The following is a 72,089-nucleotide window of genomic DNA, read 5'->3' on the forward strand; positions in this document are numbered from 1 at the left end:
TCCATCACACCTAGGCCTTACCCTGCTCTGTCCTAGACTGACCCAGAACTCAGAAATCCATCTGCCTGATTTGTTACTGTAAGCATAAACAAACAAGGCCGGGCGTGGTGGCGCACGCCTTTAATCCCAGCACTTGGGAGGCAGAGGCAGGTGGATTTCTAAGTTCGAGGCCAGCCTGGTCTACAAAGTGAGTTCCCGGACAGCCAGGGCTACACAGAGAAACCCTGTCTCAAAAACAAAAACAAGAACAAAAACAAACAAAACAATAACAACAACAAAATATGGGCAGGTGAGATGGCTCAGCGGGTAAGAGCACTGACTGCTCTTCCGGAGGTCCTGAGTTCAAATCCCAGCAACCACATGGTGGCTCACAACCACCCATAATGGAATCTGACATCCTCTTCTGGTGCGTCTGAAGACAGCTACAGTGTACTTACTTATAATAATAAATAAATAAAAATCTTTTTAAAAAAAGCATAAACAAACAACTTAGCTGGGTGGGATCTCCTGCAATCACCAACCCCTAAATCCCTTTATCTTCTTCTTTAGTATTTTTCTAACAAGTTGGCTCACAGTGCAGTTGCTTTTGTTCCTTTAGATTCATGAAGCCCCTCATATAATTCATATTGCATCCTTATTTTTTGCATAGTTGAGAAATGATATGTTTTCGAACTCAAGGTACTTAGATCTATTTCAGGGCTGTTCTGGGGGTCCCAGGGTTTACCATTTTGTCAAGACATAACCACACCCTCAACTCCTGGACTAGTGCTGTTTCTAATTATCATGAAGTCATTAACATAACAGGGAGGACATTCCTAGGAAGGAAAGAGTCCTGCCCTGCTAGTACTGGTTCGAGAAATATGTACATTATTACACAAGCCCTACGACCACAGCAGCCATAAACACTCACGGAAATTCACACCATGGCTGTCCCAGGGACAGGGACCAAGTCACTCTGTCCCCACCAAGGCCACACTGGGCTTCTCACAATAGTGTCACCTATCTACTATGGCAGGTAGTGGGTGCCCTCTCAATCTGAATTATTACCAGAAAGTAAAACTGCATCTATGGGCTAAGATTGGATTGATACAGAATACAATGTCAATCAAAGTCAAGCCAAATGGTTAATTTATTGACGCTTTGAACTTTCCAGAATTTGGCTGTATGGTAGTTGCAGATTAAGCATTTGGATGAACTGTGCATCTCTGTCAGAGATGTAGGCGGGCTCTAAATATTACCTTTCCCTGAATGTAGCAGAGGCACAGCACTATTTAGATTTAATGAATGCTCTGTGCTGTGGTGGTTTAAATCACAGTCCCAGACTCTTCCCATCAACCCATCAATACCACCCAAAGGCTTATGAAAAAAAAAAAAAGCCAATTTAAACCTCCATCTCGTACTTGTAGCCTGGTGTGGTGAGTTAGAAGCACTGGGTTGGGGTTTTGTATCTGTTTTTGAACAAGCCCTCTGTCCACTTCTGATGTTCCCTACGCTGTGAGGGCATCAAGGGTCATAAAAAGGTCTGCACTTTGGAATCTGTTCCTCCTCTTCAGGTTAACGTCACTTAAAACGCTCTGATTCAAGAGGCATACTTTATTTCCTTGCTGTCCTGTTGTGTGTCCAGAAATAGGCATTTAGGTCTTTCCCCCATTTCAAACTCCTCCAAACTCTGCTAACTGCATTGAAATAAAGGCCCTCTCCCCATTAATCAAGACTTTTAATTCTTTCAATATTTGTTTTATTTCTGGGGCACCCAGGGTGAAATCATATATGGAGATGTTTGGTCATTTCAATGTGACCCTGCTAAGGATCTGTAAGGCGCTCACAGTCTCCCACAGAGGGAATTATTCCAACCTCAACATCAATATTGATACATCTTAGTATTAAAATGCTCTGGAAGTCATCTCTCTCTTAAAGAGAGTTCAAATACTGAATTGAGAACCAGAATCTTGCCTACCTTATTCTTGACTCCTAAGGATCTAATGATGATGACGTTAGTCACAGGAACGAGACTCTTCTTTGGCTTGGGGTTAGTTGCTATTTATGATATTTACTCATTTCTAATTATTACACATTTTATTTTTGAAAGTGTAATATAATTACATCATTTCCTCCTCCTCCTTCCTCCAAACCTTCCCCTAGACCCCTCCTTGTTACATGAATGTGCAATGTACATTCCTAAGTACAACCTGCTACGTTCTCATGTGTACATTTTCAGAGATGACCGTTTGCATTCTGTGGAGAAGGCTATTCCTCTCACTCTCGGTGTTCTTTAGTTACCTGTGGCTCTCTGTGTAGGGGTGAGGCCTTGCGGTCTTTCCCCATCTGCCCTGGAATGTCCGTTAGTGATGTCTTTGCTCAGCTCCATGTTTAGGCAGCCATTTTGGTGAGACTTTACAGATGTTGCTTCTGACATTTTTATGAGACACAATCTCACAGAAGCCCCCCTGGTCCTCTGTCCCTAACAATCATTCCATTCTATCTTTTTCAATGGTCCCTAAGCTAAGCTTGGGTGCAGGAGTGGCTTTGTAGGTGTATTATCCTTTTTAAAACAAATCCTAGTCCCTCTTTTTTAAGCCTTACTTCTGGGTGGCAGGAGTTGCATTATTTCACAAATGCTCTCTGGTACTTGTAGTTCGTCCTTAAGAAGACTCTGTGACACTAAGAAAAAAAAATTGGAGTATAACTGTGTAGTACAGAGAGGATTTCAGTGCAGACCACTCTTTCATGGTGGCACTGTGAATGACATTTCTGTAAAGATTACATCTAAGACATCCTGACAAAGTGACAGCCAGTGGGCAGGGGCTCTTTGTCTAAGTGGTGAACATGAAGACAGCGTGCAGACTCTTTCCCTCTTAGTCATATGGAGCCATACTGCAATTATACCAGAAGGCCTGGAGTCCAGCCAGCACCGTCATTTTCAAGACTTGACATGCTATTTCCAGATACTGAAAGCAGATCCTTTGCATGGACTCACTCTTGTCATTTTTTTTATATTGTTGTGATTTTTGTTGTTTTGAGACAGGGTCTCTCTCTATGTGGCCTTGGATCTCCTATAACTTGTTACATAAACCAAGCTGGCCTTGAACTCACAGAGATCCATCTGCCTCTAGAATACTGAAATTAAAGGCATTCACCACAGCACCACACCTGCCTCATTCATTTTTAATAGTCACAGGATTCCCCCTTTAAGTTCTACATACGGCTACCCAACACAGAACCTTTTTAAAGTTTATTTTCCTGCCTGCTGTTGCCTTCTGACTAAGTGATCTTGTCATAAAACAAGTTGTGAGATTCAAAAAAAGAAAGAAAGAAAGAAAAAAGAGAAAAAGAAACCATCTTTCTTCCTTCTACCAATAATAAGATCAGAATTTCTGGAACTTTGATAGCCACTTTTGTCTAAGAAGTGAGTTGCTGATAGAAGTCCAATGCTGTAGGAGCAGTAAGGTAATGGACTAGTGAAATGCTATAGCCTCCATGAATTTGAGAAAGAAAGAAACATAAGAGTTTCAGCAGAAAGTAACTGTCGCCCCCTTTAACTCCAAGTATTTCCAATTTGTTTTCCAGTCAGTTAAAATCTTGACTAATAAAGCATCCATGGATTTGGAACACTCTGCGTCTGGGCAGGTTTCAGTACTAGTAAGGTGCAAATATGTTGTTCACATTGCCAATATTTGATATTGACTTAATACATAGAAGTGTTCAGGAGCAACAGCCAACCCAGTCATCAACAAAAATTATATAGCAATTCAAAGTAGCAATTTGACTGCAGTAAAAAAAAATGTCAAAGGGATTGATTTAGAAGAAAAACCTCTACTGACCTTTTCCTCCCTAAATGCAAACACATTCAAGACGATTCTTGCTCAGTTACTGTTGGGATGACTTACCATAAACGACATTAGCATCATACTCTTCATGGGTCAACGTGGCAATGCAATGAGATGATAACGGACAGGAGCTTGCGCTGGACCTCACAGTCACATTCATAATACATCTTGAGATCATTTAAGATTTAAGACTGCTGTCCTACTGTGTGCTCAGACTATTTGCCTCGCCTTTTAGAGAACAAGAATCAACCTTCCTTGCCATGGATTCCCATGTAATCAAGTTTTACTGCCTCAGCTAAGGCATAGCTGTAATCTTAAATTAGGCACTGTCCGTGCCCCTGGCCTGGGACTCCGTAAATGTGTACCACTACAATTATTTCCTGGAAACAGCAAATAGGCCGAAAGCAGCCTTATAGATAATTATGCACCATAAATGTTGAAGGCAACATATAGATCCTTTTTGATAAGCAATGATGTTGGTAATAGTGTTTGTCTGGGTCAGTTGGAGTCAGTGACTTCGCCCCTTGTAAAACATTGTTAAAGACTTCTCTAAGTACTCCATTACTTTCACATGTGATGCTTTCTGTTCTGTTCAATAAAAGAGACAGCAAAGACCTTTGTTAGGAGCAGACAGAGGGACAGATCCACATGACAGCCTTCCAGCAGGCGCAGATTGGAACTCATACAATGGACAGACAGAGCATGCAATGGGGAGGATGAACAGAGAACCTGGATCAGGGCTCAGTCTACTTTAAAGATGCTAAGGGGAAGAAGGGCTTTTCTTTTTTTTTTTTTTTTCCATTTTTTATTAGGTATTTAGCTCATTTACATTTCCAATGCTATACCAAAAGTCCCCCATATCCACCCACCCCCACTCCCCTGCCCACCCACTCCCGCTTTTTGGCCCTGGCGTTCCCCTGTACTGGGGCATATAAAGTTTGCAAGTCCAATGGGCCTCTCTTTCCAGTGATGGCCGACTAGGCCATCTTTTGATATATATGCAGCTAGAGTCAAGAGCTCCGGGGTACTGGTTAGTTCATAATGTTGTTCCACCTATAGGGTTGCAGATCCCTTTAGCTCCTTGGCTACTTTCTCTAGCTCCTCCATTGGGAGCCCTATGATCCATCCATTAGCTGACTGTGAGCATCCACTTCTGTGTTTGCTAGGCCCCGGCATAGTCTCACAAGAGACAGCTACATCTGGGTCCTTTCAATAAAATCTTGCTAGTGTATGCAATGGTGTCAGCGTTTGGATGCTGATTATGGGGTGGATCCCTGGATATGGCAGTCTCTACATGGTCCATCCTTTCATCTCAGCTGCAAACTTTGTCTCTGTAACTCCTTCCATGGGTGTTTTGTTCCCAAATCTAAGGAGGGGCATAGTGTCCACACTTAAGTCTTCATTCTTCTTGAGTTTCATGTGTTTAGCAAATTATATCTTATATCTTGGGTATCCTAGGTTTGGGGCTAATATCCACTTATCAGTGAGTACATATTGTGTGAGTTTCTTTGTGAATGTGTTACCTCACTCAGGATGATGCCCTCCAGGTCCATCCATTTGGCTAGGAATTTCATAAATTCATTCTTTTTAATAGCTGAGTAGTACTCCATTGTGTAGATGTACCACATTTTCTGTATCCATTCCTCTGTTGAGGGGCATCTAGGTTCTTTCCAGCTTCTGGCTATTATAAATAAGGCTGCTATGAACATAGTGGAGCATGTGTCCTTCTTACCAGTTGGGGCATCTTCTGGATATATGCCCAGGAGAGGTATTGCTGGATCCTCCGGTAGTACTATGTCCAATTTTCTGAGGAACCGCCAGACTGATTTCCAGAGTGGTTGTACAAGCCTGCACTCCCACCAACAATGGAGGAGTGTTCCTCTTTCTCCACATCCACGCCAGCATCTGCTGTCACCTGAATTTTTGATCTTAGCCATTCTGACTGGTGTGAAGTGGAATCTCAGGGTTGTTTTGATTTGCATTTCCCTGATGATTAAGGATGTTGAACATTTTTTCAGGTGTTTCTCTGCCATTCGGTATTCTTCAGGTGAGAATTCTTTGTTCAGTTCTGAGCCCCATTTTTTAATGGGGTTATTTGATTTTCTGAAGTCCACCTTCTTGAGTTCTTTATATATGTTGGATATTAGTCCCCTATCTGATTTAGGATAAGTAAAGATCCTTTCCCAATCTGTTGGTGGTCTTTTTGTCTTATTGACAGTGTCTTTTGCCTTGCAGAAACTTTGGAGTTTCATTAGGTCCCATTTGTCAATTCTCGATCTTACAGCACAAGCCATTGCTGTTCTGTTCAGGAATTTTTCCCCTGTGCCCATATCTTCAAGGCTTTTCCCCACTTTCTCCTCTATAAGTTTCAGTGTCTCTGGTTTTATGTGAAGTTCCTTGATCCACTTAGATTTGACCTTAGTACAAGGAGATAAGTATGGATCGATTCGCATTCTTCTACACGATAACAACCAGTTGTGCCAGCACCAATTGTTGAAAATGCTGTCTTTCTTCCACTGGATGGTTTTAGCTCCCTTGTGGAAGATCAAGTGACCATAGGTGTGTGGGTTCATTTCTGGGTCTTCAATTCTATTCCATTGGTCTACTTGTCTGTCTCTATACCAGTACCATGCAGTTTTTATCACAATTGCTCTATAGTAAAGCTTTAGGTCTGGCATGGTGATTCCGCCAGAAGTTCTTTTATCCTTGAGAAGACTTTTTGCTATCCTAGGTTTTTTGTTATTCCAGACAAATTTGCAAATTGCTCCTTCCAATTCGTTGAAGAATTGAGTTGGAATTTTGATGGGGATTGCATTGAATCTGTAGATTGCTTTTGGCAAGATAGCCATTTTTACAATGTTGATCCTGCCAATCCATGAGCATGGGAGATCTTTCCAACTTCTGAGATCTTCCTTAATTTCTTTCTTCAGAGATTTGAAGTTTTTATCATACAGATCTTTCACTTCCTTAGTTAGAGTCACGCCAAGATATTTTATATTATTTGTGACTATTGAGAAGGGTGTTGTTTCCCTAATTTCTTTCTCAGCCTGTTTATTCTTTGTATAGAGAAAGGCCATTGACTTGTTTGAGTTTATTTTATATCCAGCTACTTCACCGAAGCTGTTTATCAGGTTTAGGAGTTCTCTGGTAGAATTTTTAGGGTCACTTATATATACTATCATATCATCTGCAAAAAGTGATATTTTGACTTCCTCTTTTCCAATTTGTATCCCCTTGATCTCCTTTTGTTGTCGAATTGCTCTGGCTAATACTTCAAGTACTATGTTGAAAAGGTAGGGAGAAAGTGGGCAGCCTTGTCTAGTCCCTGATTTTAGTGGGATTGCTTCCAGCTTCTCTCCATTTACTTTGATGTTGGCTACTGGTTTGCTGTAGATTGCTTTTATCATGCTTAGGTATGGCTTAGGTATTGAATTCCTGATCTTTCCAAGACTTTTATCATGAATGGGTGTTGGATCTTGTCAAATGCTTTTTCTGCATCTAACGAGATGATCATGTGGTTTTTGTCTTTGAGTTTGTTTATATAATGGATTACATTGATGGATTTTCGTATATTAAACCATCCCTGCATCCCTGGAATAAAACCTACTTGGTCAGGATGGATGATTGCTTTAATGTGTTCTTGGATTCGGTTAGCGAGAATTTTATTGAGGATTTTTGCATCGATATTCATAAGAGAAATTGGTCTGAAGTTCTCTATCTTTGTTGGGTCTTTCTGTGGTTTAGGTATCAGAGTAATAGTGGCTTCATAAAATGAGTTGGGTAGAGTACCTTCTACTTCTATTTTGTGAAATAGTTTGTGCAGAACTGGAATTAGATCTTCTTTGAAGGTCTGATAGAACTCTGCACTAAACCCATCTGGTCCTGGGCTTTTTTTGGTTGGGAGACTATTAATAACTGCTTCTATTTCTTTAGGCGATATGGGACTGTTTAGATGGTCAACTTGATCCTGATTCAACTTTGGTACCTGGTATCTGTCCAGAAATTTGTCCATTTCGTCCAGGTTTTCCAGTTTTGTTGAGTATAGCCTTTTGTAGAAGGATCTGATGGTGATTTGGATTTCTTCAGGATCTGTTGTTATGTCTCCCTTTTCATTTCTGATTTTGTTAATTAGGATTTTGTCCCTGTGCCCTTTAGTGAGTCTAGCTAAGGGTTTATCTATCTTGTTGATTTTCTCAAAGAACCAACTCCTCGTTTGGTTAATTCTTTGAATAGTTCTTCCTGTTTCCACTTGGTTGATTTCACCCCTGAGTTTGATTATTTCCTGCCGTCTACTCCTCTTGGGTGAATTTGCTTCCTTTTTTTCTAGGGCTTTTAGATGTGTTGTCAAGCTGCTAGTATGTGCTGTCTCCCGTTTCTTCTTGGAGGCACTCAGAGCTATGAGTTTCCCTCTTAGAAATGCTTTCATTGTGTCCCATAGGTTTGGGTACGTTGTGGCTTCATTTTCATTAAACTCTAAAAAGTCTTTAATTTCTTTCTTTATTCCTTCCTTGACCAAGGTATCATTGAGAAGAGTGTTATTCAGTTTCCACGTGAATGTTGGCTTTCCATTATTTATGTTGTTATTGAAGATCAGTCTTAGGCCATGGTGGTCTGATAAGATACATGGGAAAATTTCAATATTTTTGTATCTATTGAGGCCTGTTTTGTGACCAATTATATGGTCAATTTTGGAGAAGGTCCCGTGAGGTGCTGAGAAGAAGGTATATCCTTTTGTTTTAGGATAAAATGTTCTGTAGATATCTGTCAGGTCCATTTGTTTCATAACTTCTGTTAGTTTCACTGTGTCCCTGTTTAGTTTCTGTTTCCACGATCTGTCCTTTGAAGAAAGTGGTGTGTTGAAGTCTCCCACTATTATTGTGTGAGGTGCAATGTATGCTTTGAGCTTTACTAAAGTGTCTTTAATGAATGTGGCTGCCCTTGCATTTGGAGCGTAGATATTCAGAATTGAGAGTTCCTCTTGGAGGATTTTACCTTTGATGAGTATGAAGTGTCCCTCCTTGTCTTTTTTGATAACTTTGGGTTGGAAGTTGATTTTATCCGATATTAAAATGGCTACTCCAGCTTGTTTCTTCAGTCCATTTGCTTGGAAAATTGTTTTCCAGCCTTTCACTCTGAGGTAGTGTCTGTCTTTTTCCCTGAGATGGGTTTCCTGTAAGCAGCAGAATGTTGGGTCCTGTTTGTGTAGCCAGTCTGTTAGTCTATGTCTTTTTATTGGGGAATTGAGTCCATTGATATTAAGAGATATTAAGGAAAAGTAATTGTTGCTTCCTTTTATTTTTGTTGTTAGAGTTGGCATTCTGTTCTTGTGGCTGTCTTCTTTTTGGTTTGTTGAATGATTACTTTCTTGGTTGTTCTAGGGCGTGATTTCCGTCCTTGTATTGCTTCTTTTCTGTTATTATCCTTTGAAGGGCTGGATTCGTGGAAAGATATTGTGTGAATTTGGTTTTGTCGTGGAATACTTTGGTTTCTCCATCTATGGTAATTGAGAGTTTGGCCGGGTATAGTAGCCTGGGCTGGCATTTGTGTTCTCTTAGTGTCTGTATAACATCTGTCCAGGCTCTTCTGGCTTTCATAGTCTCTGGTGAAAAGTCTGGTGTAATTCTGATAGGCCTTCCTTTATATGTTACTTGACCTTTCTCCCTTACTGCTTTTAATATTCTATCTTTATTTAGTGCATTTGTTGTTCTGATTATTATGTGTCGGGAGGAATTTCTTTTCTGGTCCAGTCTTTTTTGAGTTCTGTAGGCTTCTTGTATGATCATGGGCATCTCTTTTTTTATGTTTGGGAAGTTTTCTTCTATTATTTTGTTGAAGATATTAGCTGGCCCTTTAAGTTGAAAATCTTCATTCTCATCAATTCCTATTATCTGTAGGTTTGGTCTTCTCATTGTGTCCTGGATTACCTGGATGTTTTGAGTTAGGATCCTTTTGCATTTTGTATTTTCTTTGACTGTTGTGTCGATGTTCTCTATGGAATCTTCTGTACCTGAGATTCTCTCTTCCATTTCTTGTATTCTGTTGCTGATGCTAGCATCTATGGTTCCAGATCTCTTTCCTAGGGTTTCTATCTCCAGCGTTGCCTCGCTTTGGGTTTTCTTTATTGTGTCTACTTCCCCTTTTAGTTCTAGTATGGTTTTGTTCATTTCCATCATCTGTTTGGATGTGTTTTCCTGTTTTTCTTTAATGATTTCTACCTGTTTGGCTGTGTTTTCCTGCTTTTCTTTAAGGGCCTGTAACTCTTTAGCAGTGCTCTCCTGTAATTCTTTAAGTGACTTATGAAAGTCCTTCTTGATGTCCTCTATCATCATCATGAGAAATGTTTTTAAATCTGGGTCTAGATTTTCGGTTGTGTTGGGGTGCCCAGGACTAGGTGGGGTGGGAGTGCTGCGTTCTGATGATGGTGAGTGGTCTTGATTTTTGTTAGTAGGATTCTTATGTTTGCCTTTCGCCATCTGGTAATCTCTGAAGCTAGCTGTTTTAGTTGTCACTGTTAAGAGCTTGTTCTTCAGGTGACTCTGTTAGCCTCTATAAGCAGACCTGGAGGGTAGCACTCTCCTTAGCTTCAGTGGGCAGAGTATTCTCTGCAGGCAAGCTCTCTTCTTGCAGGGCAGTTACCCAGATATCTGGTGTTCGAACCAGACTCCTGGCAGAAGTTGTGTTCCACTCACTAGAGGTCTTAGGATCTCCTGTGGAATCCTGTGTGGGCCCTTGCGGGTGTCAGGCGACTCCCCTGGCAAGGTAGCCCAGGGCTCGAGTGGAGCGGAAGGGGTTTGTGCCCCAGATCAAGCCCGGGTAGCCTGCTTCCCTATGTACAGCAGTCTCAGGTTCCACGCGATTGGATTGGGGCAGGCGCTATGTTCCACTCACCAGAGGTCTTAGGATCCCGTGGGGAGTCCCGTGTGGGCCCTTGCGGGTGTTGGGCAAGACTCTGCTGGCAAGGTAGCCCGGGGCTCGAGTGGAGCTGAAGGGGCTTGTGCCCCAGATCAGGCCCGGGTAGCCTGCTTCCCTATGTACTGCAATCTCAGGTTCCGGGTGATTGGATTGGGGCAGGCGCTGTGTTCCACTCACCAGAGGTCTTAGGATCCCGTGGGGAGTCCCGTGTGGGCCCTTGCGGGTGTTGGGCAAGACTCTGCTGGCAAGGTAGCCGGGGCTCGAGTTGAGCGGAAGGGCAAGAAGGGCTTTTCTTAATGTGACACCAACACACTACTGGTGACTCTGAGTTAATCAGAAATGCATTAAATCTACCAAGTAATTAGGATTTTTAACACTTCAATGGACAATTTTTGTTAACCATTAATTACAGAGAAAGAGAATGCCAGGAAGGGTGTGGCTAAAATGAAACGCCAACCCTGTGGTGACCCCAAGTCAGCAGGTTTTGAACATCTACACATTATTTCTTGGGTAACTTAGCCAAGGGTATTTCAGAATGCACCTGATATTATCTTTCATGTCCTTGTTGCTATTCTTTTATAAGGCATTTTAAGTGTGTGTGTGCTTGAGTTTATGTGCACCATGGGTATGTAGGAACCCAGAGAGGTCAGAAGAAGGCATCAGATCTCTGACACAAAACCAATCTTTGTGAAAGAAAATTGAGTTTTATGACCTATGAAGGTATATGTGAAAACTCTGGGGAGCCAAGGAAAAGAAACTCACAGTCACACGTGAGCCAGGAAATTCTTTGAGGGGTTGTTGCTGTCTCTGTCTGTCAGTAGGACTTGTGTGAGGAATTAACACTATTGTCAGATGTAACTGCTTCTGCGATGCACAGCTTAACCAAGTGTGCTGTAGGCAAGCACTGCAGCCGGGTGGATACTCTCCGTTTACTGCGGTTCACTCCTAGGAAGCGTGAACTTGCCTTGCTACCCATTCCCAATGTTTTCCTTAACAACCATGGGTTGCTTTGTCCCAGGATGTAGGCTTTAATGTGATGAGTTCACCCAGGGATTCAAACCTCTAGTAAGAACACACAGCTAGGGCTCGCTTCCACAGCACATACACTAAAACTGGAACATACAGAGATTAGGATGGCCCCTATGTAAGGATGACATGCAAATTCCTGAAGTGTTCCATTAAAAAAAAAAAAAACAAATACAAAAGCAAATACAAAAACAAAAACCACTCAGCTAGAACTACTCAAAGACTCTCAACATCACAATTACCATGTAATAAAACTTGATTTTATTGATTATACTTTCTGATCATGGACTCAGTATTGATCAAACTTGTCTCTGTCTGAAGCAACAGTCATTCATGGCAAGGGCAAGGTTCAGAGCTTAATTCCTGTTCTCTAGGGAAGAGGTCTCCCCAACACTAAATATTCTCAGCAAATCTCACATTTAGCCCAGAATAAGGAGAGTGTTAGTTTTACAGTGGCTGCCATTCTCGAAGTGACTACTGGAAGAAATACTTTCCTTATAAAGTATACAGGAGAGCATCATCTTTGTGACCATGGTGACACATGTGGGTAGAAGCTTGGAATCAATAGTCTAGTAGACACATTACCAAGGTTGTTGTCATTCCAGGGTGTCATGGAAGAACGGGCAATAGTGAGTCCCACAAAATGAAGCTGGGGCGGCAGGACATTACTCTGACAGCTAAGCATTCCATCTTCTCTCTGGCAGGATCTTTAGACCAGAAGTTCAAGATACAAGAGAAAACTAGCACAGAAGCAATAAACACAAGCTCTGCTGTCAGCTTCCTTGAGCCAGCAATCCTGACTCAAAAGGCAACTATAGCAAGATATTAAACACTTTGCTCGTTTTCTGCTTCTTCGTTTACTTTTTAAAAAATGTAGCCAGTAACTATAACATCAACACATTACAGTTTGAAACTGAAATATCTATCACTTGGGAGAATCAAAGTAAAAAACACATTCTTCCTTTTTTTTTTGTTTTTGTTTTTGTTTTTGTTTTTTGGCAGTTATTTTACTTACAACAAAGCAACTAAGGGAGAAAGCCACTCTCAGAGAAGTGGGTTGAAGGGTGGGTGTGGAGGTTGTTGTAAAAGCCTTAGATGATGTGAGATCTGTCAAAGACTTGAAATATTGGAATCTGTTCAGGAAATCGAAAGAAGAAGGAGAAGATGTGGCCTTTTCCTGCTGGATAAATATTTAGAGGGAATGCATTAAACATTCACTGTCTCTGAAATCTTAATATATTCCCCATGACCTTTTTTTAATTCTGAGTTTGAATATTTGATATCAGCAACTCTTTTAAAACTAAAGGTCAAACACATACAGATGAGTTATACTCAATTTAACTTGAATATAAAAAATAAAGCTCATCCAGTTGGTAAATATTTAAAAGTAATACGCATTAACAAAATAAGCTAAATATTAAATATGCCACCTTATATTCTATTTTAATTTAATTTAACATCACATTATGGATATTATTCAGTATGGTTATCTTTTCTCTACTATACTTAGAGAACTGAATTTCTCCTGTCAAACATTTATGTTAGCCCATATTGATTTTCTTCTGGTTTTGGAAATAACACTACAATTTCAGTTTAGACATCTCTGACCACTTCCAGTGGGCATGAACCCCCACTGGAGCTGCTGGCTGAAAGAACATCTGATTTTACATAACACAGCTTAGCAGCCATGGTGAGGTAGTATGTCACGTTAGCCATCTCTGTCCTGTAAGGGAAGTACCAAGTACACACCTTTTTTCAACTGTCAGCATTATCTTCTAATTTTCTTCACTGTCGGTTGGATGAAGGATGGTTCCTCATTGAATTATTTTGTCTCTGGTGATTTAGTATTCTAGTTTCTCTCTCTCTCTCTCTTGCTCTCTCTCTCTCTCTCTCTCTCTCTCTATATATATATATATATATATATATATACATATATATGTTTTTTTCCATTTCTTTTGGGCTTGAATATGTTAGCCATCCAAATTCCATTGATATAAATATTCATCAATAAAGTGGTCTCCTTTTCTCATTAAATTGCAAGAGTGTTGCTAACACTGTAACTACCCATATTAAAAAAAAACATTTCCACCTAATTTGAGCAAAATAAGATGAGAATGATAGCTCAAAATTAATGTTATAAATTAGTACTGAGCGCTGGAGAGATGGCTCAGAGGTTAGAGCACTGGCTGCTTTTGCAGAGGATGGAGGCTCACTTCCCAGCACCCACATAGAGGTTCACAACCATCTGTAAGTCCAGTTCCAGGGAACCTGATGCCTTCTGGCTCTGTGTGCAATGCATACACATGTTCAACCAAGCCCAGGCAGAGAAACACACATACAGATAAAAAATAAATCTTTAAAAGTTTGGGATTGCTGGGCAGTGGTGGCGCACATCTTTTAATCCCAGCACTTGGGAGGCAGAGGCAGGTGGATTTCTGAATTTAAGGCCAGCCTGGTCTACAGAGTGAGTTCCAGGACAGCCATGGATACACAGAGAAATCCTGTCTCGAAAACAACAACAACAACAAACAAATAAACAAACAAAGAAAAAAGAAAAGAAAAGAAGAGAAAAGAAAAGAAATGTTTGGGATTGATATGACCACACACAGTTCAAGATACTGTGCCTGTTCCTGGGTGCAAGCATGGCACTGGATGGAAACCATGTGCCCTGGCCACACACAGTGCACCAAGGGAAACATGAAAATCAATAGCTAATCAATGCAACTGTGCCAAGCATAAGACATTTACCTGCTCTGTGGCTCCTCTGAGGAGGTGAGGAGATCCGTGATGTCACTGAATTTCTTGTTCATCTTTGCATACTCTGAACACATAGAACACACATGTACACATGCCCTCTGCTCTAGCATTCTTTTCTCCTGTCTCCAAAAGAGGCTGCTTGGCAGAAGATGGAGGCAGAGGGCCGTGCTGGCCTGCTGGAGCTGTCACATTGCCCATACATAGCATCTGAAATCTGTGTTCTGTTTGTTTGGCCTCCTGCCAGGCTAATGCATAGACACTGTGATGGTTTGAATATGCTTCGCCCAGGGAGTGGTGCCATTTGGAGGTGTGACCCTTTGGGAGTAGGTGTGGACTTGTTGAATGTGTCACAGTGAGCGTGACCTTTAAGACTCTCATCCTAGCTACCTGGAAGCCCGTCTTCTCCTAGCAGCCTTCAGATTGAGATGTAGAACTTTCAGCTCCCTTTGCATCATGCTTGCCTGGATGCTGCCTTGCTCCCACCTTGAACAGAACCTCTGAATATGTAAGCCAGCCCCAATTAAAATGTCCTTTATAAGAGTTACCTTGGTCATGGTGTCTATTCACAACAGTAAAATCCTTACTAAGACAGACATGCAGGCCAGGCTCAGCTGTTAGCTAACCATCCCACATTCCAGTGGCTTGTTTGGTTTATCCAAGACAGTGAAACAAGGACTGAGCCAGCAGGCAGATCAGAAACAATGAAAACAAATGCTCGTTTCAAACTAAATGAAAACTGGAAGTGTCTTCGTTAAATCAAAGTAAGAACAGAAAGTTAAAAATAAAATATTCATTTAATGTTCTGAAGTTTAAAAAACACGTACACTAGACAGAAGCACAGACACTTCTTTTCTAACACTGTCTGCTCTTTAAGGTCAGATTTTTTTTTTCCTTTCATACACACATAAAGTACCGATAGGGGTTACATGACACAAATAACAAAGGCAGCTGCATCTTTGCCCAGCACTTATCTGTGAAGGATGGTGCCACTGTGTTTGAGAATACAGAGTATGGGCTTAGCTGGCAGCCCGTTCCCTCACTAGTCATTCAGATGGGGGGATGCTTGCACGTTAGGAGGTGGGCAGTGTAGACTGCAGAGAACCATAGCAGGGATATGAATGGCCTACTTTGGACAACCACTATGATTATCGTTTGAATGTTAGTGCCTCTTCCACATTTTCTGGAGTGTAGTAGTGTTAAACAAAGCAAAACCATGTCTTTGATGGATAAATGAAAAGGGCGGAAATCTGGTACCTGAAGTTATTACCTTGGTAAAATAGGCTACACAGCGGGGTATAGTAGTGTAGGACTATGATGGCACCCCTTGCAAGGCCGAGTCATGAGGATTAGACCAACATTTCAACCCTTCAACCCCTCGGCTTTCTGCCACAGAAGGACACTCACAGCAAACCGCAGAACCTTCCAGAATGTAATCTGCTAGAATCTGGATGGGTTGTGGACTTACCAGCAAGCAGAACACTGAGGAGTATTTGTTGCTGGTCCTGAGAGACATCTCAGTGGGTAAAGATGCAAGACTGACATGAGCTTGACACCTACACCCCATCCAACACAAGAGCAAAGCTTGCACCAAAACCTTGAGTTTGGTCTTTGAGGTCTCCCTCCATTCTGTCCCCACCCCAGGTTGACACCTGGCACAAGGACAATGTTCTACTTCACTGTATTTTTAACTTTAAATGAACTCATCTAATTATCAAGTTTAGAGCTCAAGGAAGAATGTAATTTGCTCAGAGTGTCTGGAACAAATTACAGTTCCGAGCGAGGCTCCCTGAAGGACTCCGGTGGGACTGCTCCCAAGGGGCTTGTGAGAGTGCTTTATTCAGATCACGGGTAACAAAGTAGCACTGAGAGGCAATTACCTTGTGCCTGGGACCTCCAGACAGGAAGATAGTGATTATTTGGATAGGCAAGCTGGATCTTCATTTTATAAAGGCTTTTTTTTTTTTTTTTCTGCCCAAGCTTTTTTTTCTGCCCATATTTTCTCAAAAGAAAGCTTTTAGAGGCAGATTTTTTTTTTTGTTATGTCTTCTATTTTAAGATGTCTTTAACAAGTGGAGATGGACCTAAAATCGGCTCTGCTACTTCAGCTTTTCATTTACTACGAAGCCTCTATATACCCTAGAAGGTTCTTCCGGCTTACAGTTTGCTCCTTGGAGGATATTTTGGGTGCTTATGATGTTTTGTAATGAAGAGGCTGTTACTTGTTGGGTGGAGTCCTTGCACCTCTGCCGGGTGCTTTATGGTATGGAAAACAGTCCAGAGGAGTGTTTCATTTGAATGCTACAGCTCCGTATAAAAAGCACGAAGCTAAGATACCTCACAAGCGATCACAGCCTCTCACTTCCCGCTCTGTATTCATGGGTTCCGGTGTGCGGCAGGCAGTATCGCAGAGTAGGCGAAGGCAAGGAAGTAAGTAAGGGAGAAATCTGTGGACGAGAGTGACAAGGAGGGAGGGAAGAGCTTTCTGTATTCTCAGGACAGGCAACTTCCTGGGGGTATCACTGGGAAAAGCTGGCTGATGATCCACGAGTGCAAAGTGCCGTGTCGATGCAAGCTCGGAGTGTGATTTTGCTGCTGAGTAGCTGTGTAAACTTGGCAAAAATGTATGGAACTCAGAGATTGTTCTGATGATTAAATATGAATGGAAAACCTAACATAGAGTTTGGCACATTGCAAGAAGCCCATTAAGTATTAGTGTTCGTGTATAGTAGTTCTCTCAGGAAGAAACACACTGTGACCACCATTTTTAGGAGTCTTCATACTTCATACAGAATAGAAGGAGCGATGACCATACCAAAACAAACAAGCAAATAAATAAAGATTATTTAATAATCCAGAAATAAAGTCTTTAATCTATAATCTCATTATTCAATTTACTATCAACTGTAGGGATTTTAAGTTACTTTATAACAAGTTTAGAAAATAACCCTCTATCCAATGGTCTGAAAGGTTTTGTTTTGGTTTTTTAATCACCATTAGCATGATTTTCAAGTATGCTCTAAGTGTCAATTGCTAGGACCACAGATTTTCTTCTGCTCGGCCTGTTGTTATGTATTATATAAATTAATTTTTTTTAAATGTTGAATCATTCTTGTATAGAGAGAATAAAACCTGCCTGGTCACAGTATAGATTTTTAAGAACACATTGGTGGATATGTTTGAATTAATTTTGTTGTGGATTTTTGCGTCTAAGTTCAAAGCGATACTGAAATTTTCTGTGTTCTATTTTCAGAGATGATAACATGAGGGAACAGGAGCGAGGATTAGGGGTGAGGGGACACAGTCAGATGATGAATCCTGGGGAAATCCGCCTGGAGACCAGAATCTGGCCAGTGCATATGCTTATATACAATGTTTGAGCCAATCTCGAATCCCTCAATCCTTGGCCAATTGTAACTCACCACACCTTCCCCATGCTCCAGTGAAGGCCATGCCTGATGAGGTAACTCAGGTGGAGTTGGGGTGGTGGTATCATCACCTGTGAGGACTTCCTGCTAAGACTGAGAAGTGGTCTGCACCCTGCCCTTGGTTCCTTTTTTCTGGCCAACCGGTGTGCTGGGAGCCATTTTAGATCTAAGGCCACATGCAGCAGGCAGATCAGGACTCTTCAAGAGGTCGCAGGAGTCTGTGGCACTTTGCTCTCTGTCCCTATTCCTTCACAAGGTTGTCATTCACACCACCACCACCACCACCACCACCACCGTAAAATCCATTAGGATATGGGCATCTTTATCTTCAAAGAAGTGATGAGTCCAAGATAATTTCTTCAGTTTTTCTAAGAAAGAATAAAAGCTACTTAAACCTCTTGTTGATTCTCCTGTGACCCTTGCACTTGAGCAGATCTGTCCACGTGAGGGGGCGATTCCATGATGGATGGATACTAATGTCTGCCAGAAGTCTCAAGTCCTTTAAGCTACGGAGTATGTCTGTGTGCCTACTTCAGGCACAAACAGCCCTTGAGATATTTATTGGTTACCTTCTCCTCTGCCACAACAAAATGTCTGACAGAAACAACATTTGAGAGTTATTTTGGCTCATGGTTCCAGTGGGTGATTTCAGCAAGGGCGGTTCCATCTATGTTGGCAAAGGTGTGTGGCCGACTTCATCCTAAGGTAGTTAGAGCAGGAAGCAAGGCATGCAGGCTACAAGCAAACAGGCTTAATCTTCTAAGGCTCACTCGTAGTGACTTACTTCTAGCAGTTGGTCCCCGTGTCTCAAACCCTGCACACCTTCCCATACAGTGTCTGTGGATGGAGCATTCAGCCATACAACCTTCTGGTGGACATTTCAAGTTATAGTGAGGGCCCATAGTCACCGTGTCATCTCATTACATTATGAGTGATGGCCTAAAATCTCTGTGGACACCCTGCTGGCTAGCTGCTTTCTCTATAGATCACTCTAGAGGACTCCAACCAAGAGTTAGGTTCCTCATATAAAAATGGAACATAATTGTGGATAGCCCATTCCCACTCTTCAATATACCTTCTAAGTCATGTCCAGATTCTTGGCACTAATAATGTGATAGACATCACTGGCTGGGAAGTAAAGGGTGGAAAGCTGTGCATGTAATTGCTTTTATTTTTTTCAAGCAATATGATCTGTGGTTGGTTAAATTCAGATATACAGGACCTGTGACAGTGAAGCGCTCTCTGTACTTACACTCTAGGACGGTTCACCATGTCTTCTAACATAACCCATTTAACTAGTTCCACATCACCCAGTCTTGTTCCTACAGACCAAGCTTTAACTCACCAACTGCTTTCCACGTCCTCTGGCCCCTTCACACCCCTTGAACGGACCTTTTCTCTATACTGCTGTGTACAGCAAGCAACACTGAAGTGCAGGAAACTGGACAGGAATCAGACAGTTTGTGCACATACCTGGTCACACCAAGAGGAGTGTGTTAATAAGAAACACCACAGTCCCCCATAGTGAGAAGAGGTACTTCTATAGTTGGATATGTTTTTCATCTAAACTATAAATGATAGACTTTAACTTTTAAAAGCACTTGACATTGTGCTATCCTTCACTGTTCTCCAGCCTACAATCCCCAAAAGGCAGGACACTTTGCACTCTGATGCAAGCTGACAGTGTACATTCCTGAGGATACAGTAGCATCCTCACTACATAGCAATGCTTATCTACATGCCTTTTCTTCAAGCCCTTCCCAAACTATTTCCATTGAGTTTTGTGGTCCTTTAATCCCTGTGCACACACCCTTACATTCACTTGACTGCATGGCCCTCCCAAGTTCATATTAATACATTCAACCAAGTTGTGAGTTATTTGAACATGGGGGTACTTGTTACCCTAGTAGGTGAACATTTTGTTGCCTCATGAGATTGCAAACAAATGGTTCCCACATAGAGAGATTCTAGAAAGATCTCTGGCAACTGCACTTAAGTCAAGAATGCTCTTCAAGCTCTGTGGTTTCACAGGTCAATTTAAATCTTCTATACAATATGGAAGCCAAGTAAAACAATGGAAGGTGTGTGAGACTATCTTGAATCAGAACAAACATTAGAGTTATGGTTTACAAAGAAAGTGGGTAGGAACTGGAGAGATTGATAAATGGTGAAGAACACTGGCTGCTCTTCCAGAGGACCTGGGTTTAAGTCTCAGAACACACATGATGGCTCACAACCATCTGTAACTCCAGTTCCAGAGGATCTGATGTACTTTCCTGACCTCCACAGTCACCAGGTAGGCATATGGTGCACATACATACTACATACATACATACAGGAAAACAGTCATACATATAGTTTTTTTAAAGATTTATAAGATAAAGACAGAAATCAGAAATATCAAGGGATTTAGACAACCTGATGAGGCGAGGCTGTGAAGCCCAACCCTGACACAGCTGACTATAAAGTGTACAGCCAGAGGATGCAAATGAAGTGCATTCTGGGAAGTCCTTAAGCAGCTCCCCACAGCAAGAGACTTCTTTTAGATGCAGGGCTGGGAAGGACAGTGGGGAGCAGAAGACACAGGGCAGGTCAGAATTTTATATTCATATTCTCTCTCTCTCTCTCTCTCTCTCTCTCTCTCTCTCTCTCTCTCTCTCTCTCTCTCTCTCTCTTTCTCTCCAACAAGGATGCCATGTCTTCAAAACCTACTTACAATTTTTAATGTCTAGGGATATACTATCTTAAAAATAAAGATTTAAAATATATAACCTAAGAAAAATGAGATAAGGTACATTTTAGAGAGTCCCTCTATGAATAAATACCACTCTAAAACATAAACACTATACTGACTCTCACAGGTAACACTGGATCCATTTAAACATTAAATCAGGATATGCGGCATACTCTTTCCAGCCTGAGACAGAGTCACAGCTCAGACTTCGAGTCTCTGGTGATGAGACTTCATCAATTCTTTTTGTTTTTTTTTAATTAGGTATTTTCCTCGTTTACATTTTCAATGCTATCCAAAAGTCCGCCATACCCACCCCCCCCATCCCCTACCTACCCACTCCCCCTTTTTGGCCCTGGCGTTCCCCTGTACTGGGGCATATACAGTTTGCAAGTCCAATGGGCCTCTCTTTGCAGTGATGGCCGACTAGGCCATCTTTTGATACATATGCAGCTAGAGTCAAGAGCTCCGGGATATTGGTTAGTTCATAATGTTGTTCCACCTATAGGGTTGCAGTTCCCTTTAGCTCCTTGGGTAATTTCTCCAGCTCTTCCATTGGGGGCCGTGTGACCCATCCAATAGCTGACTGTGATCATCCACTTCTGTGTTTGCTAGACCCTGGCATAGTCTCACAAGAGACAGCTATATCTGGATCCTTTCAATAAAATCTTGCTAGTGTATGCAATGGTGTCAGTGTTGACTTCATCAATTCTTATGACCTACTCTGCACTGCAATTCAAATAGCAGGACTGTGCAAGTTCGAGACCACACTGACTGCAACTCCCACTTATGCCGCAATCCCCACCACCCCACATCTTCATTTTTCCACGTTCTGAGAAGCTACATCTGTTTGGCTATATGTACACAACCACAACACTAGACCATCTCTACCGTTACTTTGGTAATCTACCTCCAGACTCCTTGCTTCATCCGTACACGATGTGGACATCTAAAAACGGAAAAAGCCTTAATCTGTCCATATATTTATCTACAAGACATCAAAATGAAAATATCCAGAGACTCGAGCATCTCAATTCTTGTCAAAATGTTTGTGGAGCAGAAAACACCAACTGCAGAGCTTATTTCTGTAACAACTTATCAACTGTAAACTGTATGTTTAAGAATTGATTTATTAAACCTGCTAGGCAGCCAAACAAATATTGACATGATGTATCATCACGATATGCTCTCAGTAACAGCTTTTACATTTCAAATGAGTTTTGCCAGAGAACCAGAGATTTATGCCCCAAACTGGCTCTCCATTTGTCTGTCAACCTTGTCTGTTATTTTGTATTCAACAACAAAATCGTAACTCTCTGCAAAAAAATCAGACAACGGGGCCACAAACCTTTTCAAATGACTGTTACATAAATGAATATTGTCACTGAAATGGAGAATGCAGACAATAACATTTTCAAGGCAAGTAGCTGGTAAGTGTGGGAACTATGGATACCCAAATCAAATACTGATGATGAAGCACAAATAGTTGCAATTTTCAAAGTTTTCATCTGTTTCTTTGCTTTACAAAGTAGTTGTTATCAGCAGTTAAATTTTGAAACCAAGTTTTGGCCATATTTATCTCAGTCACTGTTCTATTGCTGTGAACTGACACCATGACTAAACCAACTCTTAAAGGAGAAAGCATTTAATTAGGGGTTGCTTACAGTTTTAAAGGTTTGATCCATCATCATGGTGGGAAACATGGTGGTAAGCAGGCAGGCATGGTACTGTTGAGTAGCTGAGAGCTACATCCTGATCCACAGGCAGGAGAGTGAAAGGGTGAGAGCATGAGAAAGTGGAGAGAGAGATGAGAGAGACTAGGCCTGACCGCACAGCACAACCCTAATGACCACAGGGTCACACCTCCTTGTCCTTAAACAGTACCTGGTGACTAAGCATTTGACTCTCTGAGCCTATGGGGGCCATTCTTTATCAAACCATAATATTGGACTTATAAAACTCATAGTTTGAGACAAATAATCCTGTGTTTAATAACTGCTCTGCAAAAAGAGAGGTGACTAAGAAGTCCTAATTTGGCTTGGAAGCAGAGGTTTCCCATTCTCAGGACATGGGGTTCCCGGACTCACAGATGGGGAAGTGAAGGTAGGAACGTGTAAGACTAAGTATGCCACACCAGAGGGCTAAATGGCCTCTGATGCTAGGTACAGCTGCAGAATTAAACCATGACCATAGCAGTCATGGCTGCCCATGCACAAACACCAGTCCAGGAAGGCCTCTTGTACACATGGTAGATTCTGAGTGAGCGGAGCCTGTGTAGTAAAACTCCAGACAGGTACTGTCACTGTTCTTGTACTTTGTGTTTAGAGGCAGTCTTGCTGCACAGCCCAGGCTCCCCTTGATCTTGCAGCCCTACTGCCGGGATTATATATGTGTGCCCTAAGCCTCTGGACTCTATACCTTCCATCCGTACTACACGATGTATTCAAAGGGGTGTCATTTATTACTATACATTTCCAGCATGCTGAGGAACTTGTTTCACCTTTTAAATGTATAATTCAATACAAATTAGTACTTTGCAGAAAGTGGACACAAAGATTTCTCCAGATTATATGGAGCCTCGAAGGCAAAGCCTGGCTCAAAAGCCAAGGCACATTCTTACTAATCCTTCCAGTGAGTGAAAACCACTTAGCACCCATTCACCAAGTTATACTATTCTTCACACTTGAAGTTCAGCAGACATTTACCTTTTTTTTTTCCAAAATTTACATGTGTGTACATGTTGTCTGCAAGTGTGTGAACATGAGTGCAGCATTTACAGAGGCCAGAAGGGTAATGGGTCCCATGGAACTGCAGTTACAGATGGTTGTGAGCCACTATGTGGGTTTTGGGGACAAAACCTTGGTCTTCTGCAAGATCAGGAGGCACTCTTAACCACTGAGCCATCTGCACAGCCCTCGTTCAACAGATTGTAATGACAACTACACACAGAATTTTACCGAGCTTTATAAATAGCCTTGGGTACAGTAAGGACCTAGGATTGCTCCTTTACAGTATATTGATGCTTCCAATCTACAAATGTTTGCCCAAATGTCTCCAGGGCTAAGACATATAGTAGCTCAAATGTTCTTACATTTGTGTGTGTGTATAAATGTGTATGTCACAGTGTGAATGTGGAGGTCACTTCTCTCCTTCCACCATGCAGGTCCCAGGGACGGAACTCAGGTTTTTGTAAGGGAACACCTTTATTGGCTGCACCAACCGCTTTGGACTTATTTATATACATCTTCTTCAAATAGCATCCAAACCTAAGAATTAAAGCATCCAAAACCCACTGACTTGGGTTGTAAAGATAGAAGTGACCAAATGTCAGTATCTTTTATCTCTGTGCTCCATCAGATGACTCCAGAATCAAGCAGCATAAAGGAACGCCCAAGATTCCAGGGTACTTTGACCTTCACCTGTAATCCTGCTCTCAAGGGTGGAAAGGTTGTCATGGTGCTAACACCCAAGCAGCACATGCAGCCCCCAGACCTGCTTACAGAGGTCCTCATGCAGGAGCGAGAACCCGAGGAATGACTTCGGAAGTCAGTAGTTCTAATTTCCCAACTTCATTCTGGACACCACCCAGGGCTGAGACCACCAAAGGTTCTCCTCTTCTGTATAAAGGATTGACATTTAGAAATATACATTTATTTTTCATGACTTACCTTTTATCTCTGCATTTACAAAAATAGTATTAATAATCTGGCTCAATAGGTATGCTGGCTAGTATGTCTTATTGTAAAATAAAGGTAGCCATGATTTACAGTGTAACAAAATGTATTTTCCTAAGGTATTAATTATAGACATTTAAATTAAATACCATGCCTAAAACGTTCTCCACAAAGAACTTATAGATCATATTTATTTACTAACAAGTTATCTAGTTTTTGAGTAAAGTATTTTGAAGACTATGTATTTTCAAATGATTAGGTAAATCATTTCATATTGTAGAACTGTATAAACATTACTGACAAGAGAATTTTGTGCAAAGGCAGAATGGAAGAAATTTAATAGTAAGCAAAATTAGGTAGCAAATATTTTCAAATGTCTGGCTAACAGAAGCCTAATAGTATATGGAATAAGGTCTCTGGGCACTAGACAGAAACATAAAAACCCAGCAAACATGAGGTGTGTATTGCTACATAATTCTGAACCCCAGAATGTGCTCCACAAACCTGTGGACAATGACAATTCCTTCATCTATTAAGACAGCCCTTCAGATGCCAATCCCTAATTCTCTTACAAGTGCCCCATCTCCAAATCAAGTAAGGCCCTGTAATAGGGACTATGAGACACAAGATAAAAACTGTTCCTGAAGACATTATTTATGAATTCAGTAAATATTTATTGAGAACTCGTATCTCTAACTCTAAGGAGCATGTGACAGACCCCTTACCTCCAAAGAGCTAACCCACTAAAGCAGAGCTGCCTGGCTCTCACTCAGTCACTGTCAGCATTTAATTCATCCTGAAACATGTGCCAGACATGGACTTTCTGTGTAAAGGCAAATAGTCATGGTGGGAGGGGACTGGCTCACATCTGGGTGTCTGAGTAAGGTTAGAGGATGACTCTGGGGAGTTGGTAATCTCCTTCATTCTGAAGAAGAAGAGTACCGGGCACAGGGTGCCAGCCCTGAAATCTTATGTAAATCCTTGTAGATTGCTACGGTGAGTTTTGATGCCTGTGCATTGCTTTCTGACCCTGTGCCCAGTACTCTCCTCCCTTTCACACTTTCCCACCCCTGCTGCGGCTTCGTTCTCTGACCTCTGCCTTTGGACACTGCCAGCCTCCTGTTCCTCCTCACTTCCTCTGCTCTTCTGGGAAGGGCCTGGCTATCTTTGCATCCCTGGTTCCTTATCCACTGTGACTATATTAACAGCTTCTTTAAAGTTCCCTCTTCATTAAGGACACCCACCAATGCTTCAGATCATCTCTGCAACAATAATTTTGGATGCTGCTCAAAAATAGAATCCTCAAAAAGACTGGTTTAAGGATTTCTGTCCTAATGCTTTATTATTTATCAAGGAATTCATAATATACCTAAGGGTGCTTCTGTGGTACTGTCAGTTCCCACCATGACATACTGGATTCACAAGATCTCTACTATCGAAACTATTTGACGTACAATAGCAACTTATACTCATAATGGTTAGATCCTATAATTTAATGTTTGGCTTTGTATAAATTTAACTGTTCATTCAAATACCTATTAAGTTCATCACAAATTATATAATTTAAAAATCTAACTAGGAGATGCTGTCAAGTCAAATACCTCTATGATCAATTATCCTTTTAAATTTCAAAATTAAAAACTACATCCAATTCTGTGAATTTGAATTTCCAAATGCTCCTGAAAAGAGTTAGCACTCATCCTCCCATTTTGCTGTTTTTGTTTTAAAGCACAGTCCATTTGTCTCAGAGGTACTCTCTTCTCCCGGTGAGGCAGCAGTCACCACAGTGTGACCTGTGGTGTCGTACCCTCCACTCAAAGGCATTCTCTCTTTCCATGAAAAAAATGAACAGGAAGGGACAAGCGGCCGCTTTCCCTGTTCTGTTGATTCTTGGTGCTTTCATTGTATGGTGAATGCCTGATTTCAATTGTACAGCAACAACAAATACCAGTATTTATTCTGAAAGGCTGTGTGTTCCAACAAGCATATATTAGCAGCTTCCAACTCGGTCTCTAGGAATGATTCTCAGTTCTGAGCCGTGCTTCAGGAAAACATTCCCTACACAAACAAACAAAAACATGAAGTCAGGTGTCTAAAGAGGAAAAATAACACTGTCACCCAGCAGATGATGCAGTAAAGGCAGGGAGGATGTCCCGATTTCATCTCGGATGGTGGCCGTTCTAAGCTTTGCCTCCCACTTCTCTTCCACCCTCACAGATGAACGCATGTTTAAATGGTAAGGCACACCAGCCACTGACTGGCATGTTAGAAAACACCTTGAGTAACACTAATCAATGGTGCCACCACTAGGAAAACAGTCACTACAAGGGCAGAGGAGGCCACTGAGATGTTCTGATACTCGGGCTTGATCGCCTGATGATATTATAATCAAGCTCAATGATGCACACAACTCAGTTTAGAAAGCAACTTAAAGGACAGCATGTGAGAGTAAGCAAGAATTCAAATTAATATAAGCTAACAAAAACTTCTGGAATCAAAAAACAAAACCATCTACTCCCAGATCACACAGGATTAGTAATACAGTGCCTCACAATTTTCCACAAATAAAGCTTTCAATTTAAAGTATATACTCAAGATGACTGATGGGGTAACAAAAACCTGCAACTGTAAGTCACTCTTCGTTGGCTAGATTTGTGATTTTTTTTGTGGCCTATAATTTTTATAAATGAAAAATTTCCAAATACAATTGTTTAGAAGCCAAGTATTCTTCAAAAATAAGGCTACACTATATTAAATAGCATAGCTTCTAAGTATTACAGTTAGACTAGCAGTCCACCGAAGGCGTCTGGAGAGTTGCAGTCTTCCCACAGCTTAAGAGCACATTTACCAGGCTACCCCCAGCAGGCCAGGGCACCAGCATTTCATGATGAGTTATGTTCACACAGCTCCCCTATGAGAGCAGCCTTTGAGATGTCAGTGGCTGTAGCTGTTTAAAGGAATGGCAGCTAGCACTCTTTTTGGCACTTTCTGGATGCTAACCATGAAATCCAGACTTGAAGCAATTCACTATCTCAAAATCAGTACCTGGTAACACAGTCTCACCTTCAGACATTTTTATTATACACATTAATTAAACATTTTCAATTCCTAAACCACTATTAATCAGGTTTGCATTTCCTTATAGTGAAAACCATAGAACATTAGCATATATAGATGAAACCAATTATCAGCGAGACAAGGAGACTGCCACACAAGATTTATACAGCTGTGTCTTCTGAAAAGTTCTATCTAGTTGAAATGAATAAAATATTCAGTTTCGATGGGCACACAAGCAGACACTCACCAGCAGTCTGTGCAGGATTTATTCCTATTCCATCTGAAAAGTAAATTATAAATCATGTAGGTTACTTCTAAAGGAAAAACAGTTTAACAGTCAGAATACTGCAGCTATGGGCACAGGCAAAGGCGGAGCAACTTCATTAGCAGAACCCAGACAACAATCTCTTAGGTGAGTCACCTGTCTGATGACACCCCCCACGAGTACGTTTTCATAAGCGCCACAGAGGACAAAAGATACAGCAGAATTTTAGCAGAGCCACTGTATCTGGCCCGAATTCCAGACTGATAGCACCTACGCTCTGAAGCAGCCTTTTGTCACTGGCTGCTATCTGAGGTTTTGGAGGTTACTGTCCTGAAGGAGTCTCAGAACGTTTTCATAACTTAGGCCGGAGACATGCCTGGCAAACCAAGAAGTCTCCAATGACTGAGAACTGTTCAGGTGATGGGTCTCTTAAGACAATCCCTAAATCAGACAAGAAGTTTTGGTGTGTGAAAATTAACTTGCTAAAGGTGCCTTTTGTGGAATAACGAAAGAGCTTCTAGGAAGCCGTCAGCGCTCAGTTCTTCTTAGTCAGAGACATCTCCCCTGCGGCTGAGACGTCTGAGGATGCAGTGACCCCTCCATCAATTGCACACCAACAATAAGATCCTAGGTGCAATGACGCAACTCTCTATAGAAGACAGTGTGTTTAATCCCATTTTACCTGTGTAGTAAACAGTGTAATTTTTTGCATGAGAAACAAACACTATGTAGATATTTCTGCTTCGGGGTGGCAGACAATCTCCAAGATTAGAGAGGCCACAGGTCATTTTGTTCATGTTCTAGTGACACTTTGAATGTTTTAAACATTTCCATTAGAACATCTGTAACTTTCCAAGGAGTTGGCCACTCTTTAATGTGACAACACACAGAAGAAACAAGAAATCCAGAATACACTAGGGGACTGGGGATTCAACTCACGTCTCCAGTGCTTAAGGTTTAAGGTGACTCCTTACCATTAGTAATAATCGCACTTGTAGCTGCAGGAACTTTAAACTAAAAGGGAGAAAAGAAACAAAACGTGTCAATATACTCACAAGGAAACCTGGAAGACAGAGTAAGACTGCAGCCCCTACTACCACTCTATAAGTCTGTAATCCAACAGCCGGCGCAGAAGCGTCACCAGCAGAGGAGTAGGGTTACAGAGCACAGAGCACAGCGTTAGAGCCTGGGTTAGACGCAGCTTGGGTTTGCACACAGCACAGGGGCTGAGGAGGAAGAAATGAACTGAGGGATCTGCTTTATGCCATGCAGGTGACTAACACTGCCATGAAATCAGAAAGGATCCCAAATCACACTCTGCTGCCACTGGCCCAGATCGCCCTACACTTCCAAGTGCTGCGCCGTGAGACGCTTCATAAACAATTCTGATAATTCCAGGGAGGAAACTCTCATTTCTTAAAAACATGGTGGCACACACCTTTAATCCCAGCACTCGGGAGGCTGAGACAGGCGGATTTTTGAGTTCGAGGCCAGCCTGGGCTACAAAGTGAGTTCCAGGATAGCCGGGGCTATACAGAGAAACCCTATCTCGAAAAACCAAACAAACAAACAAAAAACCAGAAAATACCAACATGTTTTTAAAACATTTTTCAAAACAAATTTTTATCAAAAGTACACATACATACTTAGCCTACCCAATTCAAGTGGATATAATAATTAGCTCTTAGAAAAAAACCTGATGCATTCACTACCAAAAAAACTCTACACTTCTCATCTGCTGCGTTAAACAGACGTGTCAGCTTATTCAACTTGTTTTCTAACTAGAAGATAGATTAACTTTTCCTACGCTTGTGACATCTTTACCATGAGCCCAGTAATGAACCATAGGAAAATGAGGAGGGAGGGGAAGGGCGCAGCGCATGTAAATACACAAGAGACAAAAGCCAGAAACATGCTAACTGCATCCATAAGCTACTGTTAGAACCCACACTTACTTCTTCTGCTGCAAACTTTAGCACTGCTGTGAACGGCGTACTTTCAGGAACACTGAGACTGCAACAAGAAAAGAAGAATTTCACACAGTTCATTTCATTGCAGATAGGGAACATTTGTTTGGGGCTGTGAAGGGTGTCTGTTTTCAAGGCAGCATTTGTGCACTGACGTTGAAAAAACACTAGAAAAGCAGAGTCCAGGCAAGGAACCACAGCTCTGTGCAAAAACCAACACCCTGCAAGCAGAGCTCCACCTTCTCTTTCTTTTCATGTTTCCATGTGTTTAGGCTTATTGTATGTTATGTGTATATGTGCCTGCTTCTGTGTGTACACATGTGTAGAGGGGCTGATAGAAGCCAGAAGAGGGCATCAGATCCTTAGGAACTGGAGTCATTGCCAGTTGTGAGCTAGGAATGTGGGTGCTAGGAATTGAACCTGGGTCCTCTGCAAAAGTAGCTGTGCTCTTAACAAACCATCTCACCTGGCTGGTGAGATGGCTCAGCGGGTAAGAACACTGACTGCTCTTCCAAAGGTCTTGAGTTCAAATCCCAGCAACCACATGGTGGCTCACAACCATCTGTAATGAGATCTGACATCCTCTTCTAGTTTGTGAAGACAAATGTTATAGACTTCCATATAATAAACCACCAAGCCATGGCTCCACCCAGGTTGGTAAAAGTGCAGACCATGGGCAGACAGACACTTAGATGAACCCTCTCTCTCTCTTCTTAAAGACACTGTGTCTTTAAGACGCTAGCCTCCAACCCAGAGAATTAGCTTGCCTTTGCCTCACAAATGCTGGGATTATAGGTGTGCTAGTATGCCCAGGAGGAGATCTGTCAGCAAGGCCAACTTTTCTATAGCCTTGGTCTATTTTATTGCTTCTCGTCTAACGTTTTAAAATAAAAATGTTAAAGGCAGTGTTAATTAAGTACAAAAACCAGACACCTCTCTAGCAGAGAAAACGTTTCTATTTGTCAACACATAAAACATCGATGTCATATAACATTTGTAGGGCTAAGCCTGGATTTCTCTTCTCAGAAGCGCAGATGAATTTTTTGTGCTAGCATTTTTCCTTCCAAATGTTAATTAATAACCTAATCCTCAGTAGAACAAAGCAGGAAGACTGTAGAAAGGGGCTTTCCCAACAGTAGCTATGTGCTTTCTTGTAAAGGCATGGGAGATGTTTACGGGCATTCCATAAAAGTGAGAGGCGTCCCCTCTGATTTCTTTTGAATGGTGGGAAAAGGAGCTGTGGAAATTTTGAAATAAGACAAAAATACTTTCTGTGGATAGGAAAATGAGAAAATTTAGGGGAGCACAGTCGAGTGCCAGTTATGAGGGTTTCACATAAAACTCATCAGCACTATTGTAATTTCTTCAGGAACAGAGTTAAGTGCAGAGAACATAAATTTGGTTTTTCACCAAGCAAAATATTCCAAGCTATCAGAGAGGTGGCTATCAGATTCCTGGGAGTTAGCAAAGAAACGATCTTTAAAAAAAAAAAACAAAAAACAACAAAAAAAACCTAGACTACAGACTTTCGTCTGCACACGAAATGAGTGGGTATGGCACTAGGGAGGCAAAAGTGACAGAAAACTTTTAACTTTTATTGTTGAAGGCACACTGCGGTACATCATCCAGAGGAAGAGAATACAGCCATCTGAAGACAACCGTTTAGAATGAGCCCTTACGGGAGAGACGAGGGATACGTAGACCATTTTAGACATGGAAAGATAAGGGAACCACAGGCCACGAGGCTGAATGGATCACGGGTGGGAAACTTCAGAAAACGATGACAGCTGCTCTCAGCTCAGTTAGCTGGGCCTTGGTGCCACCAAACCCGTCATGAATGAAATCTATGGAAACCCTGGTCTGTCGCAGGTTAGCATAGGTCTTCCAGCTGCAGGAACTCAAAAGGGGTCAACTTAAAAATCATACTAAGATGGAGCTGGGTAACCTGTGTTAGCCATCAACTGAACTGCTGAAGCACAAGGAAGGGCCCAACAAGGACACAAGGTCCTACACCCCCATTTCCCAATCCCGCTAAGCACTTTTTATAAAGATCCAAGTGTGTGTGACTGGGAGTTCAGCACCTAGGCACCCAGTCGTTGTGTTTATACACAACAAAGCAAAAAAACTGAAGTTAAGAGTGTTCGGGTCGGACCTGTCAAAAGTCCAGACTTGGGAAGTCCTCCCTAACTTCCGGTAACAGCTGGTCCAGGTAAAGACCTTTAAATCAAGTAAACGGGTTCCATCCTCGTCCAACCTTCTTCCCGTTGCACCTGCCCACCCAGAGCGTTGCGAGGGGCCACTGGCTTTCAGCAGAAATGCCGCACCCTTCCTCCTGTCCCCCTCTGTCCCGCCAGGCCCGGCCAGCTCCAGCCCTGCCTGTCACTCACACTTTGTACGGCAGCCGCGGGTCCGACGTCAACGTGATTTTAAAGGACACCTTCGACCTGCCGGAGAGAACGAGAAGGCGTTACGGTCGGGACCGGCCACGGGGTTAAGGCCGGGACACAGGGACGGATACTTACATGGTGGAACCGCCTGACACACACCGCGCCCAGCCGCCCGCCGCGCTTCCTTGATGGCCGGCAGCGGGGGCCTTCGCGGCCCACGTCGCCCTCCAGCGCGGCTATCCACACAGCGCCTGAAAATTGTGTCGGAGCTCACAGGCTACAGAAGGCCGATAGCCCACAGTTAGACATTTCATTCTGAGTGTGTCTGTATCAAGTTGAAGTGTAAATGGTAGAGAGAGGATATGTTTCTACTTTTGGTAGTTCACTGACACATTTTTAGTCAGGCAATATAAGGGATGTCAAACAGAGCGGCCGCTAGGTCCCCACTGGCTGGTTACGGCGGAAGTAGGGACTGAGTCGAAGCCGGACGTGGCGGCGGAACTGGGGCCGGGACTCAAGGTCCGGGCGGATGAGGAAGCGTTGCGGAGTTGCTAAGCAACCTAGCAGCCGGCACAGATAGATACTAGAGAAGCTGGACTCAGTTGCTTTAACTAACAACGTTCTTTGATCTTTCTAGCATTTCTGATAATACGATTTCCATCCGTATTAACCTTATAGTTTTCTTCACATACTTCACACTTCACTACAGACTTTTTAATAATTTCAAAAGAAAGTTATCACGATAGAATTATGCTGAGATTCCTGTTAGGGCCCAGAAGAAAAAATTGTATCCTAGCACTAGCAGGTTTTGGAGGGAAAAAAAAATCATTACTATATCCCGTTGTTCTTGATGTGTCCAAATAGACTTTAACTCTAATGCAAGGTTGCCAATCAGGTACATTTGTTCAGCTGACCAATGAACCTTGTGTACAGCAGGCACTAAACTAAAGGCTGAGCTCACTGTGTACACCAGACATAACCAAAGGCTGTGATCCCAAGCAATCAGGCATAAGTCCTTTAGCATCTGTCAGTCGGTTGGATTTCTATCGTGAGAGGGGAAAGCTGTCTTTCATCTTTATCACAATGTAAACGCCAAGATAAGCATTCCATCTCACAATAACTATACCTTTAAAAAATATATACTGCAGTAAGTTGATGAAGCCAGAAATAGGCACTGAACCAAGAGGAGACCCAGTCAAACTTTAGAATGACAGGTGGATTCTTCATGAGAAATCCTGATAGATTAGAAGCTCCCTTAAGAACATTGGAACTACATCTCATCTTTCCTGTAATGTTTTCTATAATGGTCTATAATGTTTTCTCCCAAAGGTGAGAATTCTGGTGCTGACTGTAAGTAGCACTCCAATATTCTCCTGCTGTATGCCATGTAGTGAATCCAAGAGACATATACTGACTTGTAGATATGGATATCAAGGCCTGTATCTTCTAACAGCTAAAACTACATAGTTAATGTGTATGACTAAAGTCTTGTCTCTGAAGACAAAATTACCTGTCTACCCGTGCCATCTATTGAAATAACACAAAGTTAGAATACAAATTTTGGTTTGTTTCTAAGAATACACATATATTTTAAATAAAATTTGTATCTGCTCAAGTATGGAACTATGTGACACAACGCTGAAAAGGACACCATAAGTCTTGGATGGAAAGTCGTCCTGGCAGTCCAGAGCCAAGGAATACCACAAAGTCACACTACACAACACACTTCACCCGGGAGATTCATTGGGAGGGGAGAACCCAGGAGGGTGGCTGCCTCTGCTAGGATGAGAAACAGACAAGCAGCAGAAAACCCGGCAAAACATGGGGTTGGTATAGCGTTTCCTGAGGGGTGAGATGGGGACAGAGATTTCCGGGGTGGCCTGGGATTGGAGGAAATACATGGTCTGATCTTTGGGCGAGCTCAGGAATTGGTGGAGGGTTTTTGTTTGTTTGTTTGTTTGTTTTCCCTTGTAGTAGGGCTCCTAGCTATTCTTCCTCAGCGTTGGGATTGGCAGCTAAGCCCAGTAGGGAAGTGTAGGTGCCAGGCCTGCCCCATCTCTGGGGAAAGGGCTTAAGAAGAAGTCTGTGAGCATGGCAGGGACAGCCCTCCTGCCACTCAAGTGGGCATGAATAGTCAACAAACTTACTTTGTTCAGAGTTTCTGTTATATGTACACAACACAGTGACTACAAGATTCAACCCCAAATGGTATGCAACTTCAATAGTCAGATGCTAAGGCTACTCCAGAAATACCGTACTGCATCAAAATAAAATCGAAGGCTCCTAAGACACACCTGAGACTGGAATGTTACAGGCAACTTTAGAACAGATTTTGGGAGGGGCATATATGAGCTTCCTTCCAAGTGGCTCCACCTCTCCCCTAACCAAACCAAGCTGCTGATTTAAGTCCCCTAAGTTATGTATGTGTCAGTTGTTTCTTGTGCTATACCCCATGTTTGATAGTCTATAGTCTGGGCCTCAGTTTCTCGCTTGGTCTACTTGCCCTCTTTCCTCTTCTCTTTTCTTCTTCCTCTCTTGACTCTCCCCACCTCTTTCATGACCAGGCTCAGTCTAGACACATCCAGATGCCTCTAGCTGAACTCTCCCTTATATCTACAATAAACTCCTTGTCTTCAACAATACCTAGGTGTGGTCATGTCTTCATTTCCACTCAATTATCAAAAGATAGTGGGAAGCACCTATTTGTGGCTGTTTAGAATACTCTTTTCCATTTTAATTCCTCCACTGCCACCACATGTTTGTGTCCTCAAGAATGGCCATCTCTAGTGCCCTGAGAGTTTCCCCTTGGTTCTAGAAAGAACACTATAGAGTCATATACATTCAATGTTTTGTGTTTTAAAAAAGTTTATCAAGTCATTTTCAATTGGCAAATTTTATAACAAAAGGATCCTCTAATTTGCTGAAAATATTAAATCCTAAAGTATCTTTAATAACAAACATAAGCAGACTTTTAATAGCTACTTGGAAACCACAGTGTTTTAAGACACCAGGCAGCATAAATGGACTAATGTATTCTGGAAGACACCCAATTAGTGTCACAGAGAGCCATAAATGACTGCAGAACTAAAGTGTGTGGCCACACTATATCTCATTAAAGTACAATGAAATGCAGCAATCTTGTACTTCTAAAAGCATAGAAAATTATCCTTATTAAAAAAGAAGTAAGGACCAGTGGTGTAGCTGTCTTGGACATAGATATGAAGCATGAGGCTCTGGCTTCTGTGTGTGACCCCAGCACACACAACAAGAACAATGACAACAACATCAAACACGGAGGCGGGATGAAATTAAGTTCACATTGCTAAATAGAAGATAATAGTGTGTATATATATACACACACATACATATGTGCTATAGTGAAACCTTGGCCCCAGCTTTCATGATAAAGCTTCCATTAAAACAAACCAAAACAAAACAAGAACTACCAGAAAATGGGAAGTGACTAACAGCCATGACAGCCATGGCACCTAAAGCAGGGAACTCTTGGGATAGACGATCCCATCTGCAGGTCAGCTCTTCTGCTGTGTCAAAATGGTAAATACCCGTAGTGGTTAGTATGTTGCTCTTAACAGACTATCAGGAGGGTCCAATGTTCTCTGCATTGGGGATTTCTTAGTTTAAGAGGCCACAGCATCCTTTGAACTCCTTTATCGAAAGAGTCCTGGATCCTGACAATTCAAGAATGTTCTCATTCAAGTCAACTTTCTTGTCCAGAGTTTCTCAGCATATCTGAGGCTTTTAGGTCATTAATTCTTCATACTCTATGTTCTTTCCCCTCAATAATCCACTAAAACTCATTTGATTAGAATAATAACTCAAATCTCATCAAGACCTGTCCTTCTATCAGTTATGCAAATTACTTCACATAAGTAAGATCACAAAATACAGACTTTAACTGTGACTGGCCTTGGCTATAAGTTACAATTGTGAGACTCTTATGTTAGATTCACAACACCTGCCCTGACCACCAAGCACTCTACTGAGAATTTGTCTGAGCACAAAATAGTCTTCCAGGCACCAGGATCTCTTACTGAGAAAGATAGAACATCAAAAAGGATATTGTCGGCCACATGTCCTGCTCCCTACTCACTTCCCTGATTCTTGCCTAAGATTCAGGGAGACTGTTTGAAGGATTATGATGTTGACAAGCTTGGGGTTAAGATAGATTCCCTGGAAGGCAGATAAATAGGAGAAAGGGACCATGACTAGACAATAAAGATGGCAAATTTCCAAGATGGCTGGCTTCTTCCTCCCCTCCTGACCTGAAACGAAAGCAAGGCAGGTTAAAACAAAGGCCTTGTGGACTTTTTCTACCTTCAGGTCCCCTGCTGATGCACTGGATCAACAAATCCAAGGCCAGATCAAGACATTTTACACAATATTTGTGGGCCAATCAGCTGTCCTGTCTCTCCTCAAACTGACCAATCCTAAATTACAGGCCCTTTGGAGTCTTAAAACACCCTGTCCTTGCAATGAAACTAGATTTTGGCTTCCCAAATCTCCCCCTTGCTTTATGGAGGGATTTGTGTGTGTGTGTGTGTGTGTGTGTGTGTGTGTGTGTGTGTGTGTGTGTGTGTTTTGCATGCATGCGTTTCTTCACCCCCAATAAAGCCTTTCTTCAACTGCTGATTCTTGTCTACTCCTGTCCGTGGTGTTACGGGATTTTTCCAGTGCCACCTTTCATACTTAAAGGCTTTCCTGCTTTTTCATTCTTTAACTGGCAGAGTGAACACAAACCCTATCAAGAACCTTAGATGGTAACACTGTGTCACCATGCCAGAGAGAGTTATAAACAGGATTATGATGAGATTAAAGATGACCTTGTTCAGACTTGTGGACCAGCATAGAAAGGAATGTTTGCTGAGCCAGCCAGTTGTCCAAGACACTGCCTCACCTTGGGTAAACAATTTCAGGAAGGAGAGTCCCCACCACCCCCCTCCACCATCCGCCTCCCCTCCACCCATCCACCCATCCACTCATCCACCCCTCCACCCCCCAACCCCTAACCCCCACTGCATCTCCCACCTCCCCAGCTGCAACAATTTCTTTACTCCCAAGCTCTTCACTCTGCCTCTATACAGGGTCACAGCCAACTTTTTGCCCTGGCAGACCCTTCAGTTTTCTGAGGAAAAAAGGTTGTACCTCACTGTGTGTGCCAGTAAACACAGATCCATCTGTTGAAGAGGCTCTGGCCTCTTTCTGTGCTCTGCCTTAGAATTGGCAACTCCAGCCCTCAAAAAAAAAAAAAAAATGAGACCCCCCCCCATCCCACTTCTGCCTGTGGGTCTTGATTTTCCTCTGTTCAGAGCCCCAACATTCTGTCCTTGGTTCAGGGGCTTGAACTCTCCTCAGTCCCCCATGCCATGCTGCTGTCTATATCTGTCCACAATGTTAAAAGCTCTTCTAGTAAACTCACCCCAGCAATCTATTCCAGTGTGTTTGAACTCAAACATGAGAAATTTCAATAATTTGATGGTAAGAAGCTTTGCAGAGAGGAGAGCTGTTCTAGGGAATGTAGAAATGCTGTGTTGATACGAAAGTAGTAGAAGGTTCTTTTACTGGTTCCTGGAGGTCCAACTACAGCAGCCTCGCTCCCCCTGAACAAGCCAGGCGACAGTACTTGATAGAAGAGATAGTTTTATTCAAGTTCAGCTTTGGAGTTGAGAGTACACACCTCACAGAAAAACAATTCCCTGTCTTCTAAGGGAAAGTAAGTGGTTCTGGCAGGGGCAGGAGGGTGTGTTAGTGTGTTAAATGGTGTGTGTGTGTGTGTAAAATTCCCATGCTTGGAAAAGTCCTTTGTTCTTGTGGTAATGCCTTCAAGGGCAGGCAGAGACTTTCTCCTCTGGTCTCTGGAGTTTTCTTATTAGCATACTAATAGGTAAAGGAAGGACGTCTCTGGAAGTTAGAATAACAAATTAGAAGGATTAGGTTACAAGTGAATGGTGGAGAGTCTAGAAAAGAGCTCTGTTTAATTTGCAAATCAACTTTCAGATAAGGGAAGCTATTCATGATAATGTTCTTTTTTTGTATAAGTTCATTTTATTTTCTGCATAATTTTTAGTCCTCTGTATTACAGTTGGAATGTTAACATTCCTGTAAACCAAAGAGTATAATAGAATTCAGGTGTTCTCAAAGCCGGAGGTGCTGGCTGTGGTAACCAAAGGAGGAAATTATTGTTTGCAAATACCAACTTGAAATATCACAGAATTCTAAATTATCTTTCTTACAACAGGCATTTTAATTATAAAAACCAGGACTTTAACAGTCTTATATAATGCATTTTTCTCTTTATTGCAGTCATGCCTCATTTAATGGAAACATTTGTTAGAAATGTTAAAGTAGTCTGATATAACTATTCCAAACATGTTTGGATATATATATGTATATATATATATATATATATATATATATATATATATATATATATATATATATTTCAACAGACATGAGGTAAATGCTGTCAACATTCCATTTAGTTAGAGGAAAGCAGCATGCTGAAATTAAATAACATTTAAGTTTAACCAAGTGGCTAGAGCATTAAATTTGGAAGTATGGCACTGAGTCCGCTGTTTTATTCACTACCTGTGTGTGATGACTGAGAAAACTCCATTTTGTACTTGTGTCCTCCACAGTAGCCATTGGCCTCTGCCCTAAATTCCTGAAATATGAGCTCCCAGCAGCCTGCACCCTTCCCTTCCCAGTGTTATAGCTTGGCTATTCTCATCCAAGAGAGGGAGATGAGGTAGAAGTCTTTATGAATTTGAAGTTTTTAATTGAGCCACACAGACCTGGCTGGGGCATGCACTCTTGTAATGTAATGACAAGTCTAGAGGCAGTCTGAGCTGAGAGGGCAGGGGTTTTATAAAGTTAAAAATCATACATTTGTTACCTCCTGTCGACTGGTATGGCTGTTAGCGAGAATTATAGATATGAATTTTTAATAAGAATAGGGCACAGTTGGGTCACCATGGTGTTTCTGTTTGATCAGGGAGGGATTCGGAAAGCCTTGTGGTTACAAAAGCAGAAATACATCTGGCAGCCCAAGTTGCTATAAGAACCACACAGGCTGACCTCAGTTTTAGCCTAGGATCAGGTCAGGATTGAGCAAAAATGTACTTGTCACGTTATTCCCTGCCTTGTCTTGGACATCCTAGCAGTGTGAGCTAGCACTCATCTTCTCTATCTTGATTATGTGAGTGTTGGTATCCCGTCCCGAGGAGCATGAAGCTAGCAGATTCTAGTTGCCCAAGGGGACTGGTCCAACCAGGATTCAAAACAGCCCTTGCTTGCTGATTGATGGTCCTGTTTCCTGTCAGTCTATCTAATTGTAGCAGATTTGTTAGCTTAAAAATTACATCTTTCTCTGGAGACCATGCAGAGTCCTCCTTGTCTAAGGAAGAGTAGGTCCGACCCAACCCCCTTCTCTTCTGGAGAGCCAGCTCAGCTAGAGAGTCAAATACCTCTTCTAGAATCCTAACAGAGCATTCTAAAATGTTAAGGTCTTTGTCTACTTGACACTAATAATTATTAGGTTTATTTGTTGTTTGTTTTGTTTTGATTAGCCTGGGGTAGGATAATTACATTGACATTTATAAAGGAGCATTAAGATGTATAAAGTAGTAAGACAGAGGGGGAAAAAAAACCACCTGAGTTCTCCAGGTAAAATTTGGTAATTAGGGATTCCAGGTTCTATCTTGAGTAGACCTCTCTTTTAAGTTTTGTTTTGTTTGTTGTTTGTTTGTTCGTTGTGACAGGTACTTGTGATCCTAAGGGAGTCTGGAGGTTAACATGGCCTCTGGTATGCGGAAGGATGCTATAGGTAGTCATATGCCATGTGTGTTAGAAAAGTGACTCCTTCTGGTAAAGAGAAGCTGGTGTCCTTTGCACCTGCCATTCCAGGCTTTGGTGAGGATAAAAGGCAACCAACGTGTTGAGGTTTGGTCTGTTGCAATGTATTATAATGCTAAGTTCTAGTTCTCACATTTACAAGCTTTTGTTGTTCAAACCTTGTTCCTTGATTTAAAACTTGGTTAAATAAAATTGGCTACAGCCAGGTACTGTAGGGATTAAGGGTAGATGGTTTTGGAGTGACCTGGTTGGAGGAGAGAGACTAGAGGAGGAGGAGCAAGAAGGAGAGAGAGGAGGAAGCTGTCATGGGGGGAGGGGGGATGGAAGATGAACACATGACCCCTGCTGTGGAGGTAGCCAGACAAGCAGTTAGAAGAGTAGATGAAGGTTACACCCCCCAATTGTCAAACCCAAATCAAATAAGCATAGTCTCATTTATTTGTGAGCGAGTCAGTGATAAGCTAAACTTGGTTATATTACATATATTCTTTTCAGTTACTGTTTCTCAGCAGAAAATAAGACATCAGGGCCCAAGAAGGCTGGAATGCTGGTCTAAGACCAGGAGAGGATTCAGGCAATGGGGGATGGGGAGGAGGTGGTGAAAGGTAAGTGGGGGTGGGACATTAGAAGTTTGCTGATGCAGCCTGGAGAGACAAGGAACATTGGACTAGTTTATATCAACTTTCAGCCATTCTAGGACTCTACAGTATTACACAACCACTCAGGGCTGATGGTCCCTTTGGAGAAGTCTGTAGTTTACAGCTGACTCCTGGATGATGCTAATCATCTGCTATGACAAATACAGACTAAGGACAGAGTAAAGCTAAAGAGCTTAGGGGAAAACCTTACATTTGAGAATTTCAGGCCTGTGGTCCTGAGAAGACCAGGGGAAATAAAAAAAAATCCACCTTCAGGGATAGGCAGTATGTAGACAGAGAAACTTAAGCTATTGCCTGACAAGACAGGAGCAGTTAGCTATCTGGAGTCCATTTGACTTGTGACAGGTGGAACCAAGTCACACCTCTCTGAAGTTTTCATGAATTTACCAAAGGTTAAAAAAAGAAATAAGATAAAAGCTTTAGATATATTAGCATGACCATTGTCTGTAATCTGCATTGAAGGCTATATTGTAGAAAAACAGTTGACAAGGGTCTGTAAAGAGCTGGAGGAGACGCATGTCTTTGAGCCACAGCAAAAGCTTGAGGACTCAAAACAATGATTCCTGGTTAAAACTCTGTGTGTATGTACGTGTGTGTGTGTGTGTGTGTGTGTGTGTGTGTGTGTGTGTGTGTGGTGTAAAACATGTTTTCAGTACAAGAAAAACTATTTTTAAGTCTACATTTAGAAAATAACCAAAGGAAATTTAAAGTTTGAGCCTACAACTATGAGAGTATTAGTCAGTGTTTTACCCTGGCTGGATCATTAGTTTGTTACAACTCCACTGATTAATATGCTAAAACTCTGAATCTTTGAAGTCTTAATATTATGCATTATCTTTTTAAATATGAAGCTTATCAGCCAGGCAAACCTGTCTGTGAATTTACATTTTTCACCAGGAGACCTAGTATTTCTAGAAAAAGCAAGGCCTCATTTCCACATGTGCAATGGACTGACGTGGTAGCTGCTGCCCAACCGATGAAGGCTACAGTCAGCTCTCAACATCATCAGAGATCCAAAGAGGAGAAATTAGAGCAGGAGGTAGAATCCAAATCATCTCAGTATCAGTTAAAATGGCAGAGAGCCTGCTACATGGATGGCTAACCTAGGTTTCTCCTAGGAGATCTTGGGTTAATTGAAGGCAGAGTGCCTAGGGCCGTGCCAGGACAACATTAGCCTTTGGATATCTCTCAGGATGGCATTAACTCTTTGCTTGTCCCATGGGACAGTATCAACCCTTAGCTTCCAGCTCCAGAAGATCCATCTTAAACACCATATTCACCAGATCTCTAAAGAGTTTCTTTCTACTGAATATCTTAAACACCATATTCACCAGATCTCTAAAGAGTTTCAGGGCCATCTATTGCATTGACCTGACTTTAAACAGATTGTACTTGTTTTTAGTTACTTGTTTACTTGTTTTAGGCTTAACCTTGAAATCATATACAAAAGGTAAATAAGCTTATCCCTGTAAATGAATTACGTGTGTATTTAGCATGATTATAAACATAGTTTTGAGCATATTAAGGAATTCGATCATTTATAAGGTAACTGGTCATTAGCTTGCATATCCTAACTATTTTTAACAGTTCACAGCAAGTTAGCAGCTTTTACAAGTTTAGAGATGTATATAGTGTTAGCCCTGTTAATTTAATTTTACTATCTATCTATCTATCTATCTATCTATCTATCTATCTATCTACCTACTTGCTTGAAATTTTACAGGTCCCTCAGATCCTGTGAGAAAGAATGTTTACATTTCAACAAAAGTTTTGAGTATCCATCACCTTGAATGGGGGAATATTTTTTGTGTCCATTCTATTTTTTATATAAATTCATTTTCATTAAAAGATGTAAATGAGATATAACAATAACAAGTTAATTTACACTTTTATAATATTTTTAGCCATGGGGCTATTAGACAACATCTGGGGCCTTTATTCAGTACAAATAACAGTTTTCATTAATGTATAGGTGGACCTCTCCTTATTGGTAGTTTTCTTTATTGATTTTTAACTATATCTAGTGAGCTTACCCATTTTAAAGTACAAAAAGTTTATATAATCTTGAGATAAATTGATATTTTAGCAAAAGATTTAGGTTTTAGAGAATTAAATAAAACAAAGCAAACAAACAAACAAAGGAGTATGAGATAACAACTAATTTTCTATTGGGAAATCCTCTACATTTTAGCTATTTTAAGGCACATGGTGTCTTTTCCTGGTCTGTTCTTCTTTTTTCTCTCTCTCTTACCAAAGTCAGATGGCCATTTGGCTTAGACAGAGATTTGAGGAAACTTTTAAACAAGCAAGCTTAGATTGGGAGAGATAGGATTTAATTCCACTGCAGAGTGAGCTTTTTGATAGAGCAGAACAGCATGAAACTATGTTATCCATATCCTCGGAGACAGCTGAGTTCCTGCACAACTGAACCAAGTGACCAGAGCCAACAAACAAAGAAAGCTTAGAAATCGATTTTGTGGGACTTCAACAGCAGGCTTCATTGAGTCAAGGAGAAGGATAAAGACTGAGCAAGCTATAGGAGAGAGCGGAAAGACAGAACTGCAACAAAACCAAATATAAACAGTAATAATAATCAGGCAAACAATAGCCAGCCATCATGTTTTCATCCATCCAACACAGTAAACTAACAGCTGAGGGCATCCAGGGGTTGGAAGTCACCTTACCTACATTCGTCAATAGAGCTTCCCCTGATGACATGGAACCCTGGGCTGATCACTCAGAATACACTCACCAGAATTCAGAAGACCAGAGAATACAGAAGCCTCAGAGGGTCAAATTAGGTTATCTTTCTTAGAGTGAGAATAGATCCCAGGCAAGGCCCCAAATGTTGTATCTGGGCTGTTCTCACCCAAGAAAAGGAGATCAGGTGGAGCTCTTTATGAATTTAAAGTTTTTATTGAGTCACTCTGGCCCAGCCTGGAGCATGCACTCTTGTGACTACATGTCTAGAAGTGGCCCCAGCTGAGTGAACCACAAGTTTGATGTAGCTGTGATGACTGTTAGCAAGGATAACAGGATGTGAACTTTTAATTAGAATAGGGCACAATTGTGTCACCATGGTATTTCTGTTTGATCGAGGATCAGAAAGTCTTGTGGTCATAGAAACAGAAAAATTCAGGTTAGCAAAAGTTCCTGTAAAATCAGTGGTGGTGCATGCCTTTAATCCCAGCACTTGGGAGGCAGAGGCAGGTGGATTTCTGAGTTCAAGGCCAGCCTGGTCTACAGAGTGAGTTTCAGGACACCTAGGACTATACAGAGAAACCCTGTCTTGAAAAACAAAACAACAAAAACAAAAAACAAAACCAAACCAAACAAAAAAACAACAAAAAAAGAATCTTACATATCTTAAGGTTAGGCTGACCTCAGTTTCATCCTGAGGCCATGTCAAGATTTAACAATACTTTTTTTTTTCTCTCTTACTTCACAAGGATAGTGTAACTGCTGTGAGACGGTTACAGCTTGCCATGTCTTCTGTAAACCTATTTATCACTGTATACAGGAGAGTAAGACAGATCCTTTCTATGTGCAATGAGACAGACAAGTTCCTCATATAGCTGAGGGAAGTGAAGCAGTTTCTCACACAGCTGGAAATTTCACAGAAATGAGATAATTGTGGTCTCCACTTTAAAAAACCCTTCCATTAGTCCCTTCTGTGAAGCATACCTTTGATTTGACTTTAACTAGCATTTTTAAAAATAAACTATGCAAATTACAATTTGGATTAAATCTGTGGTCTTTTCCAGTGGTCTCAAACTCTGTAACACAAGGATCAGGGCATAAGTAATTTTTATGACTCATAAAAAGCAGTTATTTGAGGTGGGGAATACTACCATAACCATTTCAGAGGTTAGAAATCTAACAAAGAACAAGTGTTTTTTCAAGGCCACACAATTAAACTTCCAGAGATGAATACAAAATCTTGGTGGCTGAATTCAGACTCTACCATCCTCAACATGCAAGGCTTTGAGTCACTTGCTTATATATGTGATTCTTGTGATGGGTATGTCCCACGTTTCTTATTTCATCTCAAATTCTGTTAGAATATCTTATACTATGCTAGATATGATAATGCTTATTTTTGTAAAAGAAATATTTAATGTTCATAGTTGACCTATTATTATGAAGTGCCCACCACAGAATATCACTCAAATACTGTTTAAATCATTGAATGACTTTGTTACAGTTGGTTGGGACTACACTCAGGTATTCTGTACCTAATTGCAGTGGCAAGCATTTAGAGTAAGGGTGTTTTGTTTTTGTTTTGTTTTGTTTTATCACATTCTTGCATCTCACTGGGTAGCTACAGGAGAAGGTTTTGTGCAAGCAACAGTTTAACAGAATGCTAGCTGGTACATCTTGACCTCAGGTTCCTAGAATAGAGTTTGGTAATTTTCCATGGAGCTTCCCATCAAGGAGATCAGATTCTAGTCAAACCTAAAATGGTCTTCTCAATAATACAAGATGAATTACCTCTGGAGTGTCTTGCATTGTTACAATATATGCTCAGCAGAATCATCCCTGGAAGGACTTTTGAAATTGACCAGGGTGTTTTTTGATGACTAAAATGACTGGGTATAAAAGTAACAGGTTAAGCTGGGTGATGGTGGTGCATGCCTTTAATCCCAGCACTTGAGAGGCAGAGGCAGGCAGATTTCTGAGTTCAAGGACAGCCTGGTCTACAGGGTGAGTTCCAGTACAGCCAGGGCTATACAGAGAAACCCTGTCTTGGAAAATAAATAAATAAATAAATAAATGTAACAGGTTAAAAATTAGATAATAACTGGGTATGATGGTGCATACTTGTAAACGTAACACTCAAGACACTGAAATCTGACAATCAGAGTTGAAGACCATCCTGAGTAATGTAGAGAGTTAAAGGCAAGCCTAGCCCATGAGACCCAGTCTTATAAATTCAACATGACATCAAAATAGATGACAATTTTGAACAACTAGAAGTCTCTGACATGAATGGATGAATTATAAATTGGTACAACCACTTTCAGAAATGATCTTCAGTAAGTAATACTTCTACATGTTGGTGTATGTCCAATAGATTTAATCATATGTGTTGGAAAAATGATTCAGCAGTTAAGAACATGTATTGCTCTTTCAGAAGACCCATGTTCCATTCCCAACACCTATGCCAGGTGGCTCAAAACAGCCTGTAACTCCACTTGTAGAGAATGTGACACTCACCTCTGGCCTCAACAGCCACTAACATCCACATATCCTACTTGCACAGACACATGATTCAAAAATATGCTAAATCTTTTTTAAAAAGGAAAGAAAAAGAAAAAGGCAATCATATATTCACTAGAAGGCATATAAAAATGTCATAGCTTTGTCTTGAATAGTCCCTGGTTGGATACAAATGCCCATCAACAACAGTGCAGACAGACTGTAACATATTAGTACAGTGTAAATCCATACAAGAAGAGAAGTGATTAGAATATTGCTACACCCAACAGTAGGGATGCATGTGTTGAATATAAGATCAAGAGAAAGAAGCTAGGCTCAGAAGATTACAACTTAAATGACTCAATTTTTTAAGGTTCAAAATCATAAATAAAAAATGTCAGCCATTAGAGTGGAGTATTCAATAGTGCTTGGGATATGGACAAGAGATTAGTGGTATTCAAAACAGAAGGCTTCCTGATCTAGATTCTGTTTATACTGGTATGTTCGCTCTGTGGAAGTTTACCAAGCTGTATGGCTTGGACATGGGTGCTTCTGTGTATACTGCATCTCAGTGGTGGCCCAGAGGGTAAAAGTGTTTGCTGGACAGTCTCCAGAGCTCAGGGTAGAAAAGAGAGATAATGTCTACAAGTAGTTCTCTGACCCTCGCACACTCTGACATCTGTGCGTGCACACACACACACACACACACACACCACACACACACACACACACACACACACACACACCACACACACACACACACACACACACACACACACACACACGCACGCACTATAATAGGAAATAAAATATTTTTAAATTAAAAGAGTCTTGCGTGCTTTGAATGCATAGGCGAAAGACCCCAAGCCCAGAACTGGTGCTGCTTATATAGGCCTAGGAGAGGCATGTCTCACACCTGGATTGGTTGTGCTTGGGTTATGCTTACCACCTTATTTGCATGCCTACATCTGATTGGTTAACTTCTCTCTCATCTGATTGGTTAACTTCTCTCTCATCTGATTGGTTAATTTTGGTTAATTTTCAAAACCTCATCTTGGCTAAAAAACTTTACTGCCTATGTATGTGTGGTGGCCAGCAGAAGCCAGCGCCACCCTGCAATGGCACATGTGGCTTCCCACAAAAGAGAAAACCAGTTATTTTAAGACGCAAAACTCACTGGAAAAATTATAATAAGAAATTGACTGGGCAGAGTGCCCAGACTAATAATACTAGACCTGAGCATAGAGAGAGTTAAAAACTGCTGTCCAGGTATGCAAGTATTACCAAGAATCTGCTGTCTTATTTTTCCTTGTACTTTCCAAGACTTCCTTCTTAAAGGCATCCTGGGATGACAGAACAGAGAGGGGGGTGGGAGAGGGAACCATTAACATTGAGGACATTTGAAAACCCACATGGAAAACTATAAGATTCCATATATATTTTTTAAAGCTCACTGCCTCATTATGTGTGTATAGCAAAAGTTAGAAAGCATTCAGAATTGGTACTTTTGTCTCCTTTAACTATCTCAAAACTAATCAAAAGAGGTTATGGGCTGACCCTAAGGTTATGAGACCCAAATGGTTTACGAGAGAATCAGGGAAAACCAGTCAGTTACTTTCATAACCCAGAAGTTGATCTCATAAAGGTGCGTTTCAATATTTATGATATAAAAAAATCATTGAATTTATAAACTCATCCAATGAGCCCCTCTGTGAGCTTTAACTCAATTCTGAGTCTTGAGAACCTAGGGCAGGTAAGGGTCTGCCATATAACAGATACTCATCGTTTGCCGAATGCGTTCATGGTTAGTTACAACAGACTGGCGGTGCTTTTTAATTGCCATGAAGTGTTTAGTTCCGACTAGCTGCAGTCCCGAAAGCTCTTACTTACTTCAGTGGCCTCCACGCTTTGATTCCTGCTTGTCCTTGTTTAAAGGCAAATCTACTGAGAGGGCAGGACTTATCACTCAATTCACTGCTGCTGGCAAAGACAGAGGTTAGGAAAGGCTAATTAAAGATCCTTATCAAAGATGAGCAAGGAAACCATTGAAATGAAAAGCTTCACTATTGCTTTTTGTCACATGTCACATCCCAAATGTGAGAAACCTCACTGTGAACACTTCCAGGTTGCGGGCGGCTCAGAGTCATCTTGGCATTGGTCTCCTGAGTCTCTGAGCAGTGAGGTGATGCCTTGGCTCACTGACAGCAAACGGCCTGCGGAGCCGCTGATGGGTGGGTGCAGAAAAGCTAAGTGGGGTTGCACTTGGAACCGACAACCGGAGTTCTGCACCTGCTGGACCAATCACGCTTTTATGCTCCCCGTTGGACTTATTCAGCCATTTGAGTTTATGACCCTTGAAGTGCATGATCTGATTCAGAGAGAGGTTTTGATGTTAATGTTGTTTAGTGGACTTTAAAGGAATAATTCAGAAATTGCAGATTTCTACCACCCTAGTTGATATGTCAAAACATTACCAGTGGCTGAGGAGCTGTGTCAGAAAGCAAACGGAAAGAAAGGCTGGACTTAAAAAAAAAGGTTTTAGATATCAGAGTGGTAGAGGATAGGTAATTCTTAAACCATTACTATAGAATTTACCTGCGTTCAGTAGTGGGTCTGACAATCTCATAAGAAGACCCCCTGGCTGCTGTGATCTTGCTGCCATCAACTCTGTCTTTAAATGACACTTGAGCAGCTCGGCTCACCTCAGTTTCCTTGATCTAATTAAAGATCCAATAATTCCTTTAATTTTTTTCTTTACATGTTTTTATTCATAGCCACTTTTATTTTGTTTTCTGGAGCTCTGAGACCGAGTCTGGCCATATTTTCCTTGGCTCTCATCATTTCAGCTAGACTTATTGTGAATGAACCAGCCACAAGCCTAAGTTGTCAGAATGTTTGCCTAGAAGCTGCTAGAGTTCTAAGGCAGGCTTCCTGCTTACTTCCTTATACAAAGATCCACTCATTTGCAAAGAGCAGAGTGGAAAAAAGACTCACAAGTGACTTAGCATATCCCAGACTCTCTGTCCTCATAGAGGACAAATTTCTGTTATGAAAACACCTTTAAAAAAATATTGGTATACTTTAATGAAGTGGTAAGTCTTTAAGTGCCCAACCACTGAGTTAGTTAAGGCGTATTAAATATACAGTTTGCACGTGTGCATCTTTCAATCATGAATCCAGAGTTCTTGGACGGGTGCAGAACTGCGCATGCACTGGCCAGGCCAGGAGTATAGAGTAGACTTTAAATATTTACCACTACATTTTTTTTGTCTTGTTCATTTCTATGTCTCTTTGACTTAAATGTCTGAAAATGTAAGCATGTTGAGCCTTTCATTTTACTTCTAGAGTGTTGAGTTCAAGATATTAGTGTTCAACACGTCATTATGTAAAACTCAAACGCATTCGTAGCTCATCAAGTGATTCTTCCGAGGAAGAATAGAACACACGGAGCAGGAATCGTAATCACTCTTGGCTCGCGACCTCCTTTTTGCCGTAGAAAACATTTACACGACTGTAAATATTCAGGTATGTACAGTAGGGGATTCCAATGAGGTTTCCTGACAATAAAACATGTAAATATGCATTTAAAAATAATCTTTCATTATACAATATACATAGACTTTTACCATTAATTAAAGGCAAAAGTGGATCTGCACATTGCTGAGATGGAGGTCTGCTAATTTTACATAAAGAATGAAATCTTGGCTGAGTATCTGATCCTGCAGGATTCAAGAACATTTTAAACATGTTTTCAGAGTTGACTGATAGTCTGAGTTTATAATCAATGCCATATAATATATAATTTATGATATAAGAAAAAATAGAAAAAAGGGTATATACTGAGAGGGCAATAAATGTCACACAATAAACTCCCTGCTGTTTTCCAGTGTTCTAGAATATTTAACCACAGAGCTACATCTCAACTGTTAAACCCCCACTGTACTTCTGTGTATCTTCATTCTGTAGTTTCTAGTTTTACACGTTGTACAGTAGTTTGTTATCCTGAAAGCTGATTGTTATGGTAAATATTTATTGGGGGTTTCTAGCCCACCTTTGATCACTTAGTTTCCAGATAGAAGATACAAAACCTTTTATATTTATAATAAGCTTAAAAGCACTAGAGCTGGGCAGATACCAGTTCTTTATGCTATTTTGTCTACTTCTCTGTCAATAACCCCAAGCTATGACTTGCCATGTTCCACCTGGGCTGCTCTTACGCTGACTGGCCAGCCCTCCTGGCCAGTTCTCACAATCCCTTATCCCACAGCATCTTCTCTCTCACCAACCTCATGGTCTCTGTTTCAGACCCCAAACCCTGCAACAGAAACCCCGCCTACCTCTCTCCTGTCCAGCTATTGGCTGTAGGAACTTTTATTGACCAGTCAGTGCTAACTTGAGGAACATGGTTACATACAAAGCATCTTTTGGTGTAGTTGAGGGTTTACTCAGCCCTAGAAGCAACCAGACCTGGGGGACAGGGGAAGGGGTCAGTATTTAGGATTGTAATACATAGCAACAGACCAAAACTCCACAGCTAACAGCTGAAAGGTTTCCCCTCCCAGAACCACCCAGTCCTTTGAGACAACAGAGCTCAGCTGGAGAACATCCACACCAACTAACAGGGTTCTAGAAGCCACATCCTGACCCAATCCACGGGAGCCAGCTTTATCTCACTGCAGCAAGCATGAGTGATGGTCAATCTTTATAAAGAAAAGGTTCTTTCGAATCGTGGTTTTAAGGCTTCGATCCACAATCATTTGCCGTTTGGGCCTCCAGCAGAATATCATGACAGAAGAGTGATGGAGGAAAACTGTTCTCCTCTTGGCTGGAAGGTGAAAGAGGAAAAAGAAACGGCTGATGTCCCAGTACTTATGCAGGGCCAGAGCAGATGAGCTGAAAACTTCCTAGCCCCATCTCTTAAAATTTCTACTACTCTAAAGGGGGCTGCAGGCTACAGAGTGGCCACGAAGCCTTTGACATGTAAGCCTTTTGGAATGGAGGTTTTCCTAAACAGACTACAGCAACCTTCTTATTTAACTTCTATGTATCAAGTATTTATTATTTGAACATTCTAAATCAACCCTATCATAAAACACTCAGATTTCTCACTTGATGTCACAAAACCTGTTAGAATGACTCTATGGCCCAGCTCCACATTCATCCGGCCTCACCTTTCCTGTAGATGTTCCTAGCTTCCCACGGGCTCCTGCTGTTGTCTCTGCCTCTGTATCTCACCAACTTCTGTATTCCCCACATGTCCCTTTGTGGTGTGCTGTATTCAAATTCAGGGGAGGGGTAGTAAGAGGTGGGTCAGGACTAAGAAACTCCTTTGTTTGGTTATTAGCCCCTCCTTGCCATCTTTTGATTATTGCCGAGTTAAGATACTAAGGACACAAGCTTTGGGACATTATTTGCTAAATGAGTAAATTTCCACTGTTTTTTAGCACAAGGACAAAACAATTGATTAATCAGTAAAATTTCCAAAGTGGATTCCAGGGTTTGAGTGGATAATGTTTTCGCTCTAATAGAGCTTTTCTGATTTTCTACATGGAGGAAGGTGTGACACAGAAGCAGAGACTGACAGGCAGTTTCAGGGGATCATGGCTGACACTCAGTTTCTTGCAGACATTTTCTTTACTAAGGAGCTGACAGAGTTTTAAAGATGTGTACAATCTCATGCACATGGTGGACATGCAAGCTGAAGTACACAACAAGAGGTAATAGAGAGTAGGCTTTGCCAAGCATCTATTTCTCTCTTGGTTAAAATGCTAAGTAGTCCACACAAAGAAGAAAAGTTTAAGCGTCCCTCCCCACTGGGAGGTGCTAGGTTTTCTAAAGGAGTGTTCTTATTCTGATAACTCAGAACTACATACATTACTCTCATACTCTCAGTTGCCGAGAGAACCTCCCATCCCATAAGTTTCTGCCTCTTCCTCCTGAACCTCAAAGGTTGTCAGCTAGACCCAGACCTGAAGAAGCAAACTTCAAAGTAGCTTACATGTTCAGAGCAGAACTGCCCGCAAGGCAAGAGACACGGGGTCCTTTCTGACCTTAGGAAGGTGCCCACCTGCTGCCTTGCCTGCAGCGGCCACATGCCTAATGCTTAAGTATATGCCTTGCCACTTTTGTTTTTAGTTTTTAACTTTTTATCTTAAATACCATATGTATGTGGAGATCAGAGGATGACTTTAAAGATCTGGTTCTTCCCGTCTACTATTGGGTCCTGGGATTGTACTCAGGTTCTCAGACCCAGTGGCAAATGCCTTTACCTGCTGAGCCATCTCGTTATACCCCTTTCCTTTAAAATCTGACTACCTATAGGATTTTTTTCTCTATCAGCAGTTTGCAAAGTATTGCACTTATGCAATGTTGTTGGGAAGTTTCTTTAGTATGAGTGAGTGGTACCTGTGTATGTTTCAAACTTCAGAGAAATCATCAGAATAAAAGAATTATAGCTATTAAATTATAACAGAAATGAAAGCAATAAAATTTTAATCAATCTAAAATCAGCATAAAAAGAAAAGAAACAGAAAGAATAGGAGTGACGAATGGAAAACCAATAATGACACCAAAGAGTCAAGCCTAATTCTTTTGGTTCCTATATTAAATGTAAATGCAATACACACATTAGTAACACTGCAGAGATTCAAACAGATGTTCCTAGGACACTGAGAACAATTTAGAGAACTATACATGGAAGCAAATAAAAGTTTACATTTCCTTATTAAAATAAAATGTATAATTCGTTTGTTATATCCTATTATATCATATAATGCCATTTATCTCATTAATGTGGTGTAATTTGGGAAGAATTTGTTCAGAGACTGGAGAAAGAAAACGCTGAACCCTTGGAAGACATGTGGTCTCTTTGTAGAGAGAATTTTTTTTTTTTAACCATCATGATCTGTGAAGGTTCAGAGATGATCATTGCTATAATTCTAGATTTTGCCTGCTGTTACAAAGAAAAAATAATTGGTTTATTTTATTTTTGGGTACTGTCCATATATGATAATTCCCCAAGGCCATGATCTACTGAAAATAGCTTCTAAAATTGGAATTAGTTGGACTATTAAACATCTCTGACCAGCTGCTAGACAGCAAGTGGGCGACAGACAGCCAAGGCCTTTTCAAACAATATTTTTAAATTTAATTTTGGGTGGCAAAATAAATAGATCTAAACATTTGGCTGAGCAGTATCATTTAGTGTGAATGTACATAACACAAGATGAATTCTAATTGATTATATATTCTTAGAGCTAAACAAGTGAGGTCTGTCTGCAGGAAATGAGGGATGTAGGTCTGCACTATTAACATGCTCTAATACCTATGCACATACCTATTTGACCTTCAAATAAGTTCTTATTTGCAATTCCTTAACTCTCATTTCCCCTGAATACCCATACGATTTAACTTCTTAATAATTCTCCTGTGTGGTATAATTTTAATATGGATACAGTTACAATTCCAGAGTTTCTTCTCTAAAAGTTTTAGTAAACTTGCTTTGCATATTGGAGCCCGAAAATGTCCCCCAAATATCAACCTATCCTGCAGAAGGCACAGTCTTGCTTTGATTAGGAAATGTCATCATTTGAACACTTTAGAAACACAGTTAACGCCCTGTAACACCTGTTCCCAGGTCCTTCCATCACAGACGTCACACATTGTTACCTTTTTCTGGCCAATGTAATATGCCATCATCATAGGCAAGATTCCTGGCAGCTTCTAATGTGTTTTGTGCTATCTTGTTCTGATATGTAAATTCTACGTGTGAAATACTTTGAACTATGTCTGACGTTAAGAAGCCAGACCATATTTCTTATTATAATTGAGTCAATTCAACTAAAGATTATAAAGATCTCGTCACGGGATTCTTCAGCCTCCACAAAACAGGTGACTCTCAACTTTGAGTGAACAGTTTTCTGCTACAGATTCAAAGAAGATGAATCCCTTAGCAAATATTTTAAGTTCAGGGTTTCAAATAGAAGCTCTTGGATTTTCTTTCTTTCTTTTTTTTTTTTTTTTTTCAAATTATATTCTGGGAAGTATTTTGACTTTCAGAGTAGATTTAGACATATGAGCTGCAAATATATATTTAAATATCTATATTATATACAGATATACATAGTATTTATTTTACTTTGTTAGGAGAAAAAGATTAGAAGTCAGTCCTGTACGCAAACCTCAGTTTCCACAGCCTTGATTAAAAGGAGACTGGAGGCTAATGAGCCTTCATATGTAACCATCTAGGAAGTTCAATTGCTTTGAAACAGTAACTTAATCCTGCCTTCCCCAGTTATGATGCTTTTCTTTCGCTGCATAAAGATAAAATAAGGACAGTGAACAAAGATAATAAAGATTTATTTATTTTTGTGTGTATGAGTGTTTTGGCTGTAGTTATGTCTGCTCACCATGTGTGCGCCTTATGGTCTCAGGGTCCAGAAGAGGACATTCGATGGCCTGGAAGTGGAGTTACAGGTGAGTGTGAACCCAGGTCCTCTGCAATGACAGTCAGTGCTCTGACCTGCTGAGTCATTTCTGCAGCCTAGGACATAGATTCTTAGAGTGTTTTTGCTGCCTTGACTGTTACTCTCTAAACTCAGCCAACTGGAAAAATAAGAAAGAACAAGGTACATTTCCTGTAACCCTTGCTCTATTGTTCTAATTTCTTTTTAATTGTAAATGTCATTAGTAACGTTTGTGAGTGTGAATGTGTGTGGTTGCTTCAAAGTTCTATAGAAACCTACACACACAAATAAAGACATCATACCACAGCAAAGAACCCAAACCCTCCATTTTTAGATTGCTTCTGTGTTTTGTCATCTCTCTCTCTGAGGATTTTGTCATAGACTTTGTCCTGAGCATGCTCAGTTTGAGACATCGGCTGCATTTTCAAACATGGTGGGCAGGAATGGCTCAATCGTTAGAATCTGGAGTTGTAATTAGACTGTAAGGGTTAGAGTGTGTGCTAAGCAATAAGAAGGGATATTGAGGTCAGCCTTCCTTCCCCACAAGGATAGACGCTTAGCTCTGTAAGGTTCACCTAGCAGCTAACTTCAGTAAGAGTAGTTCGTGTTACACATGTTTGCTCATTGCTGAGTAATATTCCATCACGTGAATATACATAGCCAATCCGTTTCTGTTTATAAACATTTGGGTTTGTTGCCAGTTTTTAACTACTATGACTAAATTTGCTGTTAATATTTATAAACAAAGCACTTTGGTCACAACTATTTTGTCATCAGAAACTTCTAATAAGGGACTTCCTTATTACATCTTCCTGTTTCCATTGGGACAATCCTGTGGTTTTTATGACTTTATTCATATACATAAGCACTTATTGAATGTCCTAGAGTCTCTCTTCCTACTGCTGACAGGAACTCTGCCCACTCTAGGTGACTAGATAGGCGGGGAAACAAGACTGTGATAGGAATAAAACTTTGTTTACCCCCCACCCTCCAACCCCCCCACTGTTTTCACTTGGTGGTAGTCTGGTTGGTGCCACTTGTTGCCCCTGGCAACTTTAAATGACAAAGCATGAGGAGGTCCCAATCCCGAGGGTTTTAGCAATACCTAGAGGGAGAACACTGTTGATTAAATTCAGTCTGCTGTGTTCTTTTCTGAGTAAATCTCTGTGGACAGAGCTATACCTTTAGTGCTGAAGTGAGAGAGAGTCTTACAAAAAACTGATGGGAATTGCTATAAAATCTCTCTCTCTCTCTCTCTCTCTCTCTCTCTCTGTGTGTGTGTGTGTGTGTGTATGCACTCGGGCATGATACATGTTTCCAGGGAGAGGGTTTATCTCATTCCTGTTGAAAGCCAAAGCCTGGTGGTTTCTTTTAAAAGTCTCACCTTCAGCATTCATACAACAACCTGGCTTCCTTGCCTGAAAAGAATCTTTCTTGGCTTCCAGCACAAAAGAATGTTTTTGTTATCCTGTCTTTCCTTTCCCTTCCTTATTGTCCTAAGAGTTAATCCTTGTATACTCTCTCCATTTGTTCCCACCTAGTTATCTTTAGCTTTAGTTCCTTAGACCTGGAGTTTAGTGTCTGCCACTCACATTGGCTCTTATTGCCAACATTTCCTGTGCTTCCTGCTCCTTCTTGCAGTCTGGCCTGTCAGCCATAGGTAGGGATAGACGTTTGGAAATTGTCCTACAGATCTTGGATGACTTTTAAAAATTTATTTCTTCTTGCACTATGTTGAATCTACTGTTAAACTCCTCAGAGACGTTGTTGATTTTTGCCACAGTTAGCAACACATCTCTTTTCCTTTAGCGTTTTCATCTGCCTGAATACCCATCTGTTCTTCCAGGCCGTCTACTCTTCCTCTGCATAGTGAAATATGTCATCAATGGACTTTAAATGCCCCATTTGAGACTCTAGATAGCTGACTGCTTTGCCCTCCCAGCTTCTGTTTCTCTCCAGCCTTTTGCTATGCCTGAAAGAAAATAAAACTTGAGACCTGTGATTCATGTAATGTGTGTCAAATAGCCCAAAGAGTTGTTTGTGAGCTTTGAAACCTGGGGCTGAGAACATAGCAGAATAGGCCAGGACATGCCAGGGCAGGCCTGTCGTTAAGATATTCCTGAGGCTGCTTAGCCATAAAGATAAAGAGAATGACATGCTGGACTGGCCCAGTGCCTCCCTATCTTCCACCCTTTTGACCTAAGTTAAATGTTAACAGTCTGCTGATGTTTAAATGGACCAATCATGTGAGACCTCACCAATTCTTCCCCCAGCCCCACCCCTTTTCTATAAAAACCCCTAACTTCCAAGCCTCGTGGTGGAGACCACTGTCTCCTGCGTGAGATACGTTTTGCCCTGGAGCTCCGCCATTAAACAGTTGAAACCACTGTCTCCTGCGTGAGATATGTTTCAACCCGGAGCTCCTCTGCTATTAAACTACCTCATGTGTTTACATCAAGATGGTCGTCTGTTCGTGATTCTCGGGTGCATGCCGAATCAGGAGTTGAGTGGGGGTTTCCCTATTAGGTTCTTTCATGCCCTGTGTCTTTTTGTTGGGCTCTGGACATGCTATGCTGAGGATAAGAACCCAGAGGGACTTTTGAAGCATGGATTTATGTTATTCTGTTAAGGAGTTAGCAGTGTTTCAGGTTTGTCATCGATATGTGCCATACTGTGCTGCTTTTGACAGTCTCCAAAGTCCTTGGGAGGACTTTGTCTTGTCTTCTATCCTGAATTTGCCTTCTCCAGAGAAAGTTGTGCATCTTTAAGCTATAATCCACCTTTATTTTACTGGGACTTTGCTGGAAGGGTGCAGTGCGTGGGAGTCATCTATATGCTCTTATAACCAAAGGCGAGGCTTCCGTGACTCTGTTTATCTGTTCCCTTCAACCCCCCCCCCCAAACCCCCTGCAGTGTGGAGAGCTTTTGGAGGCCACTTGGCAGGAATCTAACATTGGCCAAGGACAAGGAAGTGGACTTCTGGCAGGAATCTGACATTAAGGGATGACAAGGAAGTAAGTTCAAGAGTCTGATTTTAGGGTTGAACAAAGAAGTAGGCTTCAGGCATCAATTTGACTTTGGACTAGGACGGGGAAGTAGGCTCAGATATCTTGATTATCCTGATAAGCCCTTAGAAACAGTGGTCCTGAGAGTGATCAAGAGACCTTGTTTATTGTCTTGCTTGTTCCTCTTTCTACTGCCACCCTTAATACTTGCATGTAATTAAAATGGTATAAAACACATTGGGGCCTCAGTCTCAGCCTCAGAACTGGCCGGGGTCATGTTACAATGTTGTCTAATTGTCCTTTTTCTTTTTAAACCTCACTCCTGGGCTGGCGAACCTGTTGACTGCCTGCCTGAGAGGGCTTGGTCACCTCAGCTTTCTGATCTAATGTTCCTGACTGACGCCTGCTCTGGTCGCATGGATTGCTACCCTCCTTCACTCAGGCAGACTGAAAGGACACATGGGGGCGAGTGCCTTTCTGCCCCGTGTAGAACTGAACTGTGTTTTCACTAGAAGTTGGTGTTAAAAGAGGGCGTGGACACCTCAGTCTGTCACGTGACTCTAGGGGCCTTTTTTTTTTTTTTTTTTTTTTTAAGTGATGGCATCCTCGTCCACAGCTTCTAGCCTTCCTAGGACACTGTTCTCTGTTTCATGTTGTCCACTCATAGAGGACCGCAGCCTTTCCTAATCAAGCTTTTGAGGTTTGACGTGTGCCTGTCCTCCCACTGTACTGAACAAGTTCATGACTTCCCAACAAACAGGTCATTTTGGTCCTAGATCCAGGAGCTTAGATGCCTACTTCAGGGACACCGAGGCTTCTTTCCTTAGCTTTTCTGTCTAGAATATTTTCAAGAACTTCTTGCATTTCTTCCTGTGCCTTTGGGGCTTTAGAATTGTCATCTATACCCACGTATATTCAGACATCTGAATGGCATCTCTTCTGAACCTTGCAGCTCAAGTGCACCCAGAGCCTCCTTCAGCTCATAGACTGCTTCTGAGCCCATACTCTCACTGGTAGCTGCCTAAGATCCTACTCTAACCTCGATGGTTGTAATACAAATGTCCAGTCTTCCTTAGAGATTCTTATAAAATCTCCCTCAGTTGACTGACTCTTGCACATGCTTTTGAATATTGTAACTTGAGTCTCTACTCTCCTTGGCTCTCATCCCTTTTAACTTTGACTTTAGTCTTGATTTACAGCACAAATGACTTTCATTAGACTTAGTCTGAAGTTTCCAGGTAAATATTCCCCTCTGAGGTATGGCCATTGATTCTGATTGCAACTTTATTTATTTTTTTTTTTTTTAGCCTCTGGTTTTCTCTGGGGTTTTATTTGGAATCACTTGTTGCTAAGGCACAGTCTTGATTAGTAGCCATTAATTTCCTATTCAGATTTTATAATAGTACATCAACAGACTAAAAGGTGAATTTTGTTTTCTTTAATGCCATGTATTTGAAAGAGTGAACATCTCCTCGTGCCTTTGTTCATCACAAAGCTAAATGATTAGGAAAAGCCACCCGGGAGTAAGTTTCTCAAAGCTCCTAAAATTACTGCTTTTTATTTTTGTATGTTTTTATTTTCTCCTTAGGAATAAGCCACTAGAGAGGGATAATAACATGTTTAACACTCTGAATCATGCTCGGGAATGTATTTACTTAAGAAGAAGAAAGAAAAGATTTTTTTACAACAATTCTCTCTTTGAACTTCAAGATTGAGATTTTTTCTTTCTCTCTACGAGAAGTAACAAAGCAGCCATAGAGAGTGGTAAAGTCAAGAAAATTGAAGTTGAAAAAAAATGTAACTGCTTATCAACAAACCATAAATCTAGATAAACTTGAAGACAGGTGATTGTTGAGAGAGACAGCCTTTGGTCTCTCCTGAATCCCCAGTTTGTACTCCATTTCTAGAGTAATGCCTTGCATAAAGGAAGAGCAAAGTAAATATTCATTACAGGAGCTGAAGGGAATACAACACCCAACTAGAAACAGAGAGATTTAAAATGTATCATTACATCATAGCTTTGGCATCCCATGTCCCTGCTTCCGCATAAAGGAGTTCTGCTCTTTCTGAGCACATAATGTGTCTTGGATTTTGGCTAGAACATGATTTTGGTTATTTACTAACAACAGCCATACAACAAAATTACTAGTCTCTTTATTTTCTAGATGTAAAAAAAATAGTTTAAGAACTATAAGCTGTTCAAGGTCATAGAGCTAAAATAGGGAACCTTAGGGACTACATATTCATGTGCGCATGACTCTAGTTTCCATTCTGCATCACAGGAATTCTGGAAAACATAAATGTGCTATACTCAGAGGGTGCTTCGTACTCTTTTGGAAATAAAATCCCGTTAAATGTCGAACGTGATTTTTAAAACTCTGGTAATAGCAGAGCTCCTGCGTGTATCTTGAAAATTTATGTAACTGGTAGCAGGAGTAAGAAAATATCATCTGCAGATACTCAGTATTTCTCACAGAACATGCAACGATGCATTTTTTATTTTCCAGACCTGCCCCTCCTCCCAGTCACAGCCATCTGGCTCCTCTCTACATCTTGCTATCTCAGTAGAACTAAAGGAACAAACAGATCTGCCAGGAGCAAATCAATCTCTCATTATACTCAATGTGTGAAGCGGTGATTCTGACAGTGAGCAGAGCCTTCATATACCGATGTAGTTGAAAACTTGAGTTTACACAACAGAAAGCGTTTTCTTATAGACGAGAAAGGAAGGGAATTCTTGGTTGCGGGACGCTGTGCCTTAATATGGAAGCTTGTTCTTTTCTTTCTTTTTTTTTTTTTTTTTTTTCCATTTTTTATTAGGTATTTAACTCATTTACATTTCCAATGCTATACCAAAAGTCCCCCATATCCACCCACCCCCACTCCCCTGCCCACCCACTCCCCCTTTTTGGCCCTGGTATTCCCCTGTACTGGGGCATATAAAGTTTGCAAGTCCAATGGGCCTCTCTTTCCAGTGATGGCCGACTAGGCCATCTTTTGATATATATGCAGCTAGAGTCAAGAGCTCCGGGGTACTGGTTAGCTCATAATGTTGTTCCACCTATAGGGTTGCAGATCCCTTTAGCTCCTTGGCTACTTTCTCTAGCTCCTCCATTGGGAGCCCTATGATCCATCCATTAGCTGACTGTGAGCATCCACTTCTGTGTTTGCTGGGCCCCGGCATAGTCTCACAAGAGACAGCTACATCTGCGTCCTTTCAATAAAATCTTGCTAGTGTATGCAATGGTGTCAGCGTTTGGATGCTGATTATGGGGTGGATCCCTGGCTATGGCAGTCTCTACATGGTCCATCCTTTCATCTCAGCTCCAAACTCCGTCTCTGTAACTCCTTCCATGGGTGTTTTGTTCCCAAATCTAAGGAGGGGCATAGTGTCCACACTTCAGTCTTCATTCTCCTTGAGTTTCATGTGTTTAGCAAATTATATCTTATATCTTGGGTATCCTAGGTTTGGGGCTAATATCCACTTATCAGTGAATACATATTGTGTGAGTTTCTTTGTGAATGTGTTACCTCACTCTCACATAAAACCAGAGACACTGAAACTTATAGAGGAGAAAGTGGGGAAAAGCCTTGAAGATATGGGCACAGGGGAAAAATTCCTGAACAGAACAGCAATGGCTTGTGCTGTAAGATCGAGAATCGACAAATGGGACCTAATGAAACTCCAAAGTTTCTGCAAGGCAAAAGACACCGTCAATAAGACAAAAAGACCACCAACAGATTGGGAAAGGATCTTTACCTATCCTAAATCAGATAGGGGACTAATATCCAACATATATAAAGAACTCAAGAAGGTGGACTTCAGAAAATCAAATAACCCCATTAAAAAATGGGGCTCAGAACTGAACAAAGAATTCTCACCTGAGGAATACCGAATGGCAGAGAAGCACTTGAAAAAATGTTCAACATCCTTAATCATCAGGGAAATGCAAATCAAAACAACCCTGAGATTCCACCTCACACCAGTCAGAATGGCTAAGATCAAAAATTCAGGTGACAGCAGATGCTGGCGAGGATGTGGAGAAAGAGGAACACTCCTCCATTGTTGGTGGGAGTGCAGGCTTGTACAACCACTCTGGAAATCAGTCTGGCGGTTCCTCAGAAAACTGGACATAGTACTACCGGAGGATCCAGCAATACCTCTCCTGGGCATATATCCAGAAGATGCCCCAACAGGTAAGAAGGACACATGCTCCACTATGTTCATAGCAGCCTTATTTATAATAGCCAGAAGCTGGAAAGAACCTAGATGCCCCTCAACAGAGGAATGGATACAGAAAATGTGGTACATCTACACAATGGAGTACTACTCAGCTATTAAAAAGAATGAATTTATGAAATTCCTAGCCAAATGGATGGACCTGGAAGCTTGTTCTTTTCAACAAATAAGGTTAGGTGCTTCTCTGAGAGGAGACTTCTTTCTGAGAATGTGGAAGAATTTGCAGAGGGCGCGTTTGAAAACTACTGTAGTGGTATTGAAGGAAACTGTCAGAATCCATGGGTGGAAAAATGAGAACAAGGAAGGGAAAAGGAAGAGAAGGGAGTACGTTGCCTCCCTGTTATGATTTAGTGGTTCTTGAATCCACTCAATCACTCCACACTCACCCTTTCAGACACTGTGCAAGACCAGTGAATGACAGAGGTGAGAATTCATGATCATCCAACATAAAGACACGGCCAGTACAAAGACCAGTGAATGACAGAGGTGAGAATTCATGATCATCCAACATAAAGACACGGCCAGTACAAAGAAGAAGGGACGCTAGTGGTTGGGAATGGTGAAATAGGGTGCTGCGATTAAATGTGATTGGCCATCTTCTCTCAGCCAGTGACTTTTAAATAATGTGCTGAGAGTTGGTGATGGGCATCCAGAATAATAGTACTTGGGAAGCAGATGGAAGAGGTTTGCAAAGGGGAGGTTGGCTTGAGATACATGGCTCTTGTCTAGCTGGAAAGCAAGAGAGAGAGGAGGGATGGGGGAGAGGAGAAAAGAAAGGAAATGACAAGGACTTGACTGGAATACCTAACTGTGCCAATTGGAAAGGAGACATTCTAGAAGAAACCCAGCACAAACTTCTGAACAAACGTCTGAGGTTGACACAGAGAGGAAGAATTTCCTCAGTGTGCGTATAGTGTGCAAAGGGCAGGGTGTGAGTGAGGTGGGTGTGCAAAGGGCAGGGGGTGAGGTGGGTGTGCAAAGGGCAGGGGTGAGGTGGGTGTGTAAAGGGCAGGGTGTGAGTGAGGTGGATGTGCAAAGGGCAGGGTTTGAGTGAGGTGGGTGTGCAAAGGGCAGGGTGTGAGTGAGGTGGGCGTGCAAAGGGCAGGAGGTGAATGAGGTGGGTGTGCAAAGGGCAGGGGGTGAGTGAGGTGGGTGTTCAAAGGGCAGGGGGTGAGTGAGGTGGGTGTGCAAAGGGCAGGGGTGTGTGAGGTGGGTGTGCAAAGGGCAGGGTGTGAGTGAGGTGGGTGTGCAAAGGGCAGGGGTGAGTGAGGTGGGTGTGCAAAGGGCAGGGGTGAGTGAGGTGGGTGTGCAAAGGGCAGGGGGTGAGTGAGGTAGGTTGGTGGAGACCTGATCTACAGAGTTGTGGGGCTCTGTAGGTCAGGGCAAGAGTTTTGATTTTTATTCCAGATAAGTAGCAAAACTGTTGAATGTTCAGAGGTAGTTGAGAGCAGCTCTCTGCCTTTCCTTGCTATAAGGCAATAAGGAAGGCTACTTTTTAAAAGGAAGCTTTTAGGGCCAATGGGTTCTCAGGATTGTACATGGCTTCACAGCACAGCAAGAGGTTGGCAGGGAAGGAGAAGGGGGAGAGAGGAGGGGAGAGAGATGGGGAGGGAGGGAGGGAGGAAGGGAGGGACAGAGACAAAGAGACAGAGAATGAGAATATATGCACATATATATTCACATATGTGTGTGCTTTTACACCTGGGTCTGTTTCCTTCTTACAAGATTCAACTACAAAGACTCCACTCTGATAATTCAATCTAATTCTTACACTTCTCAGAGCTTCACTGCTAACCCTCACAGGAAGATTTAGTTTCGATTTACTGAATAGCTCACTATGAGGACTAAGACATCTCAATCCAGGAAGACATTGAGTGTCTAAGACACTGGTGGGACAGTGCGGAGAATGAATCTCAGAGAAGAATCTAGCTGAACAGAACTTGTGACGGTTGTATATACTCACCAGTCTTACAGAGGGGACATGCATGCAGGTTTTACACATATTTCCATTTTAAAATATTAAACAACTAAAGAAAGAATAAATAGTGAAAATCGCAATGCTAGTCTGTATCAGTGCAAGAGAATTACCCAAACTGCCAGTCAGTTTCCCTGTTTGAATTCCTCCAGGTAAGTTAATATATTCTCTTCATCAAACCCATGTGTCTTTACTAACTCAGCCCACAATGTCCATGGATGTGTTTGTTCATACCCAAAGCCCCCCAGACAGTGTATTTTTTGGTTATAGAGTGCATCTCCGCCTGTCCCTTTTGTTTTGTGGGAGAGATTGATGCTTTTAGTGATATAATTTTCAGAATGTCAGCTTTATTTCTCTTTCTCTCTGTGCAGAACATACTGTATAGCCTCAGGAAATTGGGCCCAGCTGTAAAAAGGTGCAGGCTGTTACAGTTTTGTAATTCTCGGTGCGACTTCCATTTCACAAGAATCCCTACTGAGAAATGTCTTTGTTTAAGACACACGGATACCTGCCGTCTTAAAAGCATAAGAAATCTGGAATATAAAGCTGGCAAAAAAAAAAACCCTGTTTCAGATATTATTACAGTTATATAATAATTGTGAGAGATGAAAGATATTTCAAGATCTACTTTTACGCTTCTCCTTGACAATCAGCGCCTGCTATGATAAGAAGCTGACATTTTCTGTGCCAGGCAATAGCTTCACAAACAGTATCTTATGTTTTCCAAGCGTGCGCTTTCAGCCACTGCTGTATGTGCCAAACAGGGACTGGATGCTTTAGGATCCTGAGTTAATATATGAAGCTACTGGCTTTCTGAGGTCTCACCCAAAGAGAAAAATATAGTTAAGTGTAGCAGACACTCTTACTGTCACTCTAACAAGAACACGGATTTGAGAAGAGCTCAGTGTAAACACTTGGGGCTGTGCACATGGATGTCCTGGCGTATGCTCTCTATTCAGCTTCAGGAATTAGATGCAAGTCTTTGAAGAGACCTACTATAGACAGAAAAAAAAATCTGTCTGCATCAACAGGGAACTTAGCAGGACCTAGAGACCCCCAAATGAAACTTACAGTCAAATACAAATGACAAAAGCAGGTTGAATAGATCAATGTAGTTGACATCCTACTCCATGCTAAAAGACCAGTTAAGTCCTAGAGGGAAGTTATCTAAAGGGATGTGACAGAGTTATCCCTCTCAAACTATCTTCCAATTTTTTTTTTCTTCTAGAAGACAAAAGAAGGAAGGGAAAAATAACAAGTCTCCCATTGACTTCATGAGCAAAACAGTCTATGGTCAGATGTCGTCAGAAACTTCTTCTTCCTTCTAAAGCATCTCCAGGCATCTCAACATCCCAGGAACACACAGAGCTTCTGTCTCGTATTCACAGATTGGGGGGAAGATTTAAACTCTGCTTGTCCATTCTGGGTCACTGATGATACAGGAGCAAAAGAATGAGACTCCAGAGGGTGGGGGTGGAAGAGGAAGGGGAAGACGTGGGAGCTCTGGTGTGTGCACTGTCTAGACCTGAGAGCATGTCTAGATGGGAGGCCAGGGTGGTACATGAGAAAGAGTAGGGTTGCTGTGGAAATTACTCCAGAACCCCAGAATGGTTCAGACCAGAAGAGAAGATACCTAACAAATGAGGCTGGGAGCAAGGAAAGGCAACAGTAGGCTTCCTATGCCCTGAATTGTGTCCTGTGGAATGGGCTCAGTGCAGATTTACGTCTTTGGTGCTATTAGAGCAGGAGTGTAGAGAGTAACTTAGTGTAGGCTCTGCCTCCCTGGGGACAAGAACTGTCAGAGAGCCTAATGTTGGAGTTCACAGATATATGATCCTTTTAAAATTGCAGAAAAATGTCCTACTTCCCGAGCAAAACACATCTTTGTATGGAAAGTATCCAATACTTTTGTTTGTTTGTTTGTTTGTTTTGTTTTTTCGAGACAGGGTTTCTCTGTGTAGCTCTGGCTGTCTGCAGACCAGGCTGGCCTTGAACTCAAAAATTTGCCTGCCTCTGTCTCCCAAGTGCTGGGATTAAAGGCGTGTGCCACCACGCCCGACCCAATACTTAATTTTGTAAAAAAAAAAAAAATTATTTTTATTTTATGTGTATGGCATTTTGTCTGCACATTTGTCAGTTACCACTTGCATGTCAGGTGTCGAGTTGTAAATGGTTGTGAGCTGCCAGGTGATGCTGGGAATTGAACCCAGGATTCATGGAAGAGCAGCCAGTGCTCTTAGCATTTGAGCCATATCTCCAGCCCCAGACTCCAACACTTTCGCCTACATGGTCAATGAAGGTCAAGTCCCCTGGACTAAGGAAGAGTTTAAAGAAGCCAAGTGGGTAGCTATCAGTGTAATGGAAGAAATGAATCATAGGCTATAAGTAAAAATATGAAGCATGTTTTCAGGTGACAAGATGTTGGGAGGTACATAGGAAGAGAAATATGTGTATGGTGTGTGTTTGTGTGTGTATGTGTGTGTGCACTAACACGTGTATACTGTTGTTATTGTTGTTGCTGTTGTTTGAGACAAGATCTTGCTATGAAGCCCAGGATAGCCTCACATTCCATATATAGGCCAGCATGGCATCAAACTCACAGAATCCTCCTGCCTCCTGAGGGCTAAGAATAAAGGTGTGTACCATGACACCTGGCCTGGGGTACTGGATTTTGACTTACAGGATTTGAAATTTCTTGGACCACTGAACCTAGAATAGGCAAGAGTCATGTGGACGTACCCCTAAAATTTCCTGGAGCTGGACTAGGAAAATGGATTTTTGTGTCCAAGAGGAAACACAGCAATGGAAATCGTAAGTGTAAATTCCTTGACGATGGAGCTGCTTTGTCAGCCACAGGACTTTTCTTTGGCCCCTTAACTGCTGTCATGTTCCCCGGTCACACTCTTTCCTTCTTGTTTTCTGCCCTTAAGATTCCGTAATTTGTCTTTTGGGCCTCAATTTAAAATCTATTTGTTTTATTGACGTCCTTTCCTCTAAAAGTAGGGGAAACCTGGAGAAAGGGCCTTTCTTTTTCTTGAATGCCTTGGGACTCATTTCCCAGCTTCTTCCTTTGAAATGGCTTTTAGTTCTCATCCGCCTTTACGGCTGACTTAGAAAGCCAAGCATGGCCTTCTCTGGGCACTCAGAGAGCGGCAGGCAGGGTTTTCCTTTCCCTGGGGAGCGAATCTGGAGAAAGCTGTTGGCCACAGTTTGGACAGTGCTCAGCCAGTTCTGTGAGCAGCTCTGACCCTGATTTATTATGCATTGTTTGTGTTCATCCCTGCACCCTGACAACACCAATCCTACGAGGAGGATGTATTTCAAGAATGTAAAAGCAGAAGCCACACAGGTTTCCTGAGAATTAAAAAAAAAGTATTCAAGTGAAAAGATATATAGGCAGCTCAGAAGTTTAATAGTACTGCTTCTGGAAAATATTTCAAAGTGTAGAAAATTACAAACCTAGTTTTCGATCATTTAAAATTTAAATGTTCCAATTTTTCTATATCTTGGCTATTTTTGTTGCACTATATTCATCTTGGCAGGAAAATAGAGTGGAATATGCACCATGCATTTGGGGCAGTAACTTGAAACTGATGTTTCAAGTGAACCTCACTTTCTTCCTTGTGGTTGTTTTACACTAACAATATGTCCAGAGTAAACATTGCCGACCAGTGAGAAGGCTGCCGGGAGATCATTTGCAGGGTGACTGATATTGTCAGGAGGCTGGGACCATGCTCTGACTTCTTCCAGTCACTTGAAACCATCCCTTGTCTCCCCCTGCCCCCCTTATTTGCCAGTTTTTTTTTGCACTAGACATTCTGCAGTCTGGGGTCCCCTGAAGTCCATGGTAAAGCCTCTCCACTTCACATTGTGATGGTACTATGTGGTGTGGAAAGTGAGCGTGAGTTGCTAGGGTTGGCACATCACAGGGGTTCAGGGAAGAGTGAGAATCATCACCTGATTTCATTTTGTCATAAAGGTTTCTTTTCCCCGGGGCCTCAGTGCTGATCATGAGTGGTACTGTGGACTTGGGCTGGTTAGCTAGACTCACAGATGGTCCCTGGTAGGAGCTTAAGTATTGTCTGAAGCTTCAGGAAACATTTTTCTTTTCTTTTTTTTGTCTACCTTTGCTCGGGAAGACTATTCTACATGCATAACATGGGACCCCCAAATTACGTAGCAACTGAAGAAGCTGCAGATCTGCAGCCACAGTGGGGACTGCCGTGTTCCTCATCTGCTCTGTTGAATTAGACTTTTCTATTTTTCCTCAGTTGTTGTCACAGGTGCTGAGGAAAAAGGAATCTCTCCCAGTGACCCTGGAGTATAAAGGAATTTCTCAAGTGTAAGCATCATGTTGCTTCTCCCCTTCTCACAGAAGCCCTCCCCTTCTCTTCTGAGAGGGTGGGTCCCCCCTGGGTATACCCTACCCTGCTACATCAAGTCTCTGCCAGATTAGGCTCTTCCTTTCCAACTGAGGCCAGACAAGGCAGCCCTGTTGGGGAATAGATACCACAGTGAGGCTGGAGCTTTGGGAAAAGCCTCTCTTCCAGTTGTTGGGGGACCCACATGGAGACTGAGCTGTATGTGTGCTACATATGTGCCATGTGCCGGGGGCCTCATTCCAGTCCCTGTGGAGAGGTTTGAATGGCCAGAATGTGATAGTGACTATGTGCATAAAATTGGGGAGTATTACCATTAAAAAAAAAAGAAAAAAGAAAAAACAACAACAACAAAAAGCCAAACGGTCTTTCTATCCATGGACATAGATGTCTTTAAATTTATTCAAGTTTTTTTTTTTTTTAAAGTTTTCGACAGTGTTTTACAGCAACAAGTTCTATGCTTTATCTGCCTACTGTATTTCAAAAGTACTTTTGATGCTAGCCTAAGTTGAATTATTTTCTTCATTTTATTTTACAATTAGATCTGAACTAAAGATTTGTCATCCTACCTCGAAGGTCTGGATTAGAAGTGGATCTTCCTAAATCAAATACAAGCAAGCATTCCTCACAGGCTTGCCCTCCATTCTTAGGCTTTAGTTAATTCTAGCAAATTACTGGCAAATTTTCTTCAAGCTTTTCCCAAAAGTCACTCATTTTTGTATTTTACCTGCCTTTGCCTTTTGATTAGAATTTTTGCATTGGTTTTCCATATCTTTATTGGGATACAATTCACAAAGTTGTATATTTATAAAATATTAAGCATGAAGTCTTGACATATACATACACAAAATGATTATTGTGACCTCATCAATATGCCCACTCTATAGTTGATTCACTTTTTATCGTGATAACACTTAAGATCTAGCGAGTCTCTTAGCATGGCTCAAGAATGAAAATGTTTATTATTGAATAAGTAATGAAGAAGTGTCACCACAGTGGACACTAGACCTTTAGAACTTCCTCATCCTGTATAACTGAGGGTTTGAACTCTCTGACCACCATCTTCACATTCATACCCCAACCCTGGAACCAACTGTTTGACTCCATTTCTATGAGCTTTCTAAATTCTGCATTTAGGTGACATCATTCAGTATTCATCTTTCTCTGCATTATACAGCATTCATCTTTCTCTGGTATGCTTAATGCCCACCAGTTTCATCTGTGTCACAATTTACAGAGATATTCTTCATTAGAAAATGGTGAATATTATGACAGTATATGGAAATGTATATATATAGCTCCCTCGTGATTCACCTATTGATGGGCATGTTTGTGGACTCCATAACTAGTGATGCTATGATTGACACTAGGGCTGAAAGGCTTCTGTATGCTGATTTTATTTCTCTTTGAAACATCACCATCTTGGGATGAATGGGTTATATTTGATTGTTTTCTAGAACCCCTACATACTTTTACATGTTTGCTATATTAATTTAAATTCATAGCATCGCTGTACAAGACTTCCCATTTTTCTATATCCCCAGCAACCAACATTTTCTGTCTTCTCCCTATTTCAGTAATAACCATTTAACAGATCTGTTATAATACATCATGGCCTTATTTTTGTTTCTTTAATGGTGAATAATATTGAACCACATTATATACCAACTGCTGTGTCTCTTCTTTTGAAAAATGGTTATTAAGTCTTCCATTTTTATATTTATTTGTTTTATTTTATGTTCACAAATGTTTTGCCTGTTCGTATGTATACATACCATATGTATCCTGGTGCCTGCAGGGGTTAGAAGAGAACACTGGAGCCACTGGAATTGGAACTACAGTTGTGGGCTGCCATGTGGGTGATGGAGACGGAACCTGGGTCCTCTGCAGCAGTAGCAAATGCTCTTAATCGTTGAGCCATCTCTCTGGCTTCTATTTATCCATCATTAAAGTCAGATTTCTTTTTATTGTTGCTGTGTGAATTCTTTATTCATAGAATTCCTATGGTGAATGATTTTCTTATTTCTCCCATTTGTTGCTTGTTCCCCTCCGTTGTTTCTTGGGCTGAGTGGGAGAAGCCTTTTACTGTGATGAGATACCACTGTGGTCTGAAACTTTACAACACAGGTTTGTTAGCTCTGACAGTACTATCAATAACGGCTTCAGGGCTTCTCTGTGAGTTTGTCCTTGGCCGCAGAGGCAGTTTTAGTTCTTATACTTTCATTTGGATCCCATTTATTTCTTTTCTTACCAAATTTCTCTACCTAGGACTTCCAGTATGATGTTACATAAAAATTACATTGTGGGAACCTTAATTTCTTCCTCACCTTAGACAAAAGTTCTCAGGTTTTCATCAGTGAGTGTAATGTTAGGTTAGGAGCGTGAGATTTAGCCTGATTATTCAAGTTAGAGCTGTGCATCCTACAGAATGCGGAGGTGTATTGCTCTTGTAACCCAATTCTTTGAGATTTTTAAAATCACAATGATGTGGACACTTGACAAATTCTTTCCTACCATCTTTTTTTTTTTCTTCAAGACAGGGTTTCTCTATGTAGTCCTGGCTATCCTGGAACTCACTCTGTTGACCAGGCTGGCCTCGAACTCAGAAATCCACCTGCCTCTGCTTCCCAAGTGCTGGGATTAAAGGCATGCACCGCCACTGCCTGGCTCCTTCCATTGTTCAATCCTGTATTTTGTAAATGCTTTGTCTCACATTTGGTTGTGCATGCTGAACCATCCTTGCTTCTCAGCTTCCCATGGAAACATCTCATTTGATAATGGTTGGTTGTTCTTCTGATGTGCTTGTTAAATTCACTTTGCTAGTACAGACAGCCCTGTCCTCGTGAGTCCTTAGATTACAATTTCCCAATCTTACTATGGTATAAGAGTGACGCGTACTCAGCAGACATCAAATATTGACTGATTTTTTCCAAACCTAGTGCCAAGCTGTGCAATCGTCACCTCAGTGCTAGGCCGGGATGTCAAGACACAGCTTCCCAACAGCCACACTGACTGTGAGGATCAGACACTGCCACGGAGGTCAGTTGTCGTAAGTGGACTTTAAGTATAGTATTTATAGTAAGTACTTTAAACACAGGATATTTGAACTCGGATGAGTATGTAAGATGTAATTGCTTCATAGATTGAGAGGTATCTATATTTGTGATGCTCTTAATAGTCTTATACACCAGAAATATTAATATAATTTTATTTTCTTACAGTACCTTCTTTGACTTTGGTAAGAGATAAATCGTAGCCCCATAAATGAGTTTTGAAGAATTGCATTTTCTTATTTGGGGGATGATTATGAAAGATGAGCACTTATTTTCTGTAGATAGAATTTGTTTATGCAACTACCAGGCTAGTGGATATTCTTTGCTAGAAAAAATTTTTTACTATATTTTTGATTTTGTTGAAGATTGCCATAAGGATCACATGCTGAAGATTCTTTTGTGTTCTCTAATAATAACATGGTTTCACTAGATTCTAGCTTTACTTTATGTTTCAAGTAAAAATAATGCAGCTCATACGATAAATTCCCTATGGTGTAGTGTGGGAAAATGATGTGTGTATCATTTTGATCATCACATATCTTTCTTTTGCATAGCAGTACAATGAAGACATTCAAATCATCGTCCCCCAAAGAGATCCTTGAATAATAGGGCATGCATATCTGATCAGCTGTGTATACTTTCCAAATGAAAATTACCTTGTATTTCTATGTTTGCAAATTACTTCTCTCTTTTGAGGTAGGAGAAACATGGGTAAACAAGCATAAAAGAAAGAACAGGCTTTTGTCCTCTTGTTTTTCAGATAGTCTCAGGTCTTGTCCAAAGACTACGAATGAAGAAGTTCTGAGCTTAACAGTAGAGTAATTTTCTCTATGTGGTTCAAGAAAATACCAGTACATGTAGTAGGACATCATAGTGGTGTGAACATACTTTCTCAGTTGAGAAAGTGCCTCCAAAGTTAAGGCTACAGGCAAGCTTGTAGGGTATTTTCAATATAAGGTATGTAATGAAATACTGTGTATGCATGCGCATGTGCATGCGTGCATGCGTGTGTGTTCACTATTTTGCTTTTAGATCTTTTTTTGTTTTGAATTGTTTTTTGAAAATTATTTATTTTTTGAGATTATAATTATACCACCCTTTCTATTTGCTCCCTCTAAAACCTCTTATATATGTCTCCCTGCTCTCTTTCAAATTCATTAATTGTTTTTATATACATTTATGTATATGTATAGACATGTACATTCCTAAATACA

General features: G+C 41.3%; 1 protein-coding gene and 1 non-coding gene across 2 annotated transcripts; one reads left to right on the plus strand and one right to left on the minus strand.

Moving 5' to 3' along the window:
- The first annotated feature begins 11,821 nt into the window (after window positions 1–11,821).
- Gm24851 lies at window positions 11,822–11,924 on the plus strand. The gene has a single exon (XR_003954752.1). It is a non-coding gene; the product is annotated as a U6 spliceosomal RNA (small nuclear RNA).
- A 9,866-nt stretch (window positions 11,925–21,790) lies between these two features.
- Ufm1 (ubiquitin-fold modifier 1) lies at window positions 21,791–32,222 on the minus strand. The gene is made up of 6 exons (NM_026435.5): window positions 32,164–32,222; window positions 32,029–32,085; window positions 29,630–29,687; window positions 28,649–28,688; window positions 27,657–27,689; window positions 21,791–26,410 (listed from the first exon to the last, which is right to left on the minus strand). Coding segments are annotated over exons 1-6 (258 nt in total). The 5' UTR covers window positions 32,166–32,222; the 3' UTR covers window positions 21,791–26,342.
- Between the last annotated feature and the right edge of the window lie 39,867 nt (window positions 32,223–72,089).

This window comes from Mus musculus, chromosome 3 (genome assembly GCF_000001635.26).
Source record: "Mus musculus strain C57BL/6J chromosome 3, GRCm38.p6 C57BL/6J".
NCBI lineage: Eukaryota > Metazoa > Chordata > Mammalia > Rodentia > Muridae > Mus > Mus musculus.

What these genes read in the sequence shown, in the direction of transcription:
- Ufm1 (NM_026435.5), bottom strand. An exon ending in CCGCGGCTGCCGTACAAAGT is followed by an intron (nt 29,688 to 32,028) that starts GTGAGTGACAGG and finishes TTCTTGTTGCAG; the next exon opens with TCTCAGTGTTCCTGAAAGTA. An exon ending in TAAAGTTTGCAGCAGAAGAA is followed by an intron (nt 28,689 to 29,629) that starts GTAAGTGTGGGT and finishes TCTCCCTTTTAG; the next exon opens with TTTAAAGTTCCTGCAGCTAC.